Raw genomic sequence first — 72,089 nt, 5'->3', positions numbered from 1 at the left:
CTATGTTCCCTAGTCATCTTGTTAGCGCATCGTCTGTGCCTGTGAAGGTAGATAGCTAGTCCTCTACTGATTTAAGCTGATTTATGGTTTATGTCCTACTAACTTGTAAACATATTTCGAATCAGCTGACCCTTAGCAGAAGAATCTACCATGGATTGTAATTCGATTCAGAATTAAGACAGCAATTCATTCTGACCCAATGAGGCAACATCAACCACTGGGCTGGCAGTGCTATCACTCACTTGTACATGTGTTAAGGAACTTTCCAGATTCCTGGAGGAGGATAAGTATGGGGAAAGATAGGGGGAAGGATTTTAATGTCTGTAGTCTCAGAAGAAAAACTTGCAGATTTCAAGAATAGAAGATGATCTGTCATCGTATTACAACATTGCCTTTGGAAATAATTTAACTCTCGTAAGTATTACTAGTAATTCTTTACAAGATTTATAACCACCCCCTGAAATTCAACTTTCAATTGTAATTCTGAGTAAATTTTGCAAGTAGATAAGAGTGTCATTATCAAACTTTAAAATGTTGACTACATCTGAAAAAAATGCCTGTGGTTAGACCTCTGCTTGACTAATGACATATTTTTATTTAGCGACACAAGCCCTTTGCTCTAATAATTAAGAGATGGTAGATGGTTATTGAGTTCCAACATGTGAGCTTCTAATTTTGCTTCATTACATTGGTCACTGCAGGCAAAGTATCAGCATGCCTTTAATTGATGTACAGCTGTCTGGGTGTTTTTTTTTCCGCTACCTTTTTGTTCCCCTTAGTTACCACTGAGTTTTGAATTTTCTCCTAAAACATAATTTTGACTGTTGTACTTACCTGTTTGGAATTATTTTTATTCTTCATTGTCTACAGAATAAGATCCAAACTACTCAGCATGATAATCAAAGATCTTCATTATCTTGTCTTTAGTGGATCCTTTCTGGAGAATCTAATCAGCCTATAAATCATCCTCCCCTCTCTGAGATTTCTGAGTCTTTTCCTGTTAAGATCAGAGGTGTTTACCAGTAACCACGTTTATACTCTGTGACTGCCTGGATTTGACCATGTTTACACCTCTTCATCAGCCATAAAAATAAGATTCTCTTGCCTGGAAGTTTTAGATTTGCAACCTTCACAATAATTTAATTTGATCCTTACTGTGGTATTATTATATCACAGTATCATTATGTCATTTTAAATAGACAAAAACACTATAGCTTGAAGAAACTATTTGCTGAAATCCCAGAGAGAGGATTAAAACGTCAGCCTCTTAAGATCCAGGCTACACTGCTGCCATGAAAAAAACCCTTAAAATATGGTGGTATAATTAAAGAGTCTAATTTATAGGTTGGACACTGGTACCATTATTAAGAATTCCATTTGTCTAATGTTATTTAAAAGTAACTGGGAAAGCCTAGCCAGAGCAATCAGTCAAGAGTAAGAAACAAGAGGCATCCACATAGGAAAAGAAGAAGTCAAATTATCTTTCTTCATAGATAATATGATTTTATACCTAGAAAACCCTAAAGACTCTACCAAAAGGCTCCTAGAACTGATAAATGACTTCAGTAAAGTTTTAGGATACAAAATCAGTGTAAAAATACCTAGCATTTCTGTACACAAATAATATTTAAGCTGAAGGCCAAATTAAGAACATAATCCCATTTACAATATCCACACACACAAAATAAATCACCTAGGAATACATCTAGCCGACGAGGTGAAATATCTCTAACAGGAGAACTACAAAACATGCTAAACGAAATCAAAGATGACACGAAGAAATGAAAAAAAAATTCCATCCTCATGGATTGGACAAATCAATATCATTAAAATGGCCCTAACTGCCCAAAGCAATGTACAGATTCAACACTACCCCTAAAAACTACAAAAGTCTTTCTTCATAGAAATAGAAAATAACTATTCTAAAATTCATATGGAACCAGAAAAGAGCCCAAATAGCCAAGTAATCTAAGCAGAAAGAAGAAAGCCATAGGCATCACAGTACCTGACTTCAAATTATATTGTAAGGGTACAGAAATAAAAACAGGATTGTACGGTTAAAAAAAAAAGACACATAGACCAATGGAAAAAATAGAAACTCAAGAAATAAAGCTGCATACTTATAGCCATCTGATGTTTAACAAAGTCAACAAAAACAAGCAATGGGAAAAGGACACCCTATTCAATAAATGGTGTTGGTTAGCTGGCTAGTCAAAAGCAGAAGATTGAACCTGCATCCTTATCTTTCACCATATGCAAAAATTAACTCAAGATGGATTAAATATTTAAATATAAAACCTAAACTACAAGAATCCTAGAAGAAAACCTAGGAGACACCATTCTGGACATAGGCCTTGGGAAAGAATTTACTGACTAAGTCCTCTAAAGCAATTACAACACAAACAAAAATTGACAAGTAGAAGCTAATTATATTGAAGAGCTCTGCAAAGCAAAATAAACTATCAGCAGAGTAAACAGATAACCTGCAGAATAAGAGAAAATATTTGCAAACTATGCATCCAGCAAAGGTCTCATATCAAGAACCTATAAGGAACTTAAGGCAGCAAACAAGAACCAAATAAACGCATTAAAAATGAGCAAAGAACACGAACAGACATTTCTCAAAAGAAAACACACAAGCAACCAACAAACATGAAAAAATGCTCTATATCGCTAATCATCATGAGAAATGCAAATCAAAACCACAATGAGATACCATTGCACACAAGTTAGAATAGGTGTTATTAGAAAGTCAAAAAACAACAGATGCTAGCAAAGGTGAAGAGAAAAGGAAATGCTTATCTTACCTGCTGGAAGGTCTTGTCTGTGAGTTGTCCAGGTTCTTGGTGCATCCAACAAAGAGTTGAACAAAATGCAAAAACAAGGCAATGAAAGAATGAAGCAATGAAAGAAACATCATCAAAAGTGCAGATGTATTGAAATGAAAGTACACTCCAAAGAGTGGGAGCAGGCTTGAGCAAGTGGCTCAAGAGCTCCAATTACAATGTTCTTTAGGGTTTTCACTAAGCTGAAAGAATTTGGTAACACTCCTAAGTGCCCTTTAGAGGCCTCCAATTGGTTACACCCTATGAAGGATTGGCCAGTGACCAATCAGAGGCTAAGTAGAGACTTGGCCTGTGGTCAATCAGAGGCTGATGTGGAAAGTTCTGTCTTGTTACACAGGAGCAGCCTGTCTGCTGCCTAAATTCCTAGAACTAGATGCACCTGCCTAAATTCCTAGAACTAGATGCACCTGCCTAAATTCCTAGAACTAGATGCACCTGCTGTTCTTTCGCTTCTACCTTAACCCTTGGTTATCCTAATTCTCTATTCTCCTACCTCACTTACATATACACTGTTGGTGGGAATGTAAATTTGTTCAGCCCCTGTGGAAAGCAGTTTGGAGATTTTTCAAAGAACTTAAAACAGAACTATCATTCCATCCAGTGATCCCAATACTGAGTATACATCCAAAAGAAAACAAATCTTTCTACCAAAGGACACATGTGCTCATATGTTCATTGCAGCTCAATTCACAATAGCAAACACATGGAATCAATCTAGGTACCCATCAACAATGGATTGGATCAAGAAAATGTGGTACGTACATACCACAGAATACTACACAACCATAAAATAACAAAATCATGTCATCTGCAGCAACATGGATGCAACTAGAGGCCATTATCCTAAGTAAATTAACACAGAAACAGAAAACCAAATACAAAATTTTATTGCTTATAAGTGGGAGCTAAATGTTGGGTACACACGGATGTAAAGATAGGAGTAATAGAAACTAGAGACTATTAGAGGGTGGGGGGAGGGAAGGGGACCAAGGACTGAAAAGGTAATGTTGGGTACTATGCACAGTACCTGGGTACCTGGGTGATGGGATCATTTGTAACCTATACTTCAGCATCACATGATATACCTAGATAAATAAACTGCACATGTACCCCCTGAATCTACAATAAAATTTTTTTAAAAACCCTGTATTTTATGTTTAGTATACTACCTGCAAATACTACTCATTAAATTTTTTGTCTTTCCAGAAATATGCCTAGCCATGTTATCTCTGCATTTTAAACATATTAAGTTAAAAAGCCAAGGTAAATGTATACGTAAAAATATTTATTTCCAGTTCATAATTAGCTTTAAGAAATTTTTGAGCAATAAAATCACTTGACATTATTAATGCAAGTGTATTTCTATACCAATTACAAGAGGCAGCTGGGAAAGGGAGATATGGATATGTGTTTGTAAAAGGAAGAGGGGTGGGAAATATATTTTAAAAGTATACTCTATCCTAGTTATTGTACTAGTTGTAATTTCTTAATCCTCAAAAAAAAAAAAAAAAAAAAAAAACACCGAGACAGGTATTATTATCAGTATTTAACAATGAAACTGAAGTAAAGTGTCTTGTACATTTCTAAAAGGATTTTTACTTTTTAATTTTTCCCAAGATAGCAGATAAGATGCTTTTAGGCCGAATAGGAACAGCTCCAGTCTCCAGCTCCCAGAGCGAGCGACACAGAAGACAGGTGATTTCTGCATTTTCAACTGAGGTACTGGGTACATCTCACTAGGGAGTGCCAGACAATGGGTGCTGGTCAGCTGCTGCAGCCCTACCAGGGAGAGCTGAAGCAGGGCAAGCATCACCTCACCTGGGAAGTGCAAGGGGGAAGGGAATCCCTTTTCCTAGCCAGGGGAACTGAGACACACAACACCTGGAAAATCGGGTAACTCCCACCCCAATACTGCGCTTTACCAAGGGTCTTAGCAAACGGGCACACCAGGAGATTTTATTCCACACCTGGCTGGGAGGCTCCCACGCCATGGAGCCTCCCTCATTGCTAGCACAGCAGTCTGCTATCTAACAGCAAGACAGCGGCGAGGCTGGGGGAGGGGCGCCCGCCATTGCTGAGGCTTAAGTAGGTAAACAAAGCCGCTGGGAAGCTTGAACTGGGTGGAGCTCACAGCAGCTCAAAGAGGCCTGCCTATCTCTGTAGACTCCACCTCTGGGGACAGTGTACAGCTAAACAACAACAACAACAACAAAAAAAGCAGCAGAAACCTCTGCAGATGCAAACGACTCTGTCTGACAGCTTTGAAGAGAGCAGTGGATCTCCCAACACAGAGGTTTAGATCTGAGAACAGACAGACTGCCTGCTCAAGTGGATCCCTGATCCCTGAGTAGCCTAACTGGGAGACATCCCCCACTACGGGCAGACCGACACCCCACACCTCACATGGTGGAGTACACCCCTGAGAGGAAGCTTCCAAAGCAAGAATCAGACAGGTACACTTGCTGTTCAGCAATATTCTATCTTCTGCAGCCTCTGCTGCTGACACCCAGGCAAACAGGGTCTGGAGTGGACCTCAAGCAATCTCCAACAGACCTACTGCTGAGGGTCCTGACTGTTAGAAGGAAAACTAACAAACAGGGAGGACACCCACACCAAAACCACATCAGTACGTCACCATCATCAAAGACCAGAGGCAGATAAAACCACAAAGATGGGGAAAAAGCAGGGCAGAAAAGCTGGAACTTCAAAAAATAAGAGCACATCTCCCCCTCCAAAGGAAAGCAGCTCATCGCCAGCAATGGATCAAAGCTGAATGGAGAATGACTTTGACGAGAGGAGAGAAGAAGGCTTCAGTCCATCAAACTTCTCAGAGCTAAAGGAGGAATTATGTACCCAGCACAAAGAAACTAAAAATCTTGAAAAAACAGTGGAAGAATTGATAGCTAGAATAATTAATGCAGAGAAGGCCATAAACGAAATGACAGAGATGAAAACCATGACACGAGAAATATGTGACAAATGCACAAGCTTCAGTAACCGACTCGATCAACTGGAAGAAAGAGTATCAGTGATTGAGGATCAAATAAATGAAATGAAGCGAGAAGAGAAACCTAAAGAAAAAAGAAGAAAAAGAAATGAACAAAGCCTGCAAGAAGTATGGGATTATGTAAAAAGACCAAATCTACGTCTGATTGGGGTGCCTGAAAGTGAGGGGGAAAATGGAACCAAGTTGGAAAACACTCTTGAGGATATCATCCAGGAGAACTTCCCCAACCTAGTAGGGCAGGCCAGCATTCAAATTCAGGAAATACAGAGAACGCCACAAAGATACTCCTCCAGAAGAGCAACTCCAAGACACATAATTGCCAGATTCACAAAAGTTGAAATGAAGGATAAAATCTTAAGGGCAGCCAGAGAGAAAGGTCGGGTTACCCACAAAGGGAAGCCCATCAGATTAACAGCAGATCTCTCGGCAGAAACTCTACAAGCCAGAAGAGAGTGGGGGCCAATATTCAACATTCTTAAAGAAAAGAATTTTCAACCCAGAATTTCATATCCAGCCAAACTAAGTTTCATAAGTGAAGGAGAAATAAAATCCTTTACAGATAAGCAAATGCTTAGAGATTTTGTCACCACCAGGCCTGCCTTACAAGAGACCCTGAAGGAAGCACTAAACATGGAAAGGAAAAACCTGATACCAGCCATTGCAAAAACATGCCAAAATGTAAAGACCATCGGGGCTAGGAAGAAACTGCATCATCTAACGAGCAATATAACCAGTTAATATGATAATGGCAGGATCAAGTTCAACATAACAATATTAACCTTAAATGTGAATGGATTAAATGGTCCAATTAAAAGACATAGACTGCAAACTGGATAAAGAGCCAAGACCCATCAGTCTGCTGTATTCAGGAGACCCATCTCACATGCAGAGACATACATAGGCTCAAAATAAAGGGATGGAGGAAGATCTACCAAGCAAATGGAGAACAAAAAAAAAGCAGGGGTTGCAATACTAGTCTCTGATAAAACAGACTTTAAACCATCAAAGATCAAAAGAGACAAAGAAGGCCATTACATAATGGTAAAGGGATCAATTCAACAGGAAGAGCTAACTCTCCTAAATATATATGCACCCAATACAGGAGCACCCAGATTCATAAAGCAAGTCCTTAGAGACTTATAAAGAGACTTAGACTCCCATACAATAATAATGGGAGATTTCAACACCCCACTGTCAACATTAGACAGATCAACGAGACAGAAAGTTAACAAGGATATCCAGGAATTGAACTCAGCTCTGCAGCAAGCAGACTTAATAGACATCTACAGAACTCTCCACCCCAAATCAACAGAATATACATTCTTCTCAGCACCACATCACACTTATTCCAAAATTGACCACATAATTGGAAGTAAAGCACTCCTCAGCAAATGTACAAGAACAGAAATTATAACAAACTGTCTATCTGACCACATTGCAATCAAACTAGAACTCAGGATTAAGAAATTCAATCAAAACCACTCAACTACATGGAAACTGAATAACCTGCTCCTGAATGACTACTGGGTACATAACAAAATGAAGGCAGAAATAAAGATGTTCTTTGAAACCAATGAGAACAAAGATACAACATACCAGAATCTCTGGGACACATTTAAAGCAGTGTGTAGAGGGAAATTTATAGCACTAAATGCCCACAAGAGAAAGCTGGAAAGATCTAAAATTGACACTCTAACATCACAATTAAAAGAACTAGAGAAGCAAGAGCAAACACATTCAAAAGCTAGCAGAAGGCAAGAAATAATTAAGATCAGAGCAGAACTGAAGGAGATAGAGATACAAAAAACCCTCCAAAAAATCAATGAATCCAGGAGTTGGTTTTTTGAAAAGATCAACAAAATTGACAGACCACTAGCAAGACTAATAAGGAATAAAAGAGAGAAGAATCAAATAGACGCAATAAAAAATGATAAAGGGGATATCACCACCCACCCCACAGAAATATAAACTACCATCAGAGAATACTATAAACACCTCTACACAAATAAACTAGAAAATCTAGAAGAAATGGATACTTTCCTGGACACTTACACTCTCCCAAGACTAAACCAGGAAGAAGCTGAATCCCTGAATAGACCAATAGCAGGCTCTGAAATTGAGGCAAGAATTAATAGCCTACCAACCAAAAAAAATCCAGGACCAGATGGATTCACAGCCAAATTCTACCAAAGGTACAAGGATCTGCTGGTACCATTCCTTCTGAAACTACTCCAATCAATAGAAAAAGAGGGAATCCTCCCTAACTCATTTTATGAAGCCAGCTTCATCCTGATACCAAAGCCTGGCAGAGACACAACAAAAAAAAGAGAATTTTAGACCAATATCCCTGATGAACATCAATGCAAAAATCCTCAATAAAATACTAGCAAACGAAATCCAGCAACACATCAAAAAGCTTATCCACCACGATCAAGTGGGCTTCATCCCTGGGATGCAAGGCTGGTTCAACATATGCAAATCAATAAACGTAATCCAGCATATAAACAGAACCAAAGACAAAAACCACATGATTATCTCAATAGATGCGGAAAAGGCCTTTGACAAAATTCAACAGCCCTTCTTGCTAAAAACTCTCAATAAATTAGGTATTGATGGGACATATCTCAAAATAATAAGAGCTATTTACGAAAAACCCACAGCCAATATCATACTGAATGGGCAAAAAACAGAAGCATTCCCTTTGAAACCTGGCAAAGACAGGGATGCCTTCTCTCACCACTCCTATTCAACATAGTGTTGAAAGTTCTGGCCAGGGCAATCAGGCAGGAGAAAGAAATAAAAGGTATTCAATTAGGAAAGGAGGAAGTCAAATTGTCTCTGTTTGCAGATGATATGATTGTATGTTTAGAAAACCCCATTGTCTCAGCCCAAAATCTCCTTAACCTGATAAGCAACTTCTCAGGATACAAACTTCAGCAAAGTCTCAGGATACAAAATCAATATGCAAAAATCACAAGCATTTCTATACACCAATAACAGACAAACAGAGAGCCAAATCATGAGTGAACTCCCATTCACAATTGCTTCAAAGAGAATAAAATACCTAGGATTCCAACTTACAAGGGATGTGAAGGACATCTTCAAGGAGAACTACAAACAACTGCTCAATGAAATAAAAGAGGACACAAACAAATGGAAAAATGTACCATGCTCATGGATATGAAGAATCAATATCGTGAAAATAGTCATATTCCCCAATTTATAGATTTATAGATTCAATGCCATCTCCATCAAGCTATCAATGACTTTCTTCAAAGAATTGGAAAAAATGACTTTAAAGTTCATATAGAACCAAAAAAAGCCTGCATTGCCAAGACAATCCTAAGCCAAAAGAACAAAGCTGGAGGCATCATGCTACCTGACTTCAAACTATACTACAAGGCTACAGTAACCAAAGCAGCATGGTACTGGTACCAAAACGGATATAGACCAATGGAACAGAACATGATTATATATTCTACTGTTGATAGCATGTGAGTTGTTTCCAGTTTGGGACAATTATGAACAAGGTTACTGCAAAGATTTATATATATATATACACACACAAAGATAGAGAGAGAGAGAGAGAGAGAGAGAGAGAGAGAGAGAGAGAGAGAGAGAGAGATAGGCATGTAAAAAGTTTCCCTAAGGTGTATGACTAAGAGTCAAAGAGCTAGCTCATCAGGTCTGCATATCATCAACTTTACCGGAAAAAATGCAAATGTCAGTTCACAAGCAAATTGATAAAGAAATTATAGTAAACATATACAATGGAATAATGCTCAGCAATAAAAAGAAATGAACTAGAGATCAATGCAACAACATAGATGAATTTCATATATTCAGGCTGCATAAAATAAGTCAGACAAAAAAAAATACACTTGGTTTTTTTTTTTTGTCCTTTTTCTTTCCAACATGGGAGATTTGAGGCATTGTTAACATGACTCTTCCACTTGGAAAAACAAAATAGTGTGTTGAGATTCATACTGTGAACCTTCTTCCAAAAAGCAACACATACTTAACAGGAAAACTGAAACAAATCAAAGACCCTTTGAAAGAAGTGGCAGGCTGCAGGCCTACACCTGAGCCAGGTGGAGTTTTCAGAGTGCGAGAAGTCACAGAGTATGGTAAGGGGAGAGACTGCCTCCGGGAGGTAAAGTCCCACTGCGAAACCTGGCAATCAAGGTGATGGGGGAAGGCCTTAATCCTACCCAGGTCATGAGCTGATTTGGTGAGCAGTGGGAAGTATATGAGAAGGAGTAGCATCAAGACATGGTTTGCATGCGCACCCAGTCCCCAGAGGGGACAGAGAGAAGCTATTCCTGATTGTACCTCACAGGGGACGTTGTGGAAGTCGGCCAGCTAACTCAGCTGGCAGTCAGATTGAAAGAAGCTCCCAACTGAGATTTGCAATATAATCGCAAGTGGGGATCAATCCCCTCGGCTAGAACCAAGAGGTGAGCGGGAAGTGTGCTGTAGCTATAGGCACAGGAGCTAGTTGTCCCTGCTTCACAGGATGACTGAAAAGGCATGGCCTGAAAGCCACAGTTTCTATCTCCCTGTGTTATAGTAGGTGAGTAGTCAGACATGAGCAGGAAAAGAGAGGACTCCCTCAACTTACCATGAATGTCAGGAGACCATCAAGTGATGGTCCAGCAGCTGTCACACTGCCTCTCTTAAAAGATAATTGATTGCAGCCAGCGTCATGGAGAGGCAGTTTTCTAGTAGATAAGAACACCTAAAATTGATCATCAGCAGCTTCCTATAAGATCTCAGGAACTGGGCAAGTGGGCTCTGGTATGCTCATTAAGATGCAAAATGGTGGAAAATGACTTTCCAGGAGCATCCCACCAAAAAAGGGGAGAAAGCCTCAGGTGAACATGCATATAAGCTCCAGTAAACACACTACACATGCTCACCTCACAAGCACATTCACCGTAAGGGAAGAATTAAGGGGAAGGGGCACAAGGACACTGAAAGTAGGGCAGCATATAAAATCCTAGGTTCAAGTTTAAATAGGGCACTTGACCTCCAAGATGCCAACTTGGGTCTCTTGCAAGTGAACTTTCCTCGCTTCTCTGCTCTAAAGCTTTTTAATAAACTCCACTCCTGCTCTGAAACTTGCCTCGGTCTCATTCTGCCTTTGCCCTTCAGTTGAACTCTTTCTTCTAAGGAGGCAAGAATTGAGGTTGCTGCAGATCTATACAGATTCGCCACTGGTAACTCAAATAATTTCTGCCTCTAACATATTTTGGTGCTGTGACTTGGGTACCTTCTGCCGTTAACACCTGGGGAAAGCTTATGGCCAGAGGCAGCTTTGAGTTCTGAGTGCAGACTTCCTGCAACCTAGCTAGCTACTGCTAGTGAAACACTACAGGTGGAAGACTTGCCTTGCTACGTGGGGCTTACTGTTGCCTGCTACTCCCAAATCCCCATGTGTATTCTTCTGTGCAGCAGAGGCAGCTGCACTCCTCCCTAGAACATTACGCCACCAACCAGAAAACTGCCTAATGATCCCTACTGGGGCCACTGCTTGCACGTGAGAAGCCAGAGCATAAGACTTTCCTGACTCAGCCCCAACCTGGCTTGCCCCTCCAACCTGCTCTGGTAGCTTCACACAAAAGACAGAAACTTTTGGGAGCTCTAAGACCCCACCCATTGCCTGAGACAACAGAGTACATCCCTTAGGTAACATAAGGCAAGCATGGATACCACTGCTACCAATGCAGCTCTTTTGCAAGTGCCACCTCCTGGCTGGAAGCCAACTGACACAGTCCCGTATGACATTTGTAGGCAGAATAGCGCAGTGCCCAGGGAAGAGAAAACTTGTGAGTGAACCCAGCTATCAGGAGTGCCTGCATCGCCTTGGCTAATCAGGAGGTCCTGAGTCTGTCTACATTACCAGTTCATTACTATTACAGCTGGCACTTGAGAAAGTCGACCCACTAAGGCTATTAACAAGGAATCTCACCAAGTCTGTGGCAATCCCTTGCCACCCCCATCAGCGCTGGAGCTAGTAGCTGCCACTGGGAGATTTGAGGATAAGTCACATCACTACATCCCTTGCAGACATTCCGCCACATCAGCCCGGAGTGCAGCAGCCTCACAGGGTAGCTAGACCCAGAGGAGTAGCAGCATTCACAGTAATCTGACTGGCAGGGACTCCTGCTCCTAGGGAAAGGGAGAATGTACCACATTAAGATAACATCCTGTGAGACCAAAGAATCCAGACAGCAGGATTTGAGTCCCAGAACTTTGCACTTGTGGGAAGTTTCTTTCAGCAGAGGCACAGGTGCAGTGATGGGCTCAGCTTTACCCCAACAGTCAGGCAGCCCTGTGCTCATGAAGGGCCTTGGAGAAGGGGACTCTTCCCCTCACCCACCCCTGAAGACACAGCTGGAGCTTCTCCCACAGAAGCTTGGCATGGGCACACCTGTAGACAGCCTTTCTGGAACACTTCAGGATCACTGCACCCCCACAGTGGAGTGCCCTCCAGGTTCAGGCTTGCACGAGGGGTAGAATCAATCTCTCTCTATGTGGAACATCAGCATTCCTGCAGATGGAAAGAGATGCCTGTCTGATCTGAATAACTGGAACACTGGGTCAGGAGTATGAATAGGAGGCAGATCATTTTCCTGCTGCCTTGGCAGGGTGGCTGAGGTAGCTCCCTCGCTTCCCCCATGAAAAGACCTCAGTGTGTTTCACTGAGAGCTATCCCAGACACCTCTCTCAAGGATGGGACCCCTGTCCACCACTGGGTATTGCATTTACCCACTTGGTTTATCTAAGGCTGGTTTTCACTCACGGATACCTCCCCTACTGACCTGAAGCCTGAACTGGTCAATCCAGTAAATAAAATACTGAGGAAAATAAATAAATGAGAGCACACCACCGGGAAACAGGAAAAACATCAAGAGACCTCTGCCATTTCAACCCCACAGGAGACAGTGAATCTGCTCACACAGAGAGCACATTGCTACTACAACCATCATTTAGGTACGCCATCATAGAAAGACTGTCTAAAACTAGGGAACTCATACAGAGTTATCACTGTTGAAAGCACTCAGAGCCAAATTAGGTTACAATAAAATATAATCATTATAGTCACATCCTCAAGGGGTGGGGGAAAGTATCTGGTTAACAATAAATATGACGACTGGAACAGTACCTCATATCTCAGTAGTAATGTTGAATGTGAATGTTCTATATGCTCCACTTAAAGGATATAGATTGAAAAAATGGATTTTAAAAATTACAAGCCAAATACCTGCTGTCTTCAAGAGACTCAACTAACATGTAAGGATTCTTATAGACTCAAGGTAAAAGGGTGGAGGTAGATATTTTACACAAATGAAAACCAAAAGCAAGCAGGAATAGCTGTTCTTAGATGAGCTAAAACAACTTCAAAGCAACAAAAGTTAAAAAAAAGACAAAGAATATCATTACATAATGATAAAAGGATCAGTCTGAAAAGAACATATTATAACCTTAAATATATATCCCCCTAACACTGGAGCTCCTAGATTTATAAAACAGTTACTGATAGACCTAAGAAAAAAGATAGCAGCACAATACTAGAGGAAGACTTCAATACTCCATTGTCAGTACTAGAAAGATCATCAAGGAAGAAAGTCAATGAAGAAACACTGGAATTAAACAGCACTGTAGAACAAATGAACCTAAGAGATATTTACTGTAACATTCTACTCAAGCAATGCAGAATATGCATTCTTCTTGTCAGCACAAGAAACATTACCCAAAATGGGCCATACAATAAGCCACAAAACAAGTCTAATAAATTTTTAAAAATCAAAATTATATCAAGTGGCCGGGCGCGGTGGCTTAAGCCTGTAATCCCAGCACTTTGGGAGGCCGAGACGGGTGGATCACGAGGTCAGGCGATAGAGACCATCCTGGTTAACACGATGAAACCCCGTCTCTACTAAAAAATACAAAAAAAAAAAAAAAAAAAAAAAAAAAAAACTAGCCGGGCGATGTGGCGGGCGCCTGTAGTCCCAGCTACTCCGGAGGCTGAGGCAGGAGAAGGGCGTAAACCCGGGAGGCGGAGCTTGGAGTGAACTGAGATCCGGCTCCAGTCACTGCACTCCAGCCTGGGCGACAGAGTGAGACTCCGTTTCAAAAAAAAAAAAAAAAAAAAATTATATCAAGTATCTTCTCAGACCACCGTGGAATAAAAGTAGAAATCAATTCCAAAAGGAAATTCAAAACTATACAAATACATGGTAATTAGACAATCTGCTCCTGTGTGATGTTAGGATTAAAAACGAAATCCAGATGCAAATTTAAAAATTATTTAAAATACATAAACATTGTGACAGAAGTTATCAAAACCTCTGGAATACTGCAAAAGCAGCTAAGAGGAAAGTTCAGAGTGCAAAAAGCCTGCATCAAAAAGTCTGAAAGATCACACACTGACAACTTAATGTCACACCCCTAGAAACTACAGAAACAAGAACAAATCAAACCCAAAACTAGCAGTGTAAAAGAAAGTAACAAAAATCAGAGCAGAGCTAAATGAAATTGAAACCAAAAAATTACAAAAGACCAATGAAACTGAAACTTGGTTTTTTGAAAAGATAAAATGATAAAATATTAACTAGATTAACCAAAAAAGAAGAGAGAAAATTCAAATAAACTTAACTAGAAAAGAAAATGGAGACATTACAAACAATGCCACAGAAATACGAAAGATCATTTGAGACTACTATGAGCACCTCTATGAACTCAAATGAGAAAATCTAGAGGAAATGGATAAATTCTTGGAAACATACAACTCTTCTAGCTTGAACAAGGAAAAAATAGAAATCCTGAAGAGACCAATAACAAGCAGTCAGATTGCATCAGTCATTTAAGAAATTGCCAGCAAAAACCGAGCCCAAAGCCATACGGATTAACAGCCAAACTCTACCAGATCTTCAAAAAAGAGTTGCTGCAAATCCTACTGAAACTATTTCATAAGATTGAGAAAGATCAAATCCTCTGTAACTCATTCTATGAAGCCAGTATCACCCTAATACTAATATCAGGAAAGGACATTTAAAAAAAAAACTACAGAGCAAAAAACAAAAAAAGAGTACATTCTGTGTGATTCTACTCACATAAAGTCTAAAGTCAACAATTAAGTAGACCCATACAGTATTAGACTAACATTATTGTGAATAGGTCAACTACTCATAATAATAAGTAGACCTACTCATTATTGTGAGCACGTCTCACAATAATGTTAATAATCAGTAATGTTGATCCTATAGCATTAGATTATACCGTATTAGCAATGTCAACAATCAGTAGCTGTTGACCCATACAGCATTAGACCTACTCACTGACATTAGAATAATGGGTCAATGTTAATGAGTAGGTCTAACACTTTAAACCTACTCTAGTGTCAACAATTAAGTTGACTCATACAGAAAGTATTAAACCTACTCATTAACGTTACAATGATAAAATAACACCAGACTATAAGATTTTTGGCAATACTCCAGTTATTTCTGGTGTTTTATAGCAGTGATTAATTGAGCCTTGATGAGCTCATAAGAGGATTCTGAGTTGGTTGTACTTAGACTTGGAAGAGGATTATATTATGGGACCAAATCTAGTCAAAGAGAATTAGTTTATTGACTGCTGGCTTTTTGTTTGGTTTGTTTATTTTTGTCATTTCACATGAGAGAGGAGGCTACATGTCTGAGGATAACCTCAGTTTAAGGAAGCCATCATCCCTGAAAGGTCTTTATCTTTTACACACAGCTACTCATGCAGGCCCTCCCTCCCCTTCCTACTCTCTGAGGAAGCTACATTTCATCAATACTGTTTCCTCATTATTCAATAACATGTACTTGGTCTGCTCCAGAATTTTTGAACAGATTCTCTTTTTTCTTGAATTCTGTATTCGTTACAAAGAAAATTGACCAATAGTCAATTCCCCAGGTAATCCTAAAACTAGCTGTTAAAACTTCCTTTCTGAAAACTTGTCAATATATCATTGCTGCCTATTCCTAAGGCATTTTCTTATAATTCTTATTAAAGCAACTTCAACAATGCTTAATAGACAAAAGCAGAAGTACTAAAACATTAAAACAGAAGGTCACCAAGATCTGCATCATTAAATATAGAGTTGGAATTCCTTCAGCAAAATATGTTTACCAGGAACATACAATGTACAATGTTTTTATTTTTCTTAATAGATGGACTATTTTATGTTTTTTTCACAATTGTATATTTTATAGATGTTGATAGAGGCATTCAACTACATGTATACTTTTCCAAAATTAAATTTGCTTCTTCCTCTGGACAGTTAGCTTCCACAGGTAATTAATCAAATGGGAGATCATTGCATTGTGAAAGTTCACTGTCTATGAAAGTTTTATTTTCATTTACATCTGTAAATGAGTCTATATATCCTTTATTGCACCAAACAGTTACGGTAGGAAATTTAAATAATGCTGAGCATGCTCAGCATGCTACACATCCATAATACTACTGTGTCATTTTACTACCCATCCCAGTAAATATTCCATTTTCTGCATGCTATATATTTTCCTGTAACTGGGATAGTTACCAGAGGCCACTGCTCAGTAAATTCTAGGTACCATCTGGTCTGAGAGAAAAACATATGCCAGCCTTTACAGAATAAGGTTTTACTGATAAAGGCCTTTAAGTAGCATCTGTTTCCCATAAAGAGTAAATGGTGTTGATCCTTAAGCTCTCCAATCTCAACCAATTTCACCATAAAGAATATGGCTTTCATTTAAAGTTGGGTACTCTGGTTATAAGAAATTAGCAGTAAAGACTGCATTCCCAGTAATAGCTTGCCATAGTAGGTCGGCACTTGTGTTTCCACAGCCTAAGTCTCTGGTTTACCCAGCCCCACTGTTTCTCTCTCTCCCTCCCTCCTTTCCTTCCTACCTTCTTTAATTCCTTCCTTCCTCTTTTCCTTCCTTTCTTCTTTTCTTCCACTATTTCTTCCTTCCTTTTCTTTCTTTTTAAATTTCAAATAGTTTTCTTGTCTAACTGACCTACCTAGCACAGGCAAGCTTCCTAAGAAAGAATTCCTTCTAGTGACCATGAGTTAAAATTCCTTCTCATAAAAATGAACCTCCATCTACACTTGATTACCACATCAAATTTAGTTCCCAAGGATCCCAAATCCCTCTTAGCATGTTGGAGCTGGTTTAAGTTAATACCTTAAGTATAGTTGCTACTAACTCTTTATGCTGTGAGTGCTGTTCAAGTATATATTTGGCACCCAAAATACTGATCCTCCAGAAGATTGTCAGTTAAACATGACTCCTAGACGCAGTTCAGTTTAATATGCATAAGACTGCCCATACTCATTCTTGTCAAAGTTTCAAAGGCAAATCCATCAGTGATATTTGATCATCATATCAAGCAATAGTTTACTCTCTTGGACCCCACTCCAATGTCCTAAATGTTCTATTTGTTTAATATTTCTTCCACGTTCACATGTGATTTATTCAAAAGAGCAAAGGGGATTCCAGCCTATTAGAAATGCAGTGGTGGCACATTTTCTTCATAGCCATATCCAGTTGAGAGTCACAATACATCCAGCTCAGCTCAAGGGTAAGATTTTTCTCCAGGCTACAACAGAACCAATACGATAAATGTAACCAACAAAATCAGATTCAAAGGAAAATTTCAACCAGTTAATATAAAAGTAGGTCATTGAGGATAATTGATGTCTTTTCAGTAAATAACCTAAACAGAGTTCTTGGCCCAATCTTGAAGCTTGACCTCAGTGCCATTCTCCTTTCCAGTGGGAGAAAATTTTAGGATCTTCTTTCTGAGCTGGCAATTACTTGGGACTACAGAATAGAGAAACAGCTAAGCGTGATTTTTCTCTTGTTCTGAGATATTCTCTTAGGAAAAAAGTGATGTGATCATTCCCAGCATCATTACACATTTTATGCACACCCTTCTCATCTGCCACAATCCCCCATTTGCTTTCCATTTGTTACCTATTTATTCCCAGATTTTACTCCTTGGGTGTGTCTCTACCGCTTACCTACATAAGGCAAACAGCTGGAATAGCCCTGCCAGGCCTTCCCCAGGAAGAAGAACTATAAATATAAGTGGTGATGGGACCACCCCACTTGTAGGCAATGGAGCGGCACTTACACCCAGTCCTACTTTATACATGAGATGGAGTCACTATCAAGTCCATTGTTCCTTACCAGGATGCAAGTCAAATTCACAGGGATTGAAATAATATCCTGAGTGGTGATGCCTCCCTATGCTGGGATATGCTATTATAGCCCAAACCTGATACACCTTGATCTGGCAAGATAAAAGAAATTTTTTGTTGGAAAGATAAAGTTGTGCAAGTGTAACATCAATCTTCTCTTTATCCCTACAACCATTTGTCAGAATCCTTCCCAGTGGTTTTTCAGCTTTAAATTCACCCAATCCAGCCAGCTAGTCCTTCATGTCCTCATCATCACCAGTTTTTATCAACAGATAGTTTAATTGCCCATTCCAGTTAGTTTTATAGGGAGTGGGAAAAGCAAATATTTTTAATTAGCTACTTGGTTTTTACTTTTTTTAACACAAATACACAGGAGAATCATGCAATGCTGTCAGCATCTAATACAATCCTAGGCCAGCACACTCCTTTCCAACCGGTCTTATGATGGCAGGACCTTTCTATCTTGCCTTTATTATTTTCTATGACCCCTGTATAATCTGCAAAATAAAGAAACATACCATTCTTTCTTTGGTGTGACTTTTTTTGTTGGACTACCACTGCTGGGTATGCCTCCTTTCTGAGCTCTGGTTATTTGCCTTTATTGACTGTGATCGTCACCATGTCACCCACTCCAGCAGTGGAAAGTCTGTTCAGTTGCCCTTTGATTCCCTTCACAGACATGATACAGAGATTTTTGGTTCCTGTGTTGTCAACACAATTGATCATGGCTCTTATCGGAAAACCCAGGGAATTCCAGCATTTCACACTGGAGGACCCACCACATCCTTGCTTAGACATCTTGAATGTTGAAAAAGGGCAGAATGACTCACTTCAGTTCTTGATCAAACTGTTGCTATATTGGTGATGCAGAACTTGATAAGTCCATATGGTACTGAGTCTCTTAGCTCGGTTTTGAACATAGGCAACATGATGTGTATACTCTGATTTAAGGAAATATAACCTAGGAAACTAAGCTTATTCACATTCTGTTGTTCCACATCTTGAATAGTGTCCTAGGCCAGGGATCCCCATCCCCCAAGCCACAGACCAGTATGAGTTTGTGGCCTGTTAGGGACCGGAACACACAGCAGTAGGTGAGCAGTGGGTGAGCGAGGGAAACTTCATCTGTATTTACAGCTGCTGCCCATTGCTCACATACTGCCTAAGCTCTGCCTCTTATCAGATCAGTGGTGGAATTAGATTTTCACAGGAATGTAAACCCTATTGTGAACTGAGCGTGTAAGGGATCTAGATTGTGCCCTCCTTATGAGAATCCAATGTCTAATGATCCATCACTGTCACACATCACCCCAAGATGGAACTGTCTAATTGCAGCAAAACAAACTCAGGATTCCCACTGATTATACACTACAGTGAGTTGTATAAGGATTTCATTATATATTATAAAGTAATAATAATAGCAACAAAGTGCACAATAAATGTAACGTGCTTGAATCATCCCAAAACCACCTGACCCAGTACTGGTCTGTGGAAAAATTATCTTCCATGAAACCAATCCCTGGTGCTAAAAATGTTGGGGACCACTGTCCTAAGACATTGCTGCACCCAAAGTATAAGCAAAGTCAAAGCCCAACATTCATTTATTCTAGTCAGAATCCAGTTGAAGACACCTGGGGCTACTAGTAAGATTTCTACGTAGTCTACCTGTGGTTCTTTGCTTTCAAAGAATCTTATCAAAAGCCATCTTTTAGAAATTCTCTATTACTATTCTGAACACTGTGTTACTACATTAGCAGTTTCCATAAAGGAGTATGTCATGATTCCACCCAATGTTTATAGCTTGAAAGACAATATCTCTGTTTATTTCATGTCCCCAAATAGAGACATCCAAGGAATGGACCAGTATAGCAGTCTTTGTATTCTAATCCCTTATGAGCCAGTGACTAGGCTTTATCTGGTGGCCATTAACATGATTCATTTGAATTCTTCCACAGAATTACTACAGTTTTTCATAATTTAACTCTCCTCACAGTGTATTTTTAATTGACTGATCATGTGGATCTCATATGCACTAAATGCAAGGGCATTAACCACATCATGAATCAAAATAGCAAGCATTACCTCAGATGCGTCAAAATTGTCCTATTCTGTCAGATACACTGCCTTCAATTTTGTTCATTTTATGGACCTAACTTTGCCTTCAACTAAGGTTTACCATCAGCAGGGTAACACTCAGAATAGTAGATACCCTGGCTAATAACTAGGCTGGGGCATAAAGGGGACTTCTGAGATGCCTGCTGGTGAAGTTCTGTTTCTTATCCAAGTGCTAGTTTCTCAGGCTTGTTAAGTTTATAAAAATGCATTGAGCCATATACATGAATCATATACCTTTTATGTTTATACTATATTTTAATAAAAAGCTTTTTAAAAGTAATTGCTAATAATTTTAGATGTATTAATAAGACTTGAATTAAGATGGCTTAAGGTTATCAAGGATGCTAACCTGAGAGAATGATAGCAGCACATAAAGGAAGTAATGAAGGGGTGAATGTGTGTGTGTGTGAGAGAGAGAGAGACAGAAATAGAGAGATAGCTAGAGAGAGAGAGAGAGAGAAATAGTCAACAGCTTTTAAATCCCCAGATTCAATCATTTCTGAAGGCAGTTTTATGCCCTTTCTTTGGTTTGATCAGTTGATCCAATACTATAATCCTCTTTTTTATTCATATAGTTCAGGGTGAATGTTGTCACTTGTAACTAAAATAGTCATAACTATAAAGTAATCAAGCTATAGTCTCTTTCTGTTTTAGTCTTATGGAATTCTTATGAATATTAAGTACCATATTTGGTAAGTATCAAATATTAAGCAAAAATGGCTCTAGGTTAAAGAATACAACATTAAGAAGGGATTCATACAGACCAAAATCACATACTTTAGAAATAAAATCAGAAGACAAAATTAAGATGAAAGCAGTGAATATCAGAAGATGCTGACAAATCATAATTTTTCCAAAATCACATGCACTCTCAAGTTAGACCCAAGTTTTATAAGAAATTTATTTTTTCACAGATACAGAACATAAATTCAAGAAAAATTATTATTATTTTTCACAATTATGACTTTAAATCATGCTATCTCTAGTTATTCACAAGTACTACAATGTTTTATGCATTTCTTCATCCTAGACATTAATAAAACACATCCCTTCGGTCTTAGTTACTTCTCTTTGGTCTGTTTTCTCCTTTCTGAATTTTAATCTTCTGTGATATGAAGAAATTTACGTGAACTTTTCACATATTAATTTTCTTCCTTGTGCACACTTGATAATTTCCTTTCTTTGATTCCCTGAGAAAAGAAACACAAAATATTCTTAGTGGATTATCTGAGGAAAGGCAACCAGAGGGAAGAGGAATATTGGGAGGCTGGAGATCTCAACGAATGTAATATTAGCAGCACATGTACCTTGAGGAAGAGAAGGGATGGTGAAACCAAGATGGCAGAGTTAGAGCAATGAAGTTAGTAACATGAGAGTTTCCCAGCAATTTGAGAAAGAGAGAATTGGAGAGGATATGATATTCTGAATTCATTTCCCAAGCACTAAAATAAGATTTGAGTATACTAAACTGAAACCTCTGTCAAATCTCTAAATGGAACAGTGCAGCATGTACTATGCACAGACAGTTAAAAGAAAGTTTATGTAATACTAAATTCTGTGACCATTACATAAAAGGACATACCTCTACCTAGCAAAGGCCACACTGCATGAAGAGGGACTAAGACGAAGGAGAGAAACAAAAAGGCAAATCAAAGAAAGACAGGAGCGTAAGGTCCTAAGGAAGGAGCAAATAATCAAAGGTCGCATCTGATGAGGAGCAATGCTGATCCAATCCAGTTCTAGGTCCTAAGTAAAGAAACATAGTCTGAGAAAAGAGGCCAGGGATACAGCTTGGGATGTTCAGAGAGTGGAAATGACAGAAGTGGATTATTTTAAAGCTTTCATCTCAAGACAAGAGGGGAAAAAATGTAGTACAGATTCTCTTAGGATGTACTCCAGGAAAAGAGGGAAATGTGAGGAGGGAAAAATGCATCCAGACAGTGGGTTAAAGAGCAGGACTAATCACAGGGCAACAACCCACAAAAAGACTGAGAGCTGCCAGGTAGCTGATAGATCCAGGCAGAAAGTAGCTGACTACCTGACCCCTTTCAAGCTTCCACACCACCAAACACATCTACCTCTTCCTCAAGAGGCAAATCCTCTAAGAAGTCATCTGCAGCCCATAGCATTCGTCTCAGAGCAGAAAGAATTAGAACATCCTTTACAGGGTCCAGCTCCCACTCAGAGGAATAATTGCTAACCACCGAGACGTCAGAAAGAGCAAATCCAAGCTTTCTTTGGACTTCCTCTAGCTGCAATACAAAAATTAAAAAGACATTGCAAAACAGTGAAAAATATTATTTTATGTCAGTATAAATTATGAAAGCAATATCAAAATGTAAGAACTTGGCAATAATTTCCCATTGGAAAAAAAACGGAGATCTGGTCTCACAAAGTACTCTTGAAGAACTTCACGCATCAAGTTCTAATGTCACTGGTAATAGTAATTTGGAATACATGCAGTGGATTCTAAATGATTTAGAAGCAAGAATTTTAAGACACCTATGCTACAGTCCATAAATTTTCTGTTTCTTTTAAAAGACATTCTCTGGATAAGTAGATTTTATTAGACCAGTTTAATGTTTGATTCTTGTTTAGACTATTTTACCTCCAGAACCAAACTGCCTAGGTTCGAAATATTTATCTGTCACTGCTCAGCACTGTCAATAAACATTGGCAAATATTACTCTGTTTTCTTTGTTTCCTCACCTGTAAAATGCAGTAATGATAGTACCCATTTCATAGGCTTACTATAAGGACTGATTAAGAAAATCTATCACATACTTAGTGCTCAGCAGATATTCACTATCATTGCATTTCCCCAACTAGTGTTCCCACTTCCAGATTCCTTTTGATTCCAATCTGTGCACAGTGCCACATTAATTTTTCTGAAGATCATAACTTTGATTGACTTTGATCATATCATTACTCTTTCAAAAAATTGCTGTGATTCCTCATAATGCTCCTAATTAAATAAAATTACTTCATGCAAATGTTCCTTGCCCATTTTATCTCCCCCCACAAAGATCCAGCCCTTCACTAACCTGAACTCCACGTTTCCCAAACATGCTGACTTTTCCTCCATTAATATATTGTCTTATGCTGAATTTTTTGGCCCTTTTTGTCGCTTCCTTTTCTGAAATATTTATTCTCCTCGAAAGCCATTTCCCAGTGCTGTCCAATTGACGAAATCTTCCCAAACCCCTTTAACACTATATTTTTCTTCTCTAAACTTTTAAAGCACTTTATTTTTCATTGTTTCATGATATTTATCATTGTCAATCATAGATAATTTCTTGTCAACTTTTTCTTAGCCCATACTCCCATCCCCTCACCCCCATCTATAAAATTGTAAAATGTTTAGTGTGGGGGAAATTTTTCATGATCTGTGTAGCTGATAAGAGACTATCACACTGGCTTAATCTTAAAGACAATTAACAAACATTTATTGAATTGAATCTAGTTGAATTAAATTGTAATAAATGAACTTACCCATGTCAGTGTAAAGATAGACAGTTAGCCTTCTGTATCCATGGGTTCTGCATCTGTGAGTTCAACTAAGGCTCAAAAACAATTGAAAAAAAATGGCCGGGTGCAGGGACTCATGCCTGTAATCCCAGAACTTTGGGGGCTGAGGCGGGCAGATCACCTGAGGTCAGGAGTTTGAGAGTAGCCTGGCCAACATGGTGAAACCTCATCTCTACAAAAATACAAAAAAATTAACTGGGTGTGGTGGCACATGCCTGTAATCCCAGCTGCTAGAGAGACCAAGGCAGGAGAATCACTTGAACCCAGGAGGTGGAGGTTGCAGTGAGCCGAAATCATGCCACTGCACTCCAGTCTGGGCAACAGAAACTCCATCTCAAAAAAATTAAAAAATAAAATTTGAAAAAATATTTCATCTGTACTGAACACGTACCGGTTATTTTCTTGTCATTAATAATTAAAAATAGGGTAGAACAACTATTTACATAGCATTTAATTTGGATTAGGTATCATAAGTAATCTAGATATTATTTATATATCAAAGGATGTGCATAGGTTGTATGCAAGTACAAATACTATGCCATTAAGCATCCACAGATTTTGGTAGCAATGCAAGTTCCTGGAACCAATCCACTGCAAATACCAAAGAACGACTGTATTCAACTTTTGAATCTTGGGAAATGGGCCCTATTTAAGTAATTTGTATAATTCTTCTTAAACCCAGTAGCTGCTTGTTTTTATTTTTGTACACACTAGTATGTGATTGTAGTAACATACCCCAGAAAATGTGTTTACGAAGGGCATCATTCATTACCTTGGACCTCAGAGGCACACATCTGTCTATTTCTATAAGGTCACCTTTTGTAATCAGATCCATGCTATCCACATGAGTGAGCAAGGCCACATGTACCACACCTATGCCAAACAGAATTGTTTTTGTCATTTTAGAGAGCATCAGTATTTTCAAGTTACTTAACTATCAGTTATGCAATAGGCAACCTGTGGAACAATTACAGATTTGGAAAGATCCCCTGCACCCCGGTCACCCTCATCTCCCCAAAAAACTCCCCTGGACTACTTATTAGTATCTGGAATTTCTCTGACATGGGGAGTCACCTTCACTGCCTTCCACAGCAACAAATGAGGCCTCAAATGAAACCACCTCTTGTAAGAGGTAACTAAAATTTATGCCTCAATATTGCTGATTGATTTCATATTCTGTCCAGAAGTTGTGTTTTGAAAGAGATAGAATGTATCAAAGCATCACAAGTAAACTTCCCTTATTTCACAACACTAGTAATCATCTCTCTGCACATCTCGTCTTTGCAAAGTTTTAAATTTCAGCAAGCAGGTAAGTTGATCACTCTCTGCTTCAAAACCAAGAACAGTGATAAACTGGGTCTTTCTCATTCCAAATGGACATGACCAAGAAAAGCCAGAATGGGTTCACCCTAAATCCCTGAGCCTGGTTACCTTCTCCAAACTCTTTACCTCTCTCTACCAAACACCTTACCTTCCTGTTTCTTTTCCTTACTGACATGTTTCTTTTTCATTTTCTAATTCTTAAAGCTCAAGGCCCAATCTTTGTCAATAAATGCATGCCAGGACATAGGGGTAGCATGTAGTTTGGATTGTACTACCCTTCATATATACATTAATTTGTTTTAATTCTTAACAAAAAAAGTCTCTAAGGTGGGTACTATTATTATGCCAATTTTATTGATTAGAAAATTGAGGCACAGAGAGTTTAAGTTACTTGCACAAAGTTATATAGCTAATGAATGCTCAATTTCATTGAAGCATGCTGGTAGACTAGGGAAGATTGAAATATGCAATGACTTAAGTTCTTTATCCTGTCCAAAATACATTCTAAAACACAGTCTAGTCAACTACCCTTAGTAGCAAAGTGGAATGAGACTCACCAGCGTTTATCAACTCCCTTCGAAGTCTTTTGATCTTTACTATCATTTGAGAGGAGAAGTGTTCAACAGAGTTGGTATCAAATACAAATGCCACACAATGAATTCTGTCCTTCAGCGATGGGGAATCAATGTAGTCACGATGACCTAATTTGATTGATTCCATGGGATTAAACTGTAAGGTAGACAAAAAGCAACATATTAATTCAACAAATATTTATGAGCACAAACTATGTACCACGCACTGTGCAAGTGAACTGAATGGTAAACAAAACAGAAAAGTCTCTAATAGTGTGAGGTTAACAATCTTAATAGGAAATACAGGCATTATGCAAGTAAGCTAGCAGTCCTTTCACCTTGTCAGGTAAGACATCTGTGAGGAAAGGACATGTAATCTGAGAGCTAAAATAGCAGGAGTTCAAGAGGATAAGGATATGGCTGAAGGTGTTCTAGATAAGAAAGGCAATCTGCCCACAGATGGAAGTAAGAGAATTCAGAAAAAAAGCTGGTACCATCAAGCAGAGCGCAAGGAGGAAAGGCGTTCAAGGTAAGATGACTTTACTCTTCAGCTAGCAGTTTCTCTGTTGGGAATCTGTCTTACTGATATACTGACAAAAATACATAATGATATATGCAAAGGTTATTAACTGCAGGAACATTTGTAGCAGAAAAATGCCGTATCAATTAAACTTCATCTGATATGTCAATAAAACACAGTTTTCTACCACTTCTCCAAGAATGGAGTAGCTGCAAATTTATATGTACTTTGTTATATATTTAAAAAGGCAAGAAAAATATAAATTTTGTATGGTTACTAATAGGAAGAGGGGAGAAATTTATTTGAAGGGGCAGAGAAGGAAGACAGATTCTTTGAATATACATTATTTTGTAGATTTGATCTTTGAACCATATAAATGCTAAACATAAACATAAAACCAAATTAACTTAAAAAATCAATTCCTAAATTTAATTGAATTAGTGAACTGTTGCAGTTACAATACAGGGATAAACTATTTTGATTGACTTCAAAATATAATAATTTGTATACCCCTCCAATGATACATGATACAACCTAAATACACTATAAAAATCTGCTAAGATGTTTTAATTATTTCCAGTTTTGATTGTGATTATATGAAATGATACTAAGTGTGATTATGATGAGATTGTTCATGGTACTGATAGAGCTTTTATACTGAGGTTCCTGTAGATGATATATAAGATAAAGGAAATGAGTTGTGACATGATATTCTGTTACCTCCACTGTTTTTGAGAGTGAGAATTCTCAGTTTGGGAGAAAGCAGATATACAAGTGATAGAAAAGAGAGTAAGTGAAAACTTTCTAGTACTGAATTTGAATAAGAAGTTTTTGTATAAGTTCATAAATTTTTTTTCATGAAAATGTATATTACTTAACTCTGCTCACTAAAAAGGCAAGAAACAATGACCAGCCAAGTAGCTATGAACATTTCTTTTTTTTTTTTTTTTTGAGACCGAGTCTCGCTCTGTCGCCCAGGCTGGAGTGCAGTGGCCGGATCTCAGCTCACTGCAAGCTCCGCCTCCCGGGTTTACGCCATTCTCCTGCCTCAGCCTCCCGAGTAGCTGGGACTACAAGCGCCCGCCACCTCGCCAGGCTAGTTTTTTATATTTTTTTTTTTAGTAGAGACGGGGTTTCACCGGGTTAGCCAGGATGGTCTGGATCTCCTGACCTTGTGATCCGCCCGTCTCGGCCTCCCAGAGTGCTGGGATTACAGGCTTGAGCCACCGCGCCCGGCCGAACATTTCTAATGCCCCACACCAAGACTACTTGAAGAAACAGCTGTCTCAAAAGCTGTGGCAAGAATAAAAGAATATAAAAAAGACTTTCAGGTTCATGTTAAATGGACTCAGGATCCAAATTGTAGAGGCTCTCACTGGTACAAGATGGTACACTTTACATCAGTATGGAGAAAACCTACAATGGATTGAAACACACAACATATGTTCAATTCATACTGAGTTGTTCTTAATAACAATAAAATAATATCTTGACCCTATTGGCAAAGGTGAAGGAAATGTCATTATTTCAAAGTCTTGCAAAAAGGCAAAAAATTCAAGCATATATCCTGTTCTTTTTAAACTGTGCCACTGGATAATCAAAGAATAGGTGAGGGTAAGCTTCTCTTTTGTATGTGAAATGGTGAAAGAATAATAGAGAATGTCACTATTTTCACACCTTAACAAATAAATGGATCTAGGCATTAAACATTGATTAATACCAATATTAGAAAAGTGATAAATCCCCAAACTGTGCACAGTTTCATAGAATACAACACAATCTATGAAGTAGAATCTGAATTGGAACACTCTTTAGATTCAACTCTCAATAATCAGGACATATGGAAAACAGAGGACCATGTAAAACCACCCTGAGGGATGAAAATAATGGAGTTCAGATTACATAGAAGTCTGCAAAACAACTAGATTTCTTAAGAAACAGATGATAAGGAAAAAGTGAGGGATATAAAGTCAAAGAAACTGAATAGACCTATTTGAATGTTTTTCAAACAAACTTAAAGATGTATATTTATAAAGCAATTAGAAATTCAAACATTGAGTCGTATTTGATAATTTATGGAACGATTGTAAATTTTAGGTGGGGTAAGAGTATTATGACTATGTTTAAGGAGATATATATATGCTCCTATTTGTATAGTTATATGTATAGTCAGTATTGAATGAAATGTTACGATTTCTTGGGTTTGCTTCAAAATAATACAAGAGAAGAGAAAGTGGGTAGATACAGATAAAACAAGACTGGCTGTGAGCCAAAAATTTTTGAATCTGAGTACATAGGAATCCATTAAACTATTTTGTCTATTTTAAAATTCTCGGTGATAAAAAGTTTGTATTTAAAAAAGAATATTTAAAAATAAACAGCACTTACAAGATAACTCTATACTAAAGAATGAAAGAATCTTGCATGAATAGAAAAACAAAACTTGCTGTGTTTTTTAACAGGCACATAAGATATGTAAAGATGTCAATCAATTTTCAGTATAAAGTGTTAATATAATTTCAATATAAACAACAAGAAATCAAACACAAATGAACAAACAAAGCACAAGAAACCTCATTTGAAAAGGTATAGGTATGAAAATTGCCAAGAAAAACAAATAGGAGTAATAAAAAAAGAATGTGACTTGTCTGGTAAGTTATCAATCCATAATTGATTACTATGGTAATTAAACAATTAGATAATATAGTAATTAAAATGCTATCATGAAATAATAGATCACTACATCAATAGAAAAAACTAGAGAATACAAAAACTGACCCCAATATTTCATAATGAAAAGATACAAAAGGCATTCAGTGAAAGATGTTGGCATCACTGACTATCATTTGGAACAAAGTAAACTTAATGATTAATTCAAGATCTGAATGTTCATTAGAAGACTAGAAGTTTAAAAAATATATACCGAGATGGTTCTTTGATCTCCCCTTCCTCTTGCCTGGAACACTGACAGTGCTCAGTGTTCTTTTCACATAAAAACGACAGTCATACGTCTCAGTCAGGTGGGGCTGCTACGACACGTTATATAGATTGGGTGGCTTAAACAACAAACATTTATTTCTCACAGTTCTGGAGGCTGAGAAGTTCAAGATCAAGGTGCCAGAAGACTCGGTTTCTGGTCAGGGTTCTCTTCCTGGTTTACAGAGAGTCACCTTCAGGCTATATCTTCACATGACAGAAAGAGATCATCTCTCTCATGTATGTAAGAGCGCTAATCCCATTCATGAGGTCTCTATCTTTATGACCTAATTACCTCCCAAAGTCGCTACCTCCAAATACCATCACATTGAGGACTAGGGTTTCAATATATAAATTTGGGGGAGGCATATCTTAACAGCCCATGCTGAGGACCTCAAAAAATTGGAAGGCTCTCTGAAATTAATAACTTCAGATAGCTGCCACACTGATCCCAAGCTGCCTGCCTTCAGACCTCCTCTTACATAAGAAAAATTATCTATGTAGGTAAGTTCATGTAGTTGGATTTCTGTTTCACATAGCTGAAAGCAATGGAAAGTGGAGTAGCTGTTACGATAGCCATGATGGAAGAGCCCTCAGATGTTTTTATTCTTTTTGAAAAAAAAAAAAATCGAATAGGGACAAAGGACCTTGAGCAAGTATAGTTTAAGAAGATAAATGCTGATACATTTATACAAAAATAAGCATTTAAAAAATCAATTATAAATTCTCATTAGTCACATCTTACCTGGTATCTATCACGAATGTTACCATTTAAGATGTAGAATATGTCATCCCTGCACAGGCCGCCTTCTTTCTCACCCAGCCCCAGTGAGTCACACAGAATAAATGGCAGATATTTGCCATCTTTCCCATCTCTAATAGAGTATGTCCTATACTGTAGAGGGGATAAAAGCAATTTTAAAGATTCATTTTTTATTATAAATTGAGATGAAGTCTATATGTAATAAAGTTGATCTGCAAAAGGCTTTTGAAATATAATTGATTTGAACAGAGAAGCAAAGGCTAGGTGGCCTCAAATGTGCTTACCTTTTCAGATATCCCAGTTCTATTAGTGCCCACCAAAGCCTGATGCGTTACATGCCCTTGGAAAACAGACCTCACTGAGTTGAAAAAGCTGGACTTCCCAGCTCCAACTGGACCCAGCAGCAGAATTCGTATTTGTGGAACCAGGGATCCATATGGTTCATAAGTTCTCAAGGCAGACAATAAGCTCTTCCTGAGCCTGTTCAGACATGACCGTTTTTAACAATTGACTGCAGTTAGGTCATAAAACCTTACTATAAATTTTCTGCGGATTCATTTTTTTCATAGATTTTTTTATTAGCAACTTGCCTTCTTACATAAAAATCATGAGACGAACCTACATGAAATTCTATTGCAAAAAGAACAAAAAGCAAAAAATAACACACAACTAAAGCCAGACATAAAATCTTTCAGATTTAAATTAGTAGACCATATACATCTAAGAATAAATAATAGCTGTATTATACATAAAGATCAATTATTTAACACTAAACTTCAGAAGTCAAAATACATGTGACTTCCAAAGTTCATGAAAGTAGACCATTTCTAACATGTTCTTGAAGTTCATGATGGGTATTCCCCACCTGCCAACCACTTCTTCTAGCAACTCTCTAGAGTAGTTGAAACATTAACTGCAAGAATTCTAAGTAAAACAGACATAAAAACAAATAACTATTTTTCTTCAAGTATATCACATTAAAAATTCCTTTCCTCTACTCAATGCCCTTTTAGTTTTAACATTATCAAATATTTTATGATTATAAATAGTTTGTTCTTGATGATCCACAAGTTATGTGTGATAATATGTGTTGCCAATTATATTGATGAGACCTATCATAGAATAAGTCAAAGAAAATGAAGAGAATAATAGAATCTTAAAAACATTGACTTACTCAGTCGCCCCTTTTATCTTTCTTTCATCCAGTAAATCTGAGGAAATAATCAAAGAATAATGTAGATTAGAAGTTGTCGAATGATTGGCTGACTGAATGAATGTCAATGAATTCACTAGAGACAAATACAAAAATAGCTTTTCCATGAGAACGGTCCTGTATGGTGAAAAGGGAACAATCTTATAGAGAAAATTCTGATAAATCTCATTAACATCATTTGAAGACGCTAGCGCTAGAGGCAAGGTAGACCCTCTGTACTATCAGCAGATCTCTTCTCATTCAGTTATGTGTGAGTGTGTGTGTGACTCACTCCCACATGGGAATTGAGGGTGTGGGTGTTTTCTAAAGAAAAGAAGCAAGGCCTAGAGATGTGGGAATGTCTAATGTGGAAATGTGGAAATGTCTAATAAGACATATTCCCCTCCATAATCCAATAGGTCTGAGAGGGATAATGTGCAGAGACACACAAACAGAAACACAGGCACTAGATTTTCTCTACAACCTGCTATTAACAATTGGAACTCCAGGAACTTCCAGCTCACTTAATTTGATTCCTGCCCCCAGAAGAGAAGATAAGACTCATGCCTACCCAATCAGAGTGCAGTAAATAGTTCAAGTGTAAGCAGAGGATTTCATTCAGAACAATAAGGCACAAACTCAGAATTGTTTTTTCTTAGAAAGAGACATTTTTATGGTGAATTTAAAACAGAAAGGATAAGGATAAGCGATGCTACCAATTCTCTCAGTTACAAAAGAAGAATATCATGTGGAACATTTATAAACATGGCCATATGTATGGCAACAAAGTGAACAATATTACCAATAGTAGAAATTGTGAAAACTTCCCTCAATGTCTATAATATAATGAAACTAGCAAAACGCAATTACAAACAAATGGAAAAGCAACCTCCTGGGAGTTTAAAAAGCACTGTCTTAAATAACTTTAATATCCAAAAGGAAATAGAAACCACAATTATAAATATATAGAAAATAGCAATATGAACCTTTATGTCAATTTTATGATAAAATCCTATTTCATTAATGACAAGAAAGAAGGAAAACATTGAAAATTGAAAATAGAGTAAGAAAGAATAAAGAAAAGAACCTTAGGAATATAAAAAGAAATATAAAATATAAAACCAAATTTTTTAAAACTTGAAGAAAGGATAAATTAATATAGTAATTATTTTAAAATGTAAAATAAATAAATTATCTTGTTTTATCAAAGAAAGACAAATTTGTTAAATGTCATACCACCACTCATATACCAAAATGGTTACATAATCTAAAAATAAAACAAAACACTGAAAAGGATTTGGGGTGACAGAGACCCTTGTACACTACTTACGGTTATAGAAATTGATATAAAACTATGTTGGGAAATGTCATCAGTGTGAAGATGAACATATACATACCCTGTGATCCAGCAATTTCATTGGTATTTTCTTCAAAAAACAATTATATGTGTGAACCAAAAGATATGTACAATAATATTTATAGCAGTATTATTTGTAATAGCCCCAAACTAGAAAACACAAATGTCCACCAGTGAAGATTGGATAAAATACTGTGAAGGATGCACTACAATGGAACACTACATGAATGAAAAGTAATAAACTATTGCTACACACAAGAATAAGGATGAATCACTATGAAGGTAGGAGTTAAAGCAGCTAGACAGACACATTTGCTCACTTTACCAGGGAACACTCTCAGGGAAAAAAGGAAGACAACTGACCAAGTCTAACTTTCTAATAAGTATGCTAGTAATTTTATGTCCTGGTGAATAGACTAATGACATTTTCCACACGGAAATAGTACACATCCCTTGAACATCCTTAACAGGATATCAGTGGTTAAGAATTACTTAGTAAATAAACCTAGATTCCGGCCAGGCACAGTGGCTGAAGCCTGTAATCCCAGCACTTAGGGAGGCCAAGGCAGGCGGATTACCAGGTCAGGAGTTCGAGACCAGTCTGGTGAGCACAATGAAACCCTGGCTCTACTAAAAATACAAAAAATTAGCTGGGGACAGTGGTGCATGCCTGTAATCCCAGCGACTCAGGAGGCCGAGACAGGAGAACTGCTTGATCCTGAGAGGTGGAGGTTGCAGTAAGCTGAGATCTTGCTACTGCACTCTGCACTCCAGCCTGGGTAACAGAGACTCTATCTCAAAAAACAAATAAAATTACAGATTCCATGGATTAAGAGGGCATTCTTGCCTCCCTTGAAAATGTCTTGAAAGCTGTCATATAATTTTTCAATATGTAAAGTGGCCCATAAACTTCATTTAAAACCCCTGCCTATTTTTCTGGCCCTTAAAGCATATGTCCAATATGGAAAGGAAAGATTTAGGGAACCACACAGAATATCTAAGTACTCTTTCTGCCTTTTCTTAGATTTCTGATTGTCCCTATCTTTAAAATTGCTAATACAGCAATATTAGATATTATGCTCAGTGAAATAAGCCAGACACAAAAGGACAAATACTACATAATCCCACTTACATGAGGAATCTAAAATAGTCAAATTCATAAAAGCAGAATTAGAATGGTGGTTTGCTAGGGACTGTGGGAAGGAAGAAAAGAGAATATATTTGTCAAAGGGCATAAAGTTTTACTTATGCAAGATAATTAAGTCCCAGAGATCTACTGTACAGCATAGTACCTAAGATCTACTGTACAGCATAGTACCTACAGCAACAATGCCATATGGCAGGGGTCGCCAACTCCCAGGGCCACGGAGCCTCGGCTATCTGTGGCCAGTTCGGATCCAGGCCACAGAGCAGGACTTGAGCGGCAGGAGTGTGAAGCTTCATCTGTATTTACAGCTTCTCCCCATTGCTCATATTACAGCCTGAGCTCTGCTTCCTGTCAGATCAGCAGCGGAATTAGATTCTAATAGGAGCGCAAACCCTATTATGAACTGTGCGTGAGGGGTCTAGGCTGTGTGCTCCTTATGAGAATCTAATGCTTGATAGATAATTCACTGTCTCCCATCACCCCCCAGATGGAACCGTTTAGTTGCAGGAAAACAACCTCAGGGTTCTGGCTGATTCTACATTACAATGAGTTGTATAATTATTTCATTATATATTGCAACATAACAGCAATAGAAATAAAATGCACAATAAATGTAATGCACTTGAAACCATCCCCCCACCACCAGTCTGTGGAAAAATTATCTTCCACGAAACTGGTCCCTGGTGCCAAAGAGGTTGGAGACCACTGCTGGTATATGGTAAGTCATCACTTAACATCATCATGGATTCTTGGAAACTGTAATTTTAAGCAAAACAACATACAGCATGTCCTTGACTAATGTCTTTCTTCCATAATGATGAGGGAAATAAACTGGTTTCCTTCTAAGTTGTTTCACTTAAGTCACAGTTTCCAAGAACCTATAGTTCACGTTAACTGAGGATTTACTGTATTTAAAAATGTGCTAAGAGGATAAATCTTATGTTAAGTGTTCTTATCATAAATATACATTTTATTGACCCTGGTTGTCTCTTAGTAAACAATTTGTGTCCAGGTTTCAATCTGAACCATCCAAATTATGGATGAGTGAAAAGGTCATTTTTCCTTAAAGAGATGAATTGGTTCAAACCAACCAAACATGCAAGGGAGAACTCTATACAGGATTATCTAATTAAACCTACCTTCACATCGAAAAACTTCACAATCCTGAATAGAAATAGTACAATTTTGAACAAGTCCAAGATCTTCCGTTGTCTTTGAGCCCATAATCACTTTTCTATTTCCTAACTCTATCTGGAAATTAGTTGTGGAGTTATATTGTATATTGTCATAACAAAACAGTCTTTCTGGTGTACATAGTCCTAGTTTCCATTCTGAAATTTTAGTCTCTTGAAGTGCAAAAAGGATGATGGAGGCAGACTTTCTTTCCTGGTAACTCTCTTCGGCATATGCTCCAATAATATGATGTTCACCATAAATCACTGTTAGAGTAGGCCCTTGATTACAACATCTGTCAAGCAAATCTCCACTGTAGAATCCATGGACACTACTCTTATAGAGAAGGCTAAGCCGCTTTCCTCCAAAATGATTTTGCACGATCTTTTCATGCAACCATGTCAAACGAGTTGTCACTGCCATACTTCTTGATCTAGTGGCAAATCAGATATGTTTTCCATTAAATATTAAGAAACAGATAATATATGCTGTTATAAACCTTGCATTTATGCCTCTTACATATTCTACATAACGCAAAAAATGACGAAACAAAGGATGAACAGAAAAATCATTAGCTAATTTTTTCCTATAAATCATTGCTTTATAAATTAAAACAGAAACAGAGACTGGCAAGTGACACTGTCACCTGAGAGAGAGAGAAAGAGAGAGACTAATGCTAGCTAGGAAAAATGGAAAGCAGAAAGACATTTACCTGTTGTAGTGTCTGTAGTATCAGCTAGAGCTGAGAGTAGCTGCTCTGTCTGGATAGCTGGGCAGGCACGAAATGAGCAAAGGAAATTATTCTCCAGCCTTGAAGCTTCAAAGACTCAGAGAAAGGAAACTGAAACTCAGTATGCCCAGCCCACTTGACAGCATGCCAACTTCTCTCAACAAAGGAGCGTAAGCTGATCCAGCTTTTAGACAGTAAATCTATATTTTAAAAAATTGTATTGAGGCCGGGCGCGGTGGCTCAAGCCTGTAATCCTAGCACTTTGGGAGGCCGAGACAGGTGGATCACGAGGTCAGGAGATCGAGACCATCCTGGCGAACATGGTGAAACCCCGTCTCTACTAAAAAATACAAAAAATTAGCCGGGCGAGGTGGCGGGCGCCTGTAGTCCCAGCTACTCGGGAGGCTGAGGCAGGAGAATGGTGTAAATCCGGGAGGTGGAGCTTGCAGTGAGCTGAGATCCGGCCACTGCACTCCAGCCTGGGCGACAGAGCGAGACTCCGTCTCAAAAAAAAAAAAAAAATAGTATTGAAAGAATCAAGGAATTGAAGTCAGAGGGAAGAAAACATAACAGCTCACTGACTTTTAAAAAAATCTTTTTATTTAAGGAAAATGCAACCAATTTCTGTATATGGACATACAAAAAGTATTGTGTATTCTACCTCTAGAATATGTATCTCAAATTAATTTACATCTCTTAATCCCTGCTATCAATTAATTCTGCACTAGTATATTTCCTTATATAGAATGTTATTTTAGCCTCCAAATTTGTTCCTCTGTTTTTCTGCTTGCCCCCTCTCTTCTCACCACAGGAAAATGAGGAGACTTCATTTATAAGATATAAAACAACTCATGTCAATATCACAATAAAGCCCCTTCTCTAACTTCACATTGCTAAGGATCATAAATTTATGTCCTATAGGCAGAATTCAATCTGCAGATTTGTTTTGTAGGGCCAATGCAATACCTTTATATTTTTTAATTTTTGAATGTGAATGCTTTTATATCATTGGGTATCCACTCTCCAGTCCTCCTTTGTCCCCTCTTGCTTTATACCTGACTGGTTCTAACAAATTTAAATTGCCTGCCTGCCCTAAAAAGATTCTTTTAATTTGTTGGCCCTATAAAAACCAATAGCACCATCAAATGAAAATATTTTAAGCAGCTTATGGGGTACTATTTACTTTGCTTTAAAAAGTATATTATTATAGACTTATTATTTGTAAGGTAATTTACATGTATCTTATGTGTTTATTTTAATAACTTTTTGATGAAGACACCACTATTATTGCCGCTTTTCAAATAAATAAACAGAGTTTTGGAGTGTAAGTGAGAAAAAGAGGAGGAATAGGAGTGATGAGGGAAGAAATCTCCTGCTTTAGACAGTATAATCAAGAAAGGTCTATTTAATGAGATGTCATTGGAGAAGTGTCCTGAATGGAGTGAGAGGGAGTACCATGAAAGTATCTAGGAAAAGAGCTTTATAAGCAGAGAGAATGGCGAGGATAATCACCCCTGTGGCAGCTTGTTGCAGTAAGAAGCTCAGTATGGTTGGAGCAGAGTTAAGTTTGGAGAATGGCAGTGAACAGGAGAATGGAGGGACCAGATAGAGATAATTGAATTATGGGGGCAATTCTGATCATAGTGAGTTAGTTCTTACAATATCTGATGGTTTTATAAATCGCTTCCCCTTTCTCTGGGCACTCATTTCTCTCTTCTGCTGCCATGTGAAGAAGGGCATGTTTGCTTCCGTTTCCAACATAATTATAAGCTTCCTGAGGCCTTCTCAGCTCTGTGGAACTGTGAGTCAATTAAACCTCTTTCCTTTATAAATTACCCAGTCTCAGGCCATTCTTTATAGCAGTGTGAGAACAGATTAATACAGTAAATTGGTGCAGAGGGAGTGGGGCACTGCTATAAGGATACCCAAAAATGTGGAAGCGACTTTGGAACTGAGTAACTGGCAGAGGCTGGAACAATTTAGAAGACTCAGAATAAGAGAGAAAAATGTGAGAAAGGTTGAAATTTCCTGGAGACTTGGAGGGCTCAGAAGACAGGAAGATGTGGGAAAGTTTGGAACTTCCTAGAGACTTGTTGGGTGGCTTTGAACAAAATGCTGATGGTGATATGGACAATAAAGTTTAGGCTGAGGTGGTCTCAGATGGAGAGAGAAACTTGTTGGGAACTGGAGCAAAAGTGACTCTTGCTGTGTTTTAGCAAAGAGACTTGGCAGCATCTTGCCCCTGCCCTAGAGATCTATGGAACTTTAAACCTGAGAGAGATGATTTTATGTATCTGGCCGAAGAAATTTCTAAGTGGCAAAGCATTCAAGAGAAAGCAGAGCATGAAAGTTCAAAAATGTGTAGGCTGACAATGGGATAGAAAAGAAAACCCCATTTTCTGAGAAGAAATTCAAACTAGTGGCAGAAGTTTGCATATGTAACAAGAAATGGAATGTTAATCACCAAGACAATGGGGAAAATGTCTCAAGGGCATGTCAGAGATCTCACCGCGGTCACTTCTATCACAGGCCTAGAGACTGGTTTCCTGGGCTGGGTCCAGGGACCTGCTGCTCTGTGTAGCCTCGGGACTGTGTCCCAGCCACTCCAGCCATGGCTAAAAGGGGCCAAGGTACAGCCAGGACGTTGCTTCGGAGGGTGCAAATCCCCAGCCTTGGCATCTTCCATATGGTCTTGGTCCTGTGGGTACACAGAGAACAAGAACTGAGGTTTGGGAACTTCTGCCTAGATTTCAGAAGAGGTATGGAAACACCTGGATGTCCAGGTAGAAGTCTGCTGCAAGGGCAGAGTCCTCATAGAGAACCTCTGCTAGGGCAATGTGGAAGGGAAATGTGGGATCAAAGCCCCCACACAGAGTCCCCACTGGGGCACTGCCTAGCAGAGCTATGAGAAGAGGGTCACTGTCCTTCAGACCCCAGAGTGGTAGATACACTGACAGCTTGCACTGTGTGCCTGGAAAAGCTGTAGAAACTCAATGCTAGCTGTGAAAGCAGCTCAAGTGAGGGTGCTGTATCCTGCAAAGCCACAGGGACAGAGCTTCTCAAGGCCTTGGGAGTCCACCTATTGCATCAGTGTGACCTGGATGTAACACATAGATTCAAAGGAGATCATTTCAGAGCTTTAAGCTCTGACTGTCCAGCTGGATTTCAGACTTGCATGGGGCCTGTATTTCCTTCATTTTGGTCAATTTCTCCCACTTGGAATGAATGCATTTACCCAATGTCTGTACCCTCACTGTATCTAGGAAGTAACTAACTTGCTTTTGATTTTACAGGCTCATAGGCAAAAGGGACTTGCCTTGTCATCAGTGAGACTTTGGGCTGTGGACTTTTGGGTTAATGCTGAAAATAGTTAATATTTGGGGGGACTGTTGGGAAGGTGTGATTGTGTTTTGAAATGTGAGGACATGAGATTTGGGAAAGGGTCGGGGTTAAATGATATGGTTTGACTGTGTCTCCACCTAAATCTCATCTTGAATTTTAGTTCCCATAATCCCCATTTGTTGTAGGAGGGACCAGGTAGAAATAATTGAATCATGGGGACAGTTTCCCCCAATCCTGTTCTTATCATAGTGAGTTAATTCTCATGAGATCTGATGGTTTTATAAGGGGCTTCCCTCTTTGAAAGGCACTCATTTTTCTCTCCTGACACCACATGAAGAAGATGTTTGCTTCCCTTTCCACCATGATTCTGAGTTTCCTGAGGCCTCCCAGCTCTGTGGAACTTTGAGTCAAATTAAAACTCTCTCCTTTATAAATTACCCAGTCTTGGGCAGTTCTTTATAGCAGCATGAGCATGGACTAATACAGTGTCCATTTGAAATGTCTACTGTTCTATCATGCACATGAATCACTTTTTTCTCTCTCTCTCTCTCTCTGACCTTCTTGGCCATGGGAATTTGATAATCCCTCTATAAATCTAACACTGATCATCTCTCTGGTAGAAGGGGGTCTCACCCACTCAAAGCACCATAAATGAATTTATCTTTGTATGCTTATTTCAATTGTAGCAATCCATTCACATGCTAATTCCTTCTTTACCACTTTATCAAAACAGAAGACAAATGAGCTCAGTGGCTTGAACATATGTTTCTTTGCATTTATTTAAAAAATCTGTCAGGTATTGTCATGGAATGTGCAAAAGAAATCAATTTTTTAAAATGAAAAAATATATTTACACATAACTGTTTAGCACAGCTTGTTACTTGACCTCCCCACCTCTACCCCATACCCTCAATTTTTGCAATTTTGCTTACATTGCACTTCCTGTCTTGGAGCCTGAAACAGTTTGAGTCTATTTGCTTGAATTGTGTTGAGGAAGGAAGTGGGACTGCGGGAGGGTGCAACTGAAAATGGACTGTATTTCTACATCTATGATCTCACTGGCCCAAGTGGCCTGCATTTTCTCCAATATCAGAGAAAGATTTTACGAGGGTTTACAACTGGTATGCAGGTTTTTATCTTCCTTACATTGATGGCAAAAATTAGATCTATTTAGTCTACTGTCCTCCACAAATTGGTCCATAAACTCATCCGATTAAGAATGGGATTTGAGGGCTTCCAAATTTCCATGGCTTTTGGTTGCAAGACCCCCTGAAGACTTTGATCAGCCTTGCCATCTTGTGGGTACCTTAGCGTTAGATTGAGTTATGTTGCTAAAAGATAATTATTCATCAGCCGATCATTAAGCATACGGGGCTTACTCAGCTCCCCCTATCAATTTGTGTCAAAGTAAATTAATTGTGGACCTGTCTTGTTTTATGAGAAAGCAATGTGATAGTCTTTAAATTTATCTTTCTAAACAAAACACAGGTTTACACATTACCCAGCACAGTAACTCCTCTTGATATTCTTGACCTAAAAGGAAGAAGTGTAGGAAAAACTGATATAAGTAGAGAGGTTATTTGGGCCAAGCATGAGAGTTATAACCCAACTGCATGGAGTCAAGTTGCCCTGAACAATATGCATTCTTATTAGCAACAGTTACAAGTAGGTTTTCAAAGAAAAAGAAGAGGCAGTTCCTAAGTTATTTACCATGAATTTACATTAAAACAGCATAAGCTATCAATTGGCTATAAATTGCTCTCTGAATCAAATTCCAAGAACATGAAGATAATGGGCAAGGCAGCTAGTCAGGAACAAAATGACATTAAACAATTGCCCCCAGCTATGGTTGTGGAGGGGCACTGTGGCACGCAGGAAGCAAGACTAAAGGACCACACTTATGTCTCTCTGGGCCTGCATATCTCACAGAACTCAAACTGCTCTATTTTTCTTTTCTCAGTATTTTATTGAGGTAGATAGTGGATGAGTTTGCACAAAGCTACAAATTCCTATTGGAAAGAGTCACTTTCTAATGCAACAACCTAACCTACCCATGCACACCACAAAGTCTCTAGCACTGACATTTCAACTGTCTCCACTACATCACTCTCACTTTAAGATGATATTCTACCTCCCAACACACTTATAGTTCATCTGCTATACTCCTTAGCACTGTCTTTGACTGAGCTGTACAGCTTGCTTAACTGTAAAGTATGTAAAGTTTCAAAAATCCTGGATGACCTCTAAAATGTAGCAAAACAATAATTCCCACTACCACTCAGGTTGGTAGAGAAAAATCAGGGAAATCCACAAAATGGAAAATATCCTCCCAGACAAAAGATGTTTCCCCCTTTTTGAGGTCTCCTCACCAGTATTCCCTAACCTAAATTTCAAATATGTATTTAACTCCATTTGATGTTTAAGTGTTTCCAAAGCAATATAGAGCCAGAGGATAAGAAGTTGTGGTATCTGGCCAGGGGCGGTGGCTCACGCCTGTAATCCCGGCACTTTGGGAGGCCGAGGTGGGCGGATCACGAGGTCAGGAGATCGAGACCATCCTGGCTAACACGGTGAAACCCCATCTCTACTAAAAACACAAAAAACTAGCCGGGTGAGGTGGCGGGCGCTTTGTAGTCCCAGCTACTGGGGAGGCTGAGGCAGGAGAATGGCGTGAACCCGGGAGGCGGAGCTTGCAGTGAGCCGAGATTGTGCCACAGCACTCCAGCCTGGGCGACAGAGCGAGACTACGCCTCAAAAAAAAAAAAAAGAAAGAAAGAAATTGTGGTATCATAGTTATGCGCGTCTGTGTGAAGAGACCACCGAACAGGCTTTGTGTGAGCAATAAGTCTTTTTAATCACCTGGGTACAGGCGGGCTGAGTCCGTAAAGAGAGTCAGCAAAGGGAGAGAGGGGTGGGGCCGTTTTATAGGATTTGGGTAGGTAAAGGAAAATTACAGTCAAAGGTGGTTGTTCTCTGGCAGGCAGGGGTGGGAGGGGTCACAAGGTGCTCAGTGGGGGAGCTTTTGAGCCAGGATGAGCCAGGAAAAGGAATTTCACAAGGTGATGTCATCAGTTAAGGCAGGAACAGGCCATTTTCACTTCTTTTGTGGTGGAATGTCATCAGTTAAGTCAGGAACCAGCCATCTGGATGTGTACATGCAGGTCACAGGGGATATTATGGCTTAGCTTTGGCTCAGAGGCCTGACAATCATTTTGCTAATACTGTCCATTTTAGCACAAAAAGGAGAACTTAGTGTCAACATTTATGCTCCTAAAGGATGTTGGGTCAAATTAAATGTTCCTCATTATTTCTCTCCCTTGATCTCTCCTTTACTCCTTCTCTTCCTTGCAGGGTCTCCATCTCCTTCATAAGGGCACACTCTGTTGCCTCTTTAAACAAAATAAAAATGTCTTACATTCTGCCCAGATTTTTTTCAGGCTCCACCAAAGAGATGGGTGAATTATGGTCCAAAAGTTGGTAAGGATGATGGTGAGCCTTCAATCACCTTCAGTCTCCCAACCAACAATGGCCAAGGCTTGGTTTTTCCCTGGATTAAATGGAGAAAATCATGCCCTACTTTTTGGACCCATTGCTTCCACATTTGTATAGTAACTGTGAAACCATCCTAATGAACAGCAAACATTAACCACTAAATAAAATGTAGACTTTGAATAAAAGCACAGCTAAGTACTAACCAGCTTGCCCTTTAAGCCAATTCCTTACTGCTACTTACAGCATGACTGTTAGCTCCTTTCCTTATAGTTTTTTTCTGCCTAAAAGTCACATAGACTGTGGTCACAAGGCACTAACTTCCCTTAGTTATTTCTATAAGATAACATATGTAACACTAAGAAACATCAAGTTTCTATCTAAAACTTTTTCCAGATCCCGGAATCCCATGGGTCTGCTGACACTAGTCAGTCTGATGACCCTCTCCAAGGAACTGCCTCAGCAAAAAAAAAAAAAAAAAAAAAAAAAAAAAAAACAAATTCCAGTTTTCATCTCTGTATGTTTCATTTCATTGCCTACACCCCAACCAATCAGCAGCTCCAGACCTTCACCCCCTTACCTGCCTTTCTCTTAAAAACCCTAAACTGACACCCAGCAGGGAGGTGGATTTGAGGTTTCCTCAACCTTCCTCAATTTGCTGCTATTCAATTATTAAAGTCTTTCTCTACTGCAACACCTGCTGTTTTGGTGTATTGGTATGTTACTCTGCAACAGGCACAACACTGATGAGCCTAAAATGACTTTTTCTGGTTGTCTCTCTAATTTTGTTCCCAATATCTACTTGTAGGCCTACTCCTCAATTTCCATGGTTCTCCTATTCCTAGGTCTTTTTTAAAGAGTTAATCTCTTCCACTGAATTGTGTCTCCTGAACATTCATTCACTTGAGCACAACTTCACTTGCAGCTTGGCTTTAGAAAATATTCCATAACTGGACATAAGAAACTCTTGCTTTCTTAATATCTATGACTACCCAAAAGATGAGTATAATTCTTATTAAAACTAAATTAGACTGTCAGAATGTGGATAACTATTGAACCAAAGCATATTATTTTGAAGAAGACTAAGAATTTGGAGAAGAGAATTAAGAAGTCTTTAAAGAAGAAAAAAACGTGAAAGCTATCTTTTGGGAATTTTGTATTTCTTTCTTAATAGTACTAGCTTTCACAGCTACTAAGAGGACTTCAGAATTATTTGGAGCATGAGTATAAAAACCTTCTTACTGATTTGCACCAGTAACCTAAATTGAAGGACACATGGCTAGGATGATTTGGAATTCAATTAATGAAAATAAGGCATGGGTTTGTTAGAAGAGGAATATTTATTTTTTTCATAGAAATAAAATGTAAATTGTTAAAAAATATTGGCTCACTTTTATTAATTCAATTACTTACAGTAATTCATATTTTCATTCAGATATAAATGAAACACTCTTCCTTCTTTATTTTTATTTCCTCTCCCCAGCTTTTCATTCTCTTTCAGTCTTCCTTTCTGTTTTTTGTTTGTTTGTTTTGTTTTCTTTTGTTTTTTTGAGTCAGGATCTTATTCTTTCTCCCAGGCTAGAGTGCAGTGGCACAATCTCAGCTCACTGTAGGCTCCACCTCCAAGGCTAAATCAATCATCCTGAGTAACTGGGAGTACAGGCACGTGCCATCATACCCAGCTAATTTTTGTGGGTTTTGTTTTGTTCTTTTTTTTTTTTTTTTGTAGTGGAGATGGGGTTTCATCATATTGCCCAGGCTAGTTTTCCTTTCTATGTAGAGAAAAATTTAAAGTGAATGTGATGTTGGAGAGGGTGGGAGGGAAAAGTAATGGTAAGTATGCTTGCTCATTACCAGGCACTGTGCTAAGTTCTGTCAATACATAGATAAGTAAAATCCACACTGTTTCTCAAAGAACTCACAATCTATTTAACAAAGCAGATGTCTACACAATAATTTTATAACTATTATTCAATGTGATTAGTACTCACATAGCTCTGTATAGAGTGCTATAGAAGAATAAATAAGAGAGTATCTCATTTTTCCTGGAGTGGTTTAAGAAGGTGTCACCGAAAACTGAATTGTAAATGGTACAGAAATATGGAGGGGTGGTTTGTGGTAGGACCTATCTTAGCCCACTGCTTCTCAGGTTTGGCCTTTGAACTTGAGATACGACTGTTCCAAGGACAGAAGGCAAAATGAACAAAAGCAAAATCTGAAGGAGGCTGTCAATAGAGATTGACTCTCATTGAGGCACACCAATACAGGCTGGGCCAAATGTCAGAATCAAGGCAACTTATATCAAAGGCAGGGCTGTAACACTCTCTCAATTGCACCTGAAAATGAAACAAAAAAGAGTGGAAATTAAGCACATATCCTAATGCAACTTTCAGGACTAGGGCATGCAGATGGGCCCCAGTCATCTAATAACTGATGTATAACTTAAGATTTTTCAAAAGGCACCAGTGATTTATGAGAGAGGGAGAAAAGGACCAGATTACCAGTTTCCTCAAGAGGCAAATCTTCTAAGAAATCATCTGCAGCCCGCAGCATCTGCCTCAGTGCAGAGAGGACCAGAATATCATTCATGGGGTCCAGTTCCAAATCTGAAGCATAATTTCCAACCATCAAAATACTGGAAATAGGAATGCCTAGCATTTTATGGACATTCATGACCTGTGGAAAGTATATTTTAAAAATGTAAGTCTTGTATTTAATATTTGAAATTTGACCAACTTTAAATACAATTTAAGAAAGAAACCCAAAAAGCAATGGCTTAATAAGTTATCTTGGGAACATACTAATAATTCAGATCATTGCAGTTTTAAGTGTGATATAAATTTGAATTAATCAAGCAATTGATTCCATTCTTCATTTCCCTGCAAATATGTTGTGTGAGCATATATACACATACAGACACACACACACACACACACACACAACTATGATTGTGATACTATCACAATAATATCTGGTTATGATCAGCATTCTTTACCTGCCTTTGAGAAGTCATAGATCTACTCAGGTTTAAAAAGTTGTCTTGAAGAACCTCACTGCAATCATCCACTTTAGTAAGCAAGGCTACATGTGCTACACCTATATCAAATAGATAAATCAGTTATTTTATGTCATAAATAGCAATGTGTCAACAAGTTATTAAATACATGTGAAAGCAACTCTATAGGGTAATGTGATTTTGAGAGCTGAAGAATGAAATATCCCCAATACATCTCAATATGGAGCCTGAAGCTTTTCTAGCAGAGAAATGATCTTTGGTCTTTTTTTCCAACATGAGACAGCATTTTTTCAATGCAACTAAATTCATACTAAATTGCAATTATCTACTATTCCATTCAACTAGTTTGTTTTAAATTGGCCAAGGGGAAAAAAGGGGTTGCTGGACTTTGGGGACTAAAAAGAACCACAAGAAAAAGAGGGGGTGAGGAGGGTTGTGTATGAGCATTTATGAAAGCAAACTGTACTGATTTCACAGTTCTAGTAAGGATCTATGCCTTTCTCCCTCAAACCACAGGGATTGAATTAGTAAATCACACTTGACTTCTAAACGAATCAAAATTCTACAATACTAACAACTGCTTATGAGGAAAATATAAGATTAATTTCAAATGCCTGCCAAGAAAACTCCCAGAACTCTTAACAGAGCTTTTAGTACCTTCTTCCTACCGAAATCTTGTGTTTCTTTTTTCCATTACTAAATGATTTCTTTTACTACCTTCTCATCATTCAGGTTTTAGAGGAATAACTAGCAAAGTTGGCCAATTAATACCTAGGTTCTGGTAGAGGGCAGTTCTCAATTGATACCTATAATTTTTTTCAACCTCTGTTACAATGTAATTCTTCTCTTTCAAAATTAATACAATGTCCTTTTAGAGGTCCTAAGTCAGCACAGTTAGTTGCATTAAGCATTGCCATCCAGCATGCCAAGCATAATGTGTTGCCATACGTCCTTGAAAACTCATTTTAAAACTTAGCATTTCTCTTTTACCCCAAACCCTCCATCATTTTAAAGCTATTAAGTGATTATATAAGCTTATATATTTACATTGTGTATATCTAATGTTCACTACTCAGACATTTGTTAGATGGTTTGTTAAGTTCAGATACAAAACTTATCCCCATTTTATAAGAACAGAAGACTAAAGTTCAGTGAAATTAAGTTACCTTCCTCAAGGTCAAAGTTTACTACTATTTAAAAACGTGGTTCACTTACCCAAGACCATCCTCTATACATTAAACTGCATAGCACTTTTTGGAACCTAAATACGTGATCTTTATACTGATAAGCGATGAGGCTTTGGAGTATAAATGCCCCAACAATTCTTTATATGAAAATATTTTCAAATTTCAGTGAGAGTACTTCCAGTTCTGAATCAAATGGAGTAGACATACTTTTCCCTCTTCTTTACACTAAATATGGCTAAAATCTCTGGACATTATACATAAATCAAACATAAAGATTGAAAAGTGCAGAGGATGCAATTTGGCCAGAAACCTTGAGATCCAAGAAACAATACACAGATGAGTTCTCTAGGTTTTCTTTTTACTTCATATGTCCCAGATTGGCTTTTAGAGACACTCACAACTGAAAAATGCCAATTAGAGCCAGCAACAAGAAAAAAAAAGTAAAGTAAAACCTGTTCCATCTAGTCAAAGCATAAGAAAACGGGCAGTGTAGCAAGACAGAAAACTTTCAGAAAATAGCCACACTACCTGAGCCAAACACCACAGAAATCACTTAGCCCTATCCATGGATATGTCCTTCCCTTTCCCAACCTTCGTCCTTAGCCAAGGTAGTATCAGACAAGAAAAAAAAAATGTAGGGAGCCAGCACATTTATACCTGCACTAACAAGGTCTGTCTTGATGGTGTCAAGGGAGGCTACTTGGGGATCCTAGACTTCCACCAAATCAGCGGCAATGAGGTGCTCTTCTCCCTCTCTGGCAGTGTCAGAGGAGAACAAATGAGAAGCTAGAACTTTACCCTTCATTAACCTTAGATGCAAGGAGGCTTCTAGCCCCTGTGATGTCAGGGGATCCTATATGGGGCGCAGTAAGAAAGTGCCCTTTCTCTAGGGATGTCAAACAAGGCCTCATGGAAAACCTATACTTTCCGTCCTACCAGTATCAGAATATGTCTGTGAAAACACAAGATGTAAGATCCAGAGTCACAGAATAAAATACCTAAAATATCAAAGACACAATTAAAGATCATTTGTCACATCAAAACCCAGGAAATTCTCAACTTGAAAAAGAAAAGCTAATCAGAAGATCCTGACCCTAATTAGATGACAAAGATGTTAGAATTATTTGGCAAGGATTCTAAAGCAACCATCATAAAAATGCTTAAGAGCCAAGTTGGAACATGCTTGAAGCAAATGCAGGAAGTGGAATGTCTCAGCAAAGAAATAGAAGATACAAAAAAGAATCAAATAGAAATTTTAGAACTAAAAGAATATTATACCCAAGATAGGACAAACAATAGATATGCTCAAAAGCAGAATGGAGAAGACAAAGTAATGAACAAATGAATTTAAAGATATAACAATAGAAATTACCCACTCTGAAAAATAAAGAGCAAGTAGATATAAAAATAAATAAATAAATAAATAAATATACAGTGAGACTATAACAAAATATCTAGAATTCACGTCCCAGAGTTCCAAAAAGAGAGATGAGATATGGCAGGGCTAGAAATCGTCATAATAGTAAGACAACTGCAGACTGAGAGAAACTATTTGCAAATGATATATCTTACAATTGATTCATATTTAGGATTTACAGATCTTTCAAAATTCAAGTTCTAAAAAACACAAATAATCCAATCAGAAAATAGTCAAAAGACGTGAGGAGACATTTCACTGAACAAGCTATACAGAAGGCAAATAAGCACATGAGAAGATATTCAATGTCATTAGTCATTAAGCAATGCAAATTAAGAACCTGATGAAATATCAATATACATCTATTAGAATAGTTAACAATTTTCTAATAGCAACAATAGCAAATACTACCAAGAATGCAGAAAAATCAGATCTCTCATGTATTGCTGGTGGGATTGTAAAATGGTACAGTCCCTCTAGAATGTAGCTTGGTGATCTCTTTCAAAGTTAAACATACAGTTACTATATGACCCCGCATTACATTTTTGGAGACTTATCCCAGAGGAATAAAAACATGTCCACAAAAAACCTGAACACTAATATTCATAGGAGTTTTATTTGCAGTAGCTAAAAACTGGAATTTTTTTTGATAGAGCATGGTTAAACTGTGGGATATCTATACCATGGAATACTATACAATTTTTTTTAATGAACAATAAATACATACAAAATCTTGGATGGATGTCAGAGGATATTAGGCTGAGTCAAAAAATTCAGTCTCAAAAGGTGACATACTCTATGATTCCATTTGTATAACATTCACAAGCCGGGCGCGGTGGCTCAAGCCTGTAATCCCAGCACTTTGGGAGGCTGAGACGGGCGGATCACGAGGTCAGGAGATCGAGACCATCCTGGCTAACACGGTGAAACCCCGTCTCTACTAAAAAATACAAAAAACTAGCCGGGCGAGGTGGCGGGCGCCTATAGTCCCAGCTACTCAGGAGGCTGAGGCAGGAGAATGGCGTGAACCCGGGAGGTGGAGCTTGCAGTGAGCCGAGATCACCACTGCACTCCAGCCTGGGCGACAGAGCAAGACTCCGTCTCAAAAAAAAAAAAAAAAAAAAAAAAATTCACAAAATGACAAAATTACGGAAATGAAGAAAATATTAGTGGTTGCCAAGAGTTAAGGATGGTGGAGGAATGGTGGGTGCCATGGGGGAAATCTATGAAGTGATGTAACAGTTGGTTGCAGAGATGGGTACATAAACTTACACATGTGATAAGATGACATAGAACTATAAACACATATTGTTAGCAATCAGTTTCCTGGATTCAGTGTTCCTGGTGCAGCCACATAGTATGAAGAGGTGACTTCCCTATCTAACGCCTCAGGAAAATCGCACACGAAAAAAGAAAAAAAGGATGGCTAGTCTATTCTTTAAAGACTGAAAATTAGGATTTGAGGTCTTTCTTCAGTCATGCCTGTGAATGATCTCTATCTGTGACGGCCACCACTCCAGGGAAATTGGATGAAAGGTACATGGGAAATCTCTGTAATCTCTTTGCAACTTCTGGCAAATCTATAATTATATCAAAGTAAATTTTTTTGGATAAGTACAATGAGACTCACCACAGTTTAATACTTCTTTGTGAACTTGCTTGAATTTTGCCAACATTTTAGAGGAGAGATTGTCAATAGAGTTGATGTCTAAGACATAAGCCACACAGTGAATCCTGTCCTTCAGAGATGGAGAGGTGATAAAAGTAGAATGCTCAGGTGTAATTGGTTTACGGGGATTAAACTGTTATAAAAACATAAGGTAACATTCAGAATTCAGAGAGTTTCTGTTTAATCCTTAAAGAGACAATTAATGCTTCTAGTACTGTAACTACTTATCTCCCTCCTCCCCAGCAATTCTTTCCCCAAATTAGTAGCACCCACCTCTTTACTCCCTTCCCACTGTGAGCATAATGCCATTATATCTCTCTCGCAGGAAAAAAAAACGCTTTATTGCTGTGGCAAAAATGATAATCATCCATTGTAAGTATTGCAGGAAAGTATAAAGAATATTTTGGGAAAGCTAACATCAAATCCTACTATCCTGAAATAAACACCATTAACATTTGTTAAATACAACTTAAAATTCCTCTCTAAGCATTTTGCATGCTTAAATGAACTGGATAGAGAGAATAAAACAAAGAAAAATATGTTGCAAATGCTATTTAAATTAAAAGACTGTAATTTATTTTGATTTTATAGAAGAAAAACAAACTAAAGTGAAATAAAAGAAATACCAACTTTGAAGTTAATGTCTTCTTACCACAAGACAATAATCTTTCTAAGATTAAGGAAACAGATTATGAAACAAGAGTTTGGAAACATGTAGTTACTAAGCTATATATTTCAATGTTGGACTGAATTGACTGGTTCCCTGCTGTGAAAAATTAGGGTGTTGGTATGCTCCTGATTTCTCCAATGTCTTCGCTGTATCCCCTCTCTCTTTATCTGTGTGTCTCCTTTTCCCTGACTGCATTATGAACTCCTGGAGGATAAGGATTGTGTTGTTATTGAACTATGTGTTTTCAGTAACTGGCTTAGAGTTTGGCACAAATATGGTTTATAATAAATGGTTTTTGAATGAATAAATGAATACATAGGTAAGGTTTCCAATTCAGCAAAATTGGGAGGCAAAAGAGAGTCTTCTTTAGAAATTGAGGCTGATACCCAACACCTAAAAGAAAGGTAACAATCATTGTTGGCTTTTTTGAGAACTTAGACTATATCATCTCATTTAATCTTCTTAGCCACCCTATGAGATGGACACCATTAATACCAACATTGCACACCTAAAAAAAAAAAACTAAGAGAGAGAAGTGTGTAACTTACTTATGGGTACACATCTGCTAGTAGCAAAGCCAAATTTTGAATCTAGGTATTTAGTAGTGAAATCTAAGCATTTACAGTATAAAATCACATTTCAATACAAAGTGGTTACTTGTTCCAATATTTTGTCTATGTAACCCAAAAAGTGCAAGGCATTAAGTGACTATTACTAGTTTACATTATTGTAAAGAGTGATAAAAGCACACTATCTCCTTGATCTTTTACTAGAATGTGAATAAATAGAATCCTGCCTTTTGGCTTTATTTTTCAATGTTAAAGAAAAGAACAGTAGTCACTCTACTTTTTTTATATGAATCCTTATTCATTTAAAGTAGAATAGTGTTGATTGATGTTGAAACCACATTATGGCAGTTGAAATTGCCTTATGAGGTTAAAAATTCAATGAAAAATACTGAAGAAAATGATTTGAAATGTTTTGGATATTGAAGAAATCTTACCTGATATCTGTCTGGTGTACAACCTTTTAAGATGTAGGGAATGTCATCCATGCACAGTCCTGCTCCCTCTGCCCCATCTAGCCCCATGGTGTCACACAACATAAATGGCAGAGATTTTCCATTTTTTCCATCTTTAACAGAATAGATCCTATACTGTTAAAAAATATATATATTAAGTGTAAAGTTTCATCCATCATCCAACATTCAAAACAGGATAATATTAAGAAAAGAGATTGGTTAATATTTGAACACCATGGTCCGCAAACAGTTTGGTCTCAGGACCCCTTTAGACTCTTAAAAGTTATTGAGAATCCCAAAGATCTGTTATTTATGTGGGTTATATCTATGAATATTTAAAATGTTGGAAATTAAAACTGAAAAAATTTTAATGCTTCTTTTTAATTAAAATGGAAAATTATATGCAATTTATCATGTAAAACACGCATGTGTGTATATATATACACACACATATATATACAAAATGGTATGTTTTGACTCCTTGCTTTTTATATTTTATGTATCTACTATCAGTATTTGTTTTGTGGTTAATCATGATGCTTACAAAAGAAAATTTATAACTGGTTATATTAAGTTAATAACAGCTCCACTTGGATAGAAAAAAAAAAAAAAACCACTCCAGATTTTTACTCCACTCCTCCCCACAGTTTGCATCTTTGATGCCACAATTTACATCTTTCCATGTTGCATATCCTTTAACAAAATATTATAGCTATTATTATTTTAGTAGTTTTGTCTTTTAAACTTCATATTGAAGATATAAGTGATTTACACACCATCATTATAGTATGAGTATTCTGAATTTTACCATATAGTTTTACCAGTGAGTTTTATACTTTCAGATATTTTTATATTACTTATTAGCATCCTTTTCTTTCATCTTGAAAAACTTGCTTTAGCATTCTTGTAAGACAGGTCTAATTGTAATGAACTCCCTCAGCTTTTGTTCATCCAGGAAAATTTTTATCTATCCTTTATTTCTGAAGGACAGCTTTACTGGGTATAATATTTGCAATGCATGTGTTTGTTTGTTTTTTCTTTCAGCACTTTGAATATTTCATCCCACTCTCTCAGCCTGTACAGTTTCTGCTGACAAGTCTGCTGCTAGTCATATTAAAACTCTCTAATATGTTATTTGCTTTTTTTATCTTCCTGTTTTCAGAATCCTCTCTTTGTCTTTGATATTTTACAGTTTGATTTTAATATGTCTTGGGTTAATCTTCTTTGGATTAAATCTGACTGGGGACTTTTCTCTCAGCTTTACCTGGATATTTACATCATCCTCCAGGTTTGAAAAGTTTTTTGCTACTATTTATTTACTTAAGATATCTATTACTTTTAATTTGTTGTCTCCTTTAGCTCCTATAACTTGAATATTTGTTCTTTTGATGCTGTTCCATAAATCCCATAAGCTTTCTTCATTCCTTTTCATTTTGTTTTTTTTCTCCTCTATCTATATTTTCAAATAACCTACTTTTAAGTTCACAGACTCTTACTTGATCAGTTCTGCTGTTGATGGTCTCTATTTCATTTCTCATTTCACCCACTGTATTTTTTATCTCTGAAAATTGTTTGATTTTTTATAATTATTACAACCTTTCTATTAAATTTCTTATTCTGATCACTCATCATTTTTCTCATTTTGTTAAATTGTTTCTCTGTATTTTCTTGAAGTTTGCTGTGCTTCGTTAAAATAATTATTTTGAATTCTTCAGGTGGTTCATACATCTCCATTTCTTTAGGATTGGTCACTGGCACATTATTTTATCTCTTTAATGATGTCATATTACCCTGATGGTTCTTGACTCTTGTGACTATGTGTCAATGTATAAACATCTCTGGAAGTAGGTACTTATTCCAATCTTTGCAGGTTGCCTTTGTCTGGAAAAGTCCTTCAACAATCAGCCTATCCAAAAATTCTGAGCACGCTGCCTTGCATAGTCCCAAAGCCTGGGACCACTGTGACTGGTGCAGCACTGAGGCACGCCTAAAGCTCAGGGCCACTGTGGCATCCCTGTCATTAAGTGCTGTTCAGAGGTTGGGCCACTAATAATCCATCCATGGTGGGGTCCAGGGACTGAGTCCACCATGCAAGCTTGAAGCTTAGGGCCACATGGTCTTACTTTGGCAACAGCACGGGGCTAGAGGCTCAACTGTCAAATAACAGCCTAAAGTCTGGGGCCATGAGGTTCTATCCAGTGCTCGATTTTACTGTAGTAGGCCTGATATTGGAGTCCAGGCAAAGTCCTGTGCTCAACTCCCTCTTTTCCCCCAAGCAGATGACAGTTCTCTCCACACTATGCTGCCTGGGATTGAGGGGGGTGATGCAGATGACGTAAAACTGTTTTTCCTACCCTCTTCAATGTATCTTTTGTTATTATTGTGCTAGAACTGGTACTGTAATCTTTCACCTGATTTCCTGAGGTGATATTTTTGTGTGTTAGTAGTTATTCAAATTGATGTTTCAGTGGAGGAATGATTGCTGGAGAGACCTATGTGACCATCTTGCTCTGCCCCTCCTCCTCTTAAATGTTGTTTTAACCATTAAAAATTCAATTATAAACCTGTCACATGTTTATCAAATAACATTTTTTACTTAAAAAGCATTTTTAAAAATTTACATAAAACTGTCATTGGTTTATTATTACAATTCCCTTTAAAGTCTGGATTAAAGAATATAACTGTAATCTCATATGTGGCTCTGATTCAGTCTCTTGATATGTTGTTTCAATTGATGTATGTGAAGAAAATATGGCCTCTCACACGTATGTATACTATGAAAAGGAGGTAATATTTCACTGTATAGTTTTCAGGTAATTGTGAATATTCCTCAACATAATATAGGAAAGCTCAACAAGTAATAACTTCTTTTTTTTTATTATTTACAGAAGTATTTATTTTAAAAGTAGACTTAAAAAAAAAGTAATTTAAAGCTCCAAGGTGTATTGTTTCATGTAGGTGTTACTGCTACCTATACTTTCACCCCATTTATTAAGCCCAAAACACTTCAAGCAACTTTAGGTTCATAAATTAATAAGAAGGTACAGAAGCCCAACCAGGATGGGACAGAATGTGTTCCAGGTTGGAAGGGGACAGCATGGCTCCTCAGTGGTCTTGTACGGAACACTTGTGCTCTACTGTAATGAAGATTTTCTTCCTGAAAATCTGAATGTGACATTTTAGATCCTCTGGTTGTTGGTTTAGTCTCCAGATTATAATGGTGTGCTGGAATCAGGTGGTTGACTAGAAGGTCAATCCAAGCTCCTAGGCCCCCCTCTCTTGGAGGCCTCAATTATCCACCTGTGAGGCTCAGGAGGGCTGACCAACCTGAAGGTTGGAAAAACTTGCTTAAATGAGGAATTGCCATTTCAGCATAAACTGTCCTCAATTCTACTGTAGAAATTGTTTTCATTCTGGAGATGGTGAGTCCCAGAAGATCATGGCCAAGATGATATCCTAAGTGGCTTCCTCTGAGAGTTTATGCCCAAGAGGGAGCCATGTGGCCACTTGCTTCTTCTTACATTTCTAATAGCTGCTCCAATTCCTTAAGGGCTGTTGTTAAATCATTTACTTGATTGTTACACAAGGTTTGCTGTTCTAGGAATCGGGCTCTTTCTTCTTTCATCTCCAGCTTTACCTTTAAGGCCTGTAACTCCTCCATCTGCTTTTTGGCTGTTTCATTAAAAAGCTTCAGCTCCTCTTGCAAAGTTTCTAACAGCAACATAGAGTCCATGTGATCGGTAGTAGATTCTTGTCGTGATGCCAGGGTCTCACTGCCTAAAGCTGGATCGAGGCCCTTGCTCTCCAAAATTGCCAAACAGTTGTCCCGAAACTTCTCCAGCAGCTCTACCTTTTGGGTCAGGTCCTTCAGCTCTCCCTGAGTTTCAGTCAACTTCTGGTGCAACTGCTTGTTGACGGCTTCTAAGAGCTGGTTCTTGTCCTTGAGCTCTTCCTCTGATTTTTGCTTACTCAGTGGTTTGTAGCCTTTTCTGACATTCCTTCTGGTGGTGGTATCAGTAGCTTTCATTTGCCCATTCTCTCGTCTCAGTTTGGTGATTTTTGTAACATCATTCTCTGGACCTCCTGAATGAAGCTGTTTGGAAACATCGACTTCTTTGGACCTAACAGGTAAGAGACTCTTAGAAGTGGCCCGAGTTTGTGTGTCTGCGGGCTGGCCGCCGCTCAGCGCAGAGGCGGGCTGCAGGTTATACACTGTCTTAACCACACTGGTCATCGTAAGGAGGCATCACGGCTGAAGTCCAGGAGCCCGCCGGTCCTGCCCGCAGTCCTTGTCACTCTCTTTCAAAAGATCCCCTGAACCAACTGTCGCGCCTCCTGCCCAAGTAATAACTTCTTAAAGGTTAGTTGCAAGTGGAATCTGCGACATTTTTATATGCCGCCACATTAAATCCATTGGTTCGTCTCATACTTTGAATATATCTTTTACTCATGCATGATTTTTTAGCCTAATTTATTGCACATTTTAAAACATTGGTTCACTGGGTTATCCAGATCTTCCTAATGTTGACACATTTCATCATACAATATTAAAACATCACATTTGTTAATACCACCATTAATCTCACTGGATAAGTCTTAAGTGTTGAAAAGCTGTCAGGCTCAGAATAGTGGATACAAGTTTCTCTAACTTTGATTTTTCTCAAAAGCTCAAATTTTGTTATTGGCAACAGACACTGTCAGTTTTTGCTTTTGTCTTTAATTAGCAAGGTCGCTTTGAGCATTTTCATTAAGATATCTGCCAAATATCCAAGTATGAATAAGTAAGTCTGTTCTGTCCAGTAAAAGTGACGTCACATAAAAAAAAGTTCAGTTAACAACTCAGTTGCTCCAGTGCTTTTTCTAAAGACAACTGCTAATTTTCAATATGCATTAGAAGTACTTTATGAGCACTTCCCATGTTATCATACTGAATATCAAAATGATGTGTATTCCAAAGTAGAGTTTAAATAAAACCAGTAACTGTTACTATTCATCAAGGAGTAAAACTGGCATTTTTTCCTGTAAGTGCAGTAATTGGGAGAAATACAGTGACTAGTAGTAGTGTTTGGTGCCACCGTTTGATTCATATTAATGTGCCAATGGGTAAAACTATGTTGTATAATTAATTCAAGTGTCAAGACACTAGGAAAGACAAAAAAAAAAAAAAAAACTTAGAATAATTCTAAAAATAGTTTTGAACTCAGAGGTATCCTTAAAATGTATCTGGGAACCCAAGGGGTCCACAAATCTCACTTTAAGAAGCACAACAGAACTTTCTTTCCTAGATAAACACATTCAATATTATAGCAAGGATATTTTTTAGAAGAATTCTGAAAGTATTTTATTTGTTGGTCAGATATACTTTCAACATACACACAAAAAAATGGAAGATTTAGGAAGAATTGCAAAGGAAAGGATTTCTCAGAGACACTTTATTTACAATTTTTCCATCTGTGGTTCTGGCAAGGGTGTAATATCACTCAAACCAGAAGGGAGAGAACCCTCTATGACCTATTGTGGTCTGTAATAAAGTCAAAAGCTCTCCCTGGGCCATGAAACGCATAGGCGTAATCCCACTGAAGTTTTTTATCTAGGAGAATAGGACTTACCAGTGCCTCAACATGAAAGAAATTACACTAAGCACTAGAGTTAAAGTACATGGTAAAATTTCAGGAACACCAATATGCATCTTCATAGTTTCCTTACCCATTGATTTGCTTGCTTTATAACTTCAATTATTCAAAGGAAAGGGTCTTTAAGCAATAAAATATTCTATTTCCCTCATAAAAGTCTGCCCTACATTTCTTCAATTTAAATAACATTTGCATTTCATTGGAATTCAGTGTCTACAGCTTCTCTTAAAATAAGACCTTTGGAATTTAAAACTTAAAAGGAAGAAAGAGAAATTTTGTCTTGAGTAGTACCTCTATTATAGCATATATCACAATGAATGATACATATTTATTATCTGCGTTGGTCTCTGAGATCTCTGGACAACAGGACCAAGCATTATTTGTATTTAGGTCTCTATTTCTGAATAAATATTTAGCAAACAGAGACATTTCAATCAATGCTTAATTAATTTAATTTGTCTTAATTAATTTAATTTGTGTTGCTATACCTTGCCATGGCTTCTGAGACTACACTGATATATTAAAATAAAGCCACTCCAGAGCATAGTATCTGGCCAACATCAAGAAATAAGATGTAATTCTTGAAAGTCCTAGAAAATTCTTTCAGTTATTGAGTGTATCACAAAAGCTAAAAATCAACCATTACTGTCTTATTATGCAGTCTTATATTATGCTAAATTTTGCATTGATAATACACAGCATATTGATAATACATAGCATAATATTGTCACCTAACAAGTGACAATATTAATTTGTGGTAATCATTTAAAAAGCCTGATTCTAAAATTTTCTATTCTTTCCCTTTCTTATTTTTTTGTTTGATAGCATGTGCATGATAACATTGAAAAGCATAAACCAGAAAGAATTTTCTAGACAAGTGTTGCATCATAATTTGTAGTTCTTTAGAGCGACAAGTAAGAAATCTATATTACTATTTATTTCCTTATGTATATCTTTTTGTAAATAAGATAGTTTTTGTAAGAGCATAGATTTACACTTCAAGTTCTCCTTCAAAGTTGACCCACCAAAGTGAAATACTATTTTGCTTTTCATGACCATGTCTTAGAAAATGGTCTTATGTAATTTAAAAAAAAATTATCGGCCGGGCGCGGTGGCTCAAGCCTGTAATCCCAGCACTTTGGGAGGCCGAGACGGGCGGATCACGAGGTCAGGAGATCGAGACCATCCTGACTAACACAGTGAAACCCCGTCTCTACTAAAAATACAAAAAAAAAAAACTAGCCGGGCGAGGTGGCGGGCGCCTGTAGTCCCAGCTACTCGGGAGGCTGAGGCGGGAGAATGGCGCAAACCCGGGAGGCGGAGCTTGCAGTGAGCTGAGATCCGGCCACTGCACTCCAGTCCGGGCGACAGAGCGAGACTTCGCCTCAAAAAAAAAAAAAAAAAAAAAAAAAAAAAAAAAAAAAAAATTATCTTACATAATTCTCATTATTTTACTACAAAAAAGAAAAACATTTTAAACCAGGTAAAATCATGTGGTACGTGAGTAAAATGAACGTCAAATATAATGGCCAAATATTTCCATAGGGTTTTTTAATTTTTGTTGTTTTTTACACAAATACTAAAAAGTATTCTTTATGTAACTGCTTCTTCCTTCCATAAAATTTGAAAGCTTCTCTGTATAATATAGCACAATGGAGGCGATTCCGATTAAAATTTTACTTCTATTTTCCATTTGATTTAGCATTTAATTGTATGTTAGGATTGCCCTGAGAGAAAAAGGCAAAGACATAAACAATATAGTAATTGTAATCTATAAAATAAAATCCTCAGGGAAATAACTTACCCGTTCAGTAATGCTGATGGTATCAGACCCGACTATGGCTTGGCCAGTCACATGGCCATGAAAAACAGACTTGACTGAATTGAAAAAACTGGACTTTCCAGACCCAACTGGACCCACCAAAAGAATACGAATTTCTGAAACCAAGTCTGCATAGGGCTTGTAGCCTCTGATGTCTGCTAGAAGCCTATTTCTGTGCCTGTTAAAATACAGTGGTTAAATACAGCATAAGAACAGCCAATAAAGAATACCATAAAGAACACTACAAGTCACCTAGAGCTTCTTTCTCTTCCTGAGAAGGGTATTTTTTCAATACTTAATTATTATATTGATAATGGGATCTTCTATAATATGATTGGAAATATCTAAACTTATACATTTTGTGCTTAAAGAAAATGCATTATTTTACATCTGACTAAAGTTAAATATTAACCAGCAACCAAACAATTTTTCAACTATTAGTCTTAGATCACGTGAATGTAATGAGAAATATCAGTAACATTGAGGATAAATTATTATTTTCACTAAAAATACATTAAGGAGAAATCAAAATAAAATATATGCAATTGTAGCTATCTATAAATTTAAAAAGGGAGTTTGTTTTTGATATTTACTAAGGATTCTCAAAAGCTGTTTCTCAAGGAAAAGATTCAGAGAAATTATCTAAAATGGTTATCCAGACTCTACCTGGAAAATTTTGATCTGAAGTGGAAATGAAATCAAATTGGTCAATGCCATCAGGTGGATATTTAAAGTTTCATAGTTGGTAGTGGTTTTGTTATTTTATGCCAAAAACATTATAACTCTTTTTTTAATCATTCCAGTGGCATGAGTTTTATCTTTACTACTTATTTGTCAGCATTCTTTATACAAGTGGTCTAAATAAAATCATTAATAGATAGCCCAAGAATCCAACTTACTCTCTGGCTTTCAATATCCTCTTTGTGCAGTCTAGGTTATACTTAGTTCCTATAGGAAATAAACATAGCATAATAAGTTTTTAAAACTTGTCTGGTTAAATATGGCCAAGACTACTTTTGAAATAAGACATTGAGTTTGCTTGCATAACCCAGGGCTGAGTTGCTCAATTAGGAGTCAGGGTTGGCAACATAATGAGAGGAAGAGGAGAAAAAATTATCCTCTCTGCACATTAACTTGCTCTGGAAGCTCTCACATAATTACACCTAGAAGTTCTAGGGTCATATGTTATAAGGGTCTGATCTTTGGGTCATACATCAAAACAGACCAGCTCTGATGATAAGATCTCTCTCTCTCCACATCTCCAACTCCTTTGTCATCTCTATCTCTGTACATATATTTCTCAACTTGCTCTTCTCAAAGCAGCCTATACGTTCTGGATAAAAACCTCATAATCTTTATGTTTCCCACATTTCATTTCAGAATTTATCAAAAAGTATAAATTGGCACCAATCTAACTGTTCCTCTCACTTTCCTCACTCTTGTAGATCAATTATTACCTACCGAACACAAAGATTAGAATCATAATGTGAGATGTAGGACTATCTAATTTTACGTACCTTCAACTCGAAAAACTTCGCACTCCAAAAATTGAAGGTGGCCATAAAACCTTAGTTTCAAGTTTTTTGTCATCATTTTATCTAGATAAATTTTATTATCTGGACTTATAATGAAAATATTCTTTCTTGATAAATGACACACCAGTTGTTTATCAATAATTTTTGGTGCTGTATTTAAGAGTAATGTTTCTATTTCAGTGGTGTCATTTTTCTTTTGAAGTGAAAACCACAGGGAATCATTTGGCTCTGTCGAACTTTCACATAAATTAGTATAATTTCCAAGCACAAAGGCTACAATCATATTTTCATTAATGTAAGTCATTGTTATAGTATATCCCTGATGGCTGCATCTTTGAACCATATCTTCAATGCTACCTCCATGAACACTAGACTTATAGAGAAGACTCAAAGAAACATTTCCAAGCAGCTTGCGCAGATGATTTTCATCATTCCATGTCAATCTTGTTGTCACTTCCATTGTTCTAGATCTAATGGAAAAACAATTATAGGTTGAGAAGCTTGTATAATATAGTAGCTTATAGCTTAGCTTTCCACTTCTACTTTCAGTGAGTTCTTTTTTCACTGATTCAATTAAAACATATTATTTGGTTAAGGCAAAAAATATAGAAACGGCACAATAATGTTAGATATAAAAATATATAATTTAGAAAGGAAAAGTCATTAAAATTTTTAAATCAATTGACAAACTTCAGAAAGTTAAAGAATAAAGAAAAAATAAATCTGAATAAGAGTCAGCAAACTTTTTCATAATGAACAAGATAGTAAATATTTTAGCCTTTGTAGGCCATAAGGTCTCTTCCACAATTACTCAACTAGCCTTTGTAGGCCATAAGGTCTCTTCCACAGTTACTCAACATTGCCACTGTAATACAAAAGAAGTCATAGATAATATGTAAACAAGAGAGCATGACTGTGTTCCAATAAAATTTTCTTTAAAAATGCATATGGCTGGAACAGAGGCCATCATCATCATATCACATGCATCATTTGCCAATGTATGAATTAGAAAATTGAGCCTAGGAATTCATGCAAAATAAAGCACATAAAGAAACTGAAATGTGAAAGAAGATAACAGCTATAGAAGTCTTACAGTAGCATAATAGACTATTGGTCATCACAACAATTATTTCAACAAAAAAAAAAAACTGGAAAAGAAGGATAAACTATAAAAACACATGTGTCACAAAGCTCTAAAGACCAAACAAGGCAGTTAAGACCTATAGCTATTGGCAAAGATTTGGAGAAGTTATAGAAAGAGAGATTAGCTAGGCATTTGGGAGCACATTTGCGACGTGTGTCTGTCAGATTCAGAAAAGGCATTTGTGGTGCTGAAAAGTTAAGCAAAGCATTTGCTAGACTCATAGAGTTAGGGAGATAAAAATCATCCTTTGAGTGCAATAAGGAGAGTACCTGGGAAACCTTTCCCTTAGGCTACAGTTTGGGATTCTGAAGAGCTACAGGGAAAACCAAAAACCATATGCTCTCACTTATAAGTGGGAGCTAAGCTATGAGTACACAAAGGCATACAACTGATATAATAGACTTTAGAGACTCAGAAAGGAGAGGATGGAAGAGGAGCTAGGGATTAAAAAAACTACATATTAGATACAATGTGTACTACTTGCATAATGGATGCACTAAAATCTCAGAATTCACCACTGTATAATTCATCCATGTAACAAAAAAAATTTATACTCCAAGTACTATTGAAACAAATGTTTTTTAAAAATTTAAGAAAAGAGCTACAGAGAAGAAGTAAGTATGAACTGGAAGCAGACAGAGTTAATTTCATACTTCAGTATTCTTAATCCTGGATTGAATTAAAGTAAATGAGAGTTGCTAGTGTCCACAGTTGCACGGCAGAAACAAAATAAATCTTGTCTGGATGAAAAGAATATTCTTCCAGCTTCAAAATATCTCTATGATTTTTTAACTATTCAGTGATTCTCATTCATCATAAACACATTCATGTTTCGAGGTAAATGAAACAACATGATAGAAAACCAAGAGGAAAGAGCACACACTAGAAACAAACCCTTACTTATACTGGAGTTACCCATAGAGATTTTTAAATTACTATGTTTAATATGTTCAAACAGCTAAAAGGTAAGATTGAATGATTTACAGTAAAATGAATGCAATAAAAAGTCAAGAAGAGATTCTATATGTAAAAATATATATCTGAAATTAATAATTAAGTGAAAACATTTAACTGCAAGTAGGCATAAAGAATTAGAAGAAAATTTACCAACTGAAGTATTGAGAAAAAAAGAGAACCAAAAGAGAAAAGGGCAAAAGGGATTAAAGGATATAGTAAAATTAGTTGAGATATATGAAACCAGAAAACAAGAATAAAAGAAAAAGAGTATAGAAGAGATATTCTACAAATCTTAAAAAGTAAACAAGTCTCGAAACATTTCAAAGTACTATAATATTGAACAAATAGTATAAGCCAGCAATTTTTTAACAAGAAGATAACTAGTAGATCCCCTCATACGTTGGAAAATAAAAAACATATTTTGAAATAATCCATTATTCAAATATGAAATTTAATTAAATGATAAAATATTCTTGTTAAAACTTATAGAATGAAGATAAAACATTACAAACATCATATACGCTTAAACATATAAGAAATGAAGAAAGGCTGAAAATTAACTATATAAACTTTCACTTCAAAAAATCAGAAAAAATACCAATTAAACTCAAAGTAAGTAGAAAGAAATAATAAAAATAAAAGCAAAAATAATGGACAGAAATATTAATGGACAAATCAAGTATACAATAGAGAAGATTAACAAAATCAAAACCCAGTTTTCAAAAGGATTAACAAAATTTGTAAAACACTGCTGACATTGACAAAGGGAAAAAAGGGAAGGAATGTCCTAAAATCCAAAACATAAGAGAAAACATCAGTACCAATGCAATAAATGATAAACTATAAAATGGTCTGAAGATAAACAACTTTGTAAAAATAAACTTAAGAATAAATTAAGTGGACAAATTTCTAGAAAAATACAACTTACCAAAGCTGACATAAAAGTAAATACAAAATTTGACTGTCTCATAGCTATTTTTTAAAACTAAATTCATAATTAATTTAAGACTTCCCCAAGAAAACTCAAGGATCAGAGTCTAGTTGCTGAATTCGACCAAATTTTGAAGAATATATAATATACAATCTTACACATGTTCTTCCAAAGAATAACTTAGATACCAAAACCTGTTAATGGTGTTATCAGCAACAAAAATTACAGGCCACTCTTTTATAAATATAGATGGAATGATCCTCAGCAAAATATTAGCAAACCAAAAAAAAAAAAAAAAAAAGGAAAGAAAGAAAGAAGGGTAATACTGAGTCAAAGCATGTCATGACAAAATACAACAATATGCTGTCTCCAAGAAATCACTTAGACTTAAGAACACACATAGGATGAAAATCAAGTGATAATAAGGGCATCTTTGCAAATGGTAACCGCAAGAACTGCAAGGTAACCCGCAAGGGGTGTGTGTCCTTATCCCTCACAAAATAGACAGTAAATCAAAACCTGTCATAAGAAGCTATGAAGGACATCATGTAATAATAAAAGGGTCAATTCGCCAGAAAGATATAACAGTTATAAATATATGTTCATCCAACATCAGAGCACCTAAATAAATGGAGCAAACACTGAAAGAATTGAAGGGAGAAACAGCAACACAATAAGTGAAGGAGATTTCGATAGCCCAGTTACAATAATTTATCCATTATAAAATATCCAAACAGAAGATCAATAGGAAAACAGAGAACTTGAACACCATAGTCCTAATGGACCTAATAAGGCACATACAGGGCATTCCACCCAGCAACAACAAAATACACATTCTTCTCACATGTATTATAGGAGAGTTCTCCAGGATAGATTACATGTTAGGTCAAAAAACAAGTCTTAATAAATCTAAGAAGATTGAAACCAATCAAGTGTCTTTCCTCATAACCATGTAATGAAACTAGAAATCAACAGCAGAAAATCTAGAAAATTAACAAGGATGTGAGAATTAAACTACACCCTCTGGAATAAGCAGTGGATCAAAAAGAAATCCGAAGGGGAATTTTAAAATATCTTGAGGCCACCGTGGTTCTCTGACATTCGGATTCTGGGACTTACACCACCAGCTCTCCCAGTTCCCAGGACTTTGGGTTCAGATTGGGAGTTCCACCACTGGCTCCACTAGTTCTCAGACATTTGAATTCAGACTGAATTACACCACCAGCTTTCCTGGTTTTACATCTGGCAGGTGGCAGATAGTGAGACTTCTGCACCTCCAACGTCATGTGATCCAACTCCCGTAACAAATTTCCTTAGTCTTTTTTTTTTTTTAATGTTGGTTCAGTTTCTCTGAAGAACGTTGACTAATACAAATTGGTCATCTCAATAGATACAGAAAAGACATTTGACAAAACCCAAACCCTTCCATGATTAAAAAAAAAAAAAAAAAAAGAAAAAAACTTAAAAAACCAGGAGCAGAAGGAAATTACCTCAACATAGTAAATCCATGTATAAATAGTCCACAGTTAACATCTTATTCAGCAGTGAAAAACTGACAGCTTTTCCTCTAAGATCATGTACAAGACAAGATTATCCACTTTTACCACTTCTATTCAACATAATACTGAATGTCCTATCCAGAACAAGTAGGCCACAATAAAAAAGAAAGTGAAAAAGATACCTGAATGATAAAGGAAGTAAAATCACCTCTGTTCACAGATGATATTACCTTATATGTGGAAAACCCGAAAGCAGCTACAGATAAAGTAATAGTATTGACTAATTTATTGTGCTATTCATCTATGACTGCATAGCAATTTCCCATTCATTTAGAGGCTTAAAACAAAACACATTTATAGTCTCACAGTTTCTCTGGGTCAGAAATCCAGCCATTACTTAGTTTGGTTCTCTGCTTCAGAATCTTCCATGAAACTGTAGCAAAGTGCTAGCCACAGCTGCAGAATGTTTATGTTTAATGGGAGAAGGCCATGCTTCCAAGCTCCTATGGTTGTTAGCAGAATTCAGTTCCTTATGGTTGTAGATATGAGGACTCTATTTCTTGCTAGCCAATGATCAGAGGCTGTTCTCAGTTCTCAGTTGTTTATTGGCCTGAAGTCACCCTTAATTCCTTGCCAAATGGGCCTCCCCAGCGTGACCACTTACTTCACTGAAACCAGCAAGGGAGAGAATCTCCTAGCATAGCGGACATTATAATCTTAACATATCACATTTGCCAAATTCTATTAGTTACAGTTAAGTCACAGATTCCATCCACAGGCAAGGGGGGATTACACATGGACATGAGTATTAAAAAAAAAAATAGGACAGGTACAATTAGGAGCTATTTTAGGGTCTGTACACCACATTGTAAAAGATAACTGAATACAATCAATATGTTAAATATTGTCTAATATGGTCAATATGTTAAAATTCCTTCTAGTATCTCTCACGTTTATCACAGCAACCTTTCTGTTGTGAATTTCTATTAATGATAGAAAAGATATGGAATCAACCTAATTGTCCATAAGTCAATGGATAAAGAAAAATGTGGTATATTACACAATGGAATACTATTTAGCTATAAAAACAGTAAAATCATGTCATTTGCAGCAACATGGGTGGAACTGGAGAATATTAAGTGAAATAACCTAGGCACAGGAAATATCACACTTTCTCACTCATACTGTGGAAGCTAAAAATGTTGATACTATAAATGTGGAGAGTATAATGATAAATACTGGAGGCTAGGAAGTGTGGGTGGGTGTCTAGGAAGAACAGATGAAGAGATGTCGGTTAATGAGTACAAATATACAGTTAAATAAAAGGTAGAAGTTCTATTAGTCGACAACAAAGTAGAGTGACTATAGTCAAAAACAATGTATTGTGTATTTCAGTAGCTAGAAGACTTGGCTTGTTCCCAACACGTGGCAATAATAAATACTCAAAGTGATGGAAACCACAAATACCCTGACTTGATCATTACACATTCTAAGTGCATCACCAAATATCACCTGTACCCCATAAATATGTAATGAATCATGTATCAATAAAAATAAAATTAATGTCTATTAATTTTTTAAATTATGGTATAAAACCATTTTGGCTGGTATATAAAAACAGAAGTAATTTTAACACAGTAATACTAGAGATCATATTTAGGTACATAAACACATACATACAGAAAACCATAAAAACAATTATGACAAGAAGAGTAAAGAATATAGGAGAGGCTGGGTGCGGTGGCTCACACCTGTAATCCCAGCACTTTGGGAGCCCGAGGATGGCAGATCACTTGAGGTCAGGAGTTCAAGACCAGCCTGGCTAACATGGTGAAACCCCGTTTCTACTAAAAATACAAAAATTAGCCAGGCATGGTGGTGCACACCTGTAATCCCAGGTACTTGGCAGGCTGAGGCACAAGAATCTGGACCCGGGAGTCTGAGGTTGCAGTGAGCCGACATCGCAACACTGCTCTGCAGCCTGGGCAATAGAGTGAGACTCTGTCTCAAAAGAAAACAATGTATAGTAGAGAGTCATAGATTTCTTCAACTTTATTTGTAATGCTTTTGTTTTTAAGTAAAAGAAAACTATTCTAATTTAAAAAGCAAATCGTTTTTAGAATCGGGTAAAACTATATCAGATTATAGGATGGATCATTTATACTCTTTAGTTATCTGTGTGTGAAATTTTCATTAAAATAAAAGACAAATGAAAGAGCAAAGTATGATCATTAGCAACAATTCCACTCTGAAACTCCTTTTTAGAAAAAAAGAAAGCAAGCTTTTTCTTCACACACAGCTAGGAAACATTGGATGGCAAGAAGTCACTTACCTGTGATATTCTCACTTATACGTGGAAGCTTTAAAAAAAAGTTGATTTCATGGAGGCAAAGAATAGACTGGTGGTTACCAGAGGTTGGGAAAGTCAGAGGAAGGGGATGATGAAAAGAGGTTGGTTAAAAGGTACAAAAATACAGCTACATAGAAGGAATAAGTTCTCATGTTCATAGTACAATAGGGTAACTCTAGTTAACAATAATTTATTGTCTATTTTGAAAAGGCTAGAAGAGAAAATTTGGAATGTTCCCAACACAAAGAAATGATCAATGGTTGAGGCAATGGATGTCCCAAAGATCCTGATTTGATCATTACACATTGTATGCTTGTATCAAAATATCACACATACCCCATAAATATGTACAAATATTATGTTTCAATTAAAAAGTCACTTACCTGTATCTAAGAGTTGAATCAGGCTTAAATTGAGGATTAGCTGTTCTGTCTGATTTATTGAGCAGCCATGGCTTGGGGACAGAAGTTTCTTAAAGATCCCTGACTTCAGAGACTCTAGGAAAGAAAGGAAACTGAAACTCAGAGCAGCAAACGCTCAGCTGGCAGCATGCCAACTGCCACTAAGTTTCTTTTTCCTCACTAGGAAGAGAGAGAAACAAAGAAAAAACAAATCCTGCTGAGCACATAAAAACAATAACTGGTCCCCTTGTAGCCCACACGTAGGCATGCAGGAAATGATCATTACCAAGAAAAAACTGCAGTAAAGCTAATAGTGAACATTTCATGTGCCTTTTTCTACTTCCCTCATTTTTCCTACATTTATTAATTGGAATTTAGAGTTGTGCATGGCACTGTGTAACTGCGTATGTTTTCCTAATTTCTCCTCAGAACAACTGCATACCGTAAACACTATGACTATCCCCATTTGTTAAAGTACAAAAAAATAATAATTCAGCTGAAAGAATCATGGAGCTGGATGGTATTCAAAGCCAAGCCTCTCTGCACTGGAACAAACAGATGAAGATTCAGCTTTTCCTGAATTCACAAGGCATTACGCTGTTCATTTTCTCATTTACTCCTTCACTCAGTCCACACTGGCATAGACCCTGGGGAAGGATAATGGTGGGTAAGATTTAAAAAATAAAAATTAAAATAAAACACATGCCCTCAAAGAGAGTGCTGTATACTCAGGAAGACAGTCAGGCATAGCCATCTGAATTACCGTGCTAAGTACTAAACAAGATTCTCTGAAAGCCAGGAGAACAGTGGCCTCATCCAGTCTTGGGGCACTTGTAAAAGGCTTGCTAGCAAATCAAAGTTTAAACTGAGACATGAAGTGAAAGCAAGGAAGGCAGGAGAACATGGTATCATCAGGGCCATCCAAGTATTTCAGTCTGTCTGGAATGGAGTGAGAGCATTGGATTCATAAGCAATGGGGCTAGGGAGGTGACTAGGGCCGAACAGGGCCTTGCAAGTTTTTAATTAAGTTGGATTTTATCATTAAGACAATGAGAAGTTATTAAGGCTCTAAAAGCAGAGGAATGGCATATTAAAATTGAATGTCTTCGAAGAAAAAAGGGTATATCAGTTTTATCTTGCTTTGTAACAAGTTATTACCATCCACAGGCTTTAAAACAATTCAAATATATTATTGCACAGCTTCCATGGATTAGGAGACTAGCATGACTCAGCTAGATACTCTGCTCACGGTCTGTCACTCAAGGTGTTAGCCAGCTATCTTGTCATATCAATCTCCAATAAAAGGAATCAAGGCTACTTGGAGAAATGTTTGACTACAGGTCTGGGATCAAAAAACTACAAAATGAACGTAGAATATCTTCTCATGCCAGAAAGTAAGAAGGTGCTCAAAAACAAATGGGACATGTCAGAAGGCAGAGAAATGACCAAAAGGGAAACAATTTGAGAGAAAAAAAATATGAGTATTGGATTATCACCCATGGAATAAAATAAATATCTATACTGATATAAATAAACAAATAACTGAGTAAGTAAATAAATGAGTGAGAAATCACAACTCTAAATTCCAATTAATGCAGGAAAAATGAGGGAAGTAGAAAATCAGTATTAGGTAAATTCTATAGTAATAAATTTTTACAGGATGATCCAGCAATGTATGCTAAAATTAATGAGTATAAATTTAGAGAGAAATAGAATATTTATATAGCCTCAAAGACTCTCCCCTGGTATATTTATTAATTTCAAAAGAAAAAAATCGTCACTTTAAAGTGGATAAATCCTGCAGATACCACCTTAACTAAGTGATCAAGGATAACATTGCCAGGATGGGCATATTGATGCCAGGCACCCCAGTTATCATTCACAGAGAAGAGTGCATCGCTTGTGTGGTATTATTGCATAACTTTCATCTAATCATGAGAAAACATCAGACAGACTCAAACTGAAGGACGTATTATAAAATACCTTCCCAGAATTCTTGAAGTGTCAAGATCCTGAAAGACAAGGAAAGACTAAGGAACTGTCACAGACTGGAGGAGACTAAAGAGACAGCTAAATACATTGTGAGATCTTAAATGGATCTTGGGACAAAGGACACTAATAGAAAAACTAATGAAATTTGAATGAGGTCTGTGATTTAGTTAATAATGTCATACCAATGTTAATTTCTTGGTGTTGATAATTTTACTCTGGTTATGAGAAATGTTAATTTTAAGGAAAGCTGAATCAAGGGTATATGAAGACTTTCTGTACTATATTTCAACTTTTCTGTAAGTGTGAAATTATTACCAAAAAAACCCCACAAAAATTAACGGACAACTTTCTTACAAAGAGAATCCCCAACCCCCATGACTTGTGAAATCTTTTAAATATTAGACAATGAAGAGGTCCTGGCAGGCTGATAGCCAGACCATGGGCGTGACTGTGGCTCACAAAACGCCAGAAAAGTGCTTATGGCGCTGCACTGGTAACAACTGCTGGAAATTCACACTCTGGGCTACTGGGGAAAGCTGGTGGCAGGGAAATGTCTCACTCGAGTCACACTGCTACAAAACCACCTTAGGGGGATACTGAGGAAAGCTGAAAGCTGCTAGGTGCTGCTGGCCACCATGGACTCACTGCAGGAGCTTGGCACTGGAATAGCTGTGCCTGCTGCAGAAGCTGGGCCCTGAGAAGTAACACGTGCTTCAAAATCTGCAGAACCCGAGAGCAAAACCTTTCTCTTGCAATGTCTCTTCAGCGCCCTCTACTGACAAAGGTTAAGTTTATGCCGGCTGACAGAAGAAAAAACATTTAAAGAGACTGTTTACGTTTTCAGAGACTGGGCAATGCATGAGTTTGGAGCTGAGGGAATAAATTGATAACTGGAACAAAAGAAAATGAAACTAGAAGACATAATATTATAAAAGTATTATGAAACCATCATAAACATGTGCAATGGTCTGGATGTTTGCATTGACCCTCCAAATTCATTTTTTTTAAAACATCAGGGTTACTGGTGCAGGTTCGTTGCATAGGTATATTACGTAATGCTGAAGTTTGGCCTTCTAGTGAAAGCATTACTCAAATAGCGAACATGGTATCCAATAGGTAGTTTTCGAATTCTTGACCCCCTTCCACCCACCTCTCTTTTGGAGTCCTCAATATTCTATTTCCATATTTATATCCATGTGTACCCATTGTTTAGCTCCCACCATAAGTGAGAATATCTGATATTTGATTTTTTGATTCAGAGTTATTTCACATAGAAAAATGGCCTCCAGCTCCACCCATGTTGCTGCAAAGGACATGAATTTTTTTTCTTTTTGTGGCTGCATAGTATCGCATCATATGGAATATGTACTACATTTTCTTTATCCAGTCTACTATTGATGAACACTTAGATTGATTCCATGACTTTGCGACTGTAAATGATGCTGCGATAAACATAAAAGTGTAGGTGTCTTTTTGGTCAAATGATTTCCTTTCCTTTGAGTAGATACTGATAGTGGGATTGCTGGGTCAAAAGTAGTTCTATTTTTAGTTCTTTGAGAAATCTCCATACTGTTTTCCATAGGAGTTGTACTAATTTACATTCGCACCAGAAGTGTATGACATTCTCTTTTCTGCACATCCTCACCAACATCTGTTATTTCTTGACTTTTTAATAATAGCCATTCTGACTGGTATGAGATGATATCTCATTGTAGTTTTGATTTGCATTTCCCTGACAATTAGTGATGTTGAACATTTTATCATATGTTTGTTGGCCTCTTTTATGTCTTCTTTTGAGTAATGTCTGTTCATGTCCTTTGCCTACTTTTTAAAGGGGTTATTTTTCTGTTGATTTGTTTGTATTCCTTATAGATTCTGGATATTAGTTCTTCGTCAGATGCATAGTTTGCAAATATTTTCTCTCATTTTGTAGGTTAACTCTGTTGTTTCTTTTTCTATGCAAAAGCTCTTTAGTTTAATTGAGTCCCATTTCTCTATTTTTGTTTTGTTACATTTGCTTTTGAGGTGTTAGTCATAAATTATTTGGTTAGGCCAATGTCCAGAAGAATTTTTTCCTACATTTTCTTCTATGATTTTTATACTCTCAGACTTTACACTTAATGTTTTAATTCATCTTTAGTTAATTTTTGTGTATGGTGATATATTGGGTCCAGTTTCATTCTTCTACATGGCAAGTCAGTTTTCTCAGCACCATTTACTGAATAGGGTATCCCTTCCTCACTGTTTATTTTTGTCAGCTTTGTAAAATATCAGTTTGTTGTAGCTATGGGGCTTTATTTCTGAGTTCTCTATTCTGTTCCATTGAACTATGTATCTATTTTTTACGAGTACCATGCTGTTTTGGTTACTACAGCCACATAGTATAAAGTCAGGTAATGTGACGCATCTGGCTTTATTCTTTTTTGCTTAGGACCATTTTGACTGTTTGGGCTCATTTTTGGTTCCATATGAATTTTAGAATTGTTTTTTCTAATTGTGTGAAAAATGACTGCAGTAATTGAATCTGTAAACTGCTTTGGGA

The 72,089-nt window shown here is 37.2% G+C and overlaps 3 protein-coding genes across 3 annotated transcripts; all 3 read right to left on the bottom strand.

Annotated features, from left to right (window-relative positions):
* Positions 1 to 21,067: 21,067 nt before the first annotated feature.
* On the bottom strand, positions 21,068 to 35,594 carry IFI44 (interferon induced protein 44). Its single transcript, XM_010377869.2, has 9 exons — positions 35,455 to 35,594; positions 34,709 to 35,175; positions 31,048 to 31,084; positions 30,158 to 30,353; positions 29,856 to 30,005; positions 25,600 to 25,771; positions 24,492 to 24,592; positions 22,270 to 22,443; positions 21,068 to 21,381 (listed from the first exon to the last, which is right to left on the bottom strand). Exons 2-9 carry the CDS (start codon positions 35,163 to 35,165, stop codon positions 21,334 to 21,336), a joined length of 1,335 nt encoding a protein of 444 aa, XP_010376171.1. The 5' UTR covers positions 35,166 to 35,175; positions 35,455 to 35,594; the 3' UTR covers positions 21,068 to 21,333.
* An 8,030-nt stretch (positions 35,595 to 43,624) lies between these two features.
* IFI44L (interferon induced protein 44 like) lies at positions 43,625 to 67,660 on the bottom strand. Its single transcript, XM_010377871.2, has 9 exons — positions 67,538 to 67,660; positions 60,256 to 60,743; positions 59,638 to 59,686; positions 58,721 to 58,916; positions 51,266 to 51,418; positions 49,554 to 49,725; positions 45,299 to 45,399; positions 44,805 to 44,979; positions 43,625 to 44,639 (listed from the first exon to the last, which is right to left on the bottom strand). The coding sequence occupies exons 2-9, from the start codon at positions 60,731 to 60,733 to the stop codon at positions 44,605 to 44,607; spliced, it is 1,359 nt and encodes a 452-aa protein (XP_010376173.2). The 5' UTR covers positions 60,734 to 60,743; positions 67,538 to 67,660; the 3' UTR covers positions 43,625 to 44,604.
* LOC104673741 (small kinetochore-associated protein) lies at positions 54,209 to 55,648 on the bottom strand. Its single transcript, XM_030913292.1, has one exon. It carries the CDS (start codon positions 55,515 to 55,517, stop codon positions 54,801 to 54,803), a length of 717 nt encoding a protein of 238 aa, XP_030769152.1. The 5' UTR covers positions 55,518 to 55,648; the 3' UTR covers positions 54,209 to 54,800.
* Positions 67,661 to 72,089: the final 4,429 nt, after the last annotated feature.

The sequence above is a fragment of the Rhinopithecus roxellana genome, chromosome 12 (genome assembly GCF_007565055.1).
Source record: "Rhinopithecus roxellana isolate Shanxi Qingling chromosome 12, ASM756505v1, whole genome shotgun sequence".
Lineage (NCBI taxonomy): Eukaryota > Metazoa > Chordata > Mammalia > Primates > Cercopithecidae > Rhinopithecus > Rhinopithecus roxellana.
This window is presented reverse-complemented; position numbering and strand designations above follow the sequence as displayed.

What these genes read in the sequence shown, in the direction of transcription:
- LOC104673741 (XM_030913292.1), bottom strand. Translation starts at nt 55,517, where the DNA reads ATGACCAGTGTGGTTAAGACAGTGTATAACCTGCAGCCCGCCTCTGCG.
- IFI44L (XM_010377871.2), bottom strand. Translation starts at nt 60,733, where the DNA reads ATGGAAGTGACAACAAGATTGACATGGAATGATGAAAATCATCTGCGC. An exon ending in CGAAGTTTTTCGAGTTGAAG is followed by an intron (nt 59,687 to 60,255) that starts GTACGTAAAATT and finishes TATTTCCTATAG; the next exon opens with GAACTAAGTATAACCTAGAC. An exon ending in GTACACCAGACAGATATCAG is followed by an intron (nt 49,726 to 51,265) that starts GTAAGATTTCTT and finishes TTTTTATAACAG; the next exon opens with TTTAATCCCCGTAAACCAAT.
- IFI44 (XM_010377869.2), bottom strand. Translation starts at nt 35,165, where the DNA reads ATGGCAGTGACAACTCGTTTGACATGGTTGCATGAAAAGATCGTGCAA. An exon ending in AAGGGAGTTGATAAACGCTG is followed by an intron (nt 24,593 to 25,599) that starts GTGAGTCTCATT and finishes TGTTTGGCATAG; the next exon opens with GTGTGGTACATGTGGCCTTG. An exon ending in GTGTGCCTCTGAGGTCCAAG is followed by an intron (nt 22,444 to 24,491) that starts GTAATGAATGAT and finishes TTTGTATTGCAG; the next exon opens with CTAGAGGAAGTCCAAAGAAA.